This window comes from Cydia splendana, chromosome 6, assembly GCF_910591565.1.
Source record: "Cydia splendana chromosome 6, ilCydSple1.2, whole genome shotgun sequence".
NCBI classification, from domain to species: Eukaryota; Metazoa; Arthropoda; class Insecta; order Lepidoptera; family Tortricidae; genus Cydia; species Cydia splendana.
This window is the reverse complement of record NC_085965.1, coordinates 12,120,797-12,192,885: the sequence shown is the minus strand read 5'-3', so window position 1 is coordinate 12,192,885 and position 72,089 is coordinate 12,120,797. Positions and strand designations below refer to the sequence as shown.

General features: G+C 36.4%; 1 protein-coding gene across 1 annotated transcript; it reads left to right on the top strand.

The window, feature by feature from the left end:
* Positions 1–13,337: 13,337 nt before the first annotated feature.
* Positions 13,338–25,955, top strand: LOC134791449 (aldo-keto reductase AKR2E4-like). Its single transcript, XM_063762471.1, has 7 exons — positions 13,338–13,454; positions 15,951–16,040; positions 16,612–16,791; positions 17,139–17,255; positions 19,259–19,426; positions 23,815–24,012; positions 25,134–25,955. The coding sequence occupies exons 1-7, from the start codon at positions 13,395–13,397 to the stop codon at positions 25,371–25,373; spliced, it is 1,053 nt and encodes a 350-aa protein (XP_063618541.1). The 5' UTR covers positions 13,338–13,394; the 3' UTR covers positions 25,374–25,955.
* Positions 25,956–72,089: the final 46,134 nt, after the last annotated feature.

Sequence of the window (72,089 nt, the reverse complement as noted above, 5' to 3'; positions counted from 1 at the left end):
AATAAAATATCATGCTATATAATAACATAAACAATACCTTTTAAAATGTACTTTGCACAGGCCTTATATATTTTTTTTTTACAACAATATTCACGCACGAAGTTTGTCCAAGGATATTTTCTCTGTTAACCTGTACCAACCTGTACATGCGCGGTATTGCATCTGACTCATACACAGAAAAAATTATTAAGATCATAACTATGGCAAAATATTAGGTAAGTATCAAGCTAACCACCGTAGTGTACCATTATGACCCAAGTGTCGTAGTTTCGTAGAGACAAGTGGTTAAAGGCAGAAATCTGGGGTTTTGTAACGAATTTGGTATGGGGCCTAATGTAATAATATAATTTTAATATTGTATGAAGGTTTATTCATCTATGCTAAAAGTGAGACATTCGTATTATTATCCGTTCAAGGGAAAAAATAAAAATGAATGTATTTTTCACTGTAACCTGCTTAACTTTAACCTGTGTTCAATGTATAGGTTATTGTATGTCTTGAAAATAACTTCTTCATTTTCCGTTCCCTTTAGAAAATTTGGGGTACTTGAAATGGTAAAACATATTTTTCATTCCTAAAAGCTAAAAAAATACAAAAAAAATTTTTTCATTTACTTTAACCTGTCGATGCCACTTTCTTGAGAATCACTCTGAAAAAAAAAGTTCTAAAATGAACCTATTGACAAACAGGCGATTGTTTTGAATGGCCACTTTTTTGAAAAACAGCCTAGGTATTATCAGGTACAACATTTATTCGTGAGAATAGGAAAAAAACAGCTTTTAGGACCAACGTCCTAACTGATTGTGCGTGTGAGACGACTGTGCGTGTGCAGGACCAAGCAAAGACAGCCGCGGAGTCGTGGTAGGCTGTGCAATGTACCTACTGATAGTATATGCCTACTGGTAGGTGGTAGTAATTGCGCCGGTGCAGTGGAGTGCGACATCAGTAATTGCTCGGCGGGGGACAGTGACAGTCGCCTGATGAATGGAACCGGGAAAATTCACTCCGCGGAAAAAACTCTAGACATTTCTGTAAATTAAAACTGTAGCAAAGGCTGATCTTGTTATCTACCTAGTTGCTCGTTTAATTCGTTTGCTCTATTTTGGACTTTGTTAATTGAGCTTTTACATCAGATGTACGAACTGGTTAGTTAGTAGTAGAAGATTTTGTACCGAGACAGAATATCTCGAAAACTTCGAATTTTTGCCTAATAGGTACATAGGCACAAATTATTAGGTTAAGAACATGACACATGTTTGGTGTAGTAAAATAACCATAGATAAGGGCATCTGTAAATAACTTTACAAGTTGTATGAAACAAAAGACGAGAAAGAAGGTTGACTGGTAGAGAATGCTTTTGGCATTTAGTCCGCCTTTTGTACGGTAAGTTTTCTTTTATGCAATAAAGTTTAAATAAATAAAGACAGACAGACGCGGCGGGGACTTTGGTTTAATAAGATGTATAGAGAGATTTTTAAGTATATTTTATTATTTAACAGTTAGATGAACAGAATACGATACCTAGTTATATTTATTAGTTAATTAATAAATAAATAATAAATATAACTAGGTACCGTATTCTGTTCATCTACATGTTAAATACTAAAGTATACTTAGGTCATCTATCTATACACATTATAAAACAAAGTCCCCCGCTGCGTCTGTCTGTCTGTATGTATCTACCTATAGTACGTTTTCTATTGGGAAGTAGTATGACATTTTGGGGTACAGCAATGCCATTTGGTACGAATGTTATACACGTCACCTAAGCCCAGAACGCCCGGTAGCCAGATTGAACTCCGTGTCAGAGGGGGTGGAGGGGGGAGCAAAGTACAAAGCTCCCGGCGGTCAAAAAAAAAAATTGGTGGATTATTTTGGACCTTTCAGTCAAGTTTGGTGTCGTTTTCGGGTAATTAGATGATGCCCGATTCATTTCCCATACCAATTTTTTAGGGTTCCGTAGCAAAATATGACGCAATCCTTAAAATAATAAACTTTTAGTAGTAACGAAATGCAATCAAACCCAATTATAATTATTTCCTAAACAAGTGGGGATGGAAAGATTCAGCCTTGTGTGAATGCGGCGAGGACATCCAAATAATACAACACATCATCGAACGCTGCCCTCTGCACTCATACACTGGAGCTAGAGAAGACCTGCTGCAACTCACACCCGATGCAACAGCGTGGCTCAACTGTTTAAATGTTGACTTATAAAGTTTTAGAATTGTATTCCTCTGTACCCGTTTTATTATATCGCGATAAAACTGTAAAATTGTATATTGCCTATTTTGTAAAAAAATGCCATACGATTAAATAAATCAACCCCACATATTTTCATATTTTTCTATGAAACTTCATTTATAAAAAATACCGTCTGAAAGCCCATTTAATGCAAATTATAAAAACATTAACAGTAAATATAAATTTGACTATTTTCAATGTAAAATAAAATATTGAAAGTACTGCGACGTTCGCCAGCTCAGCGTAGGGGATGGCAAAAAGACCATAGAAAATCCACTTAATATTATTCTAGCTACGCCCTGCGGTGTTACTCGCGGTAAAGAAGTAGCCTATGTGTTAATTCAGGCTGTCAGATATTGAACTCCGTGTCAGAGGGGGGGGAGGGGGGGTGCAAAGTACAAAGCTCCCGGCGCTCAGAAAAAATAATCTGGTGGATTAGTTTGGACCTTTCAGTCAAGTTTGGTGTCGTTTTCAGGTAACTAGATGATGCCCGATTCATTCCCCATACCAGTTTTTTAGGGTTCCGTAGCAAAATATGACGCAATCCTTAAAATATTATAAACTTTTGGTAGTAATGAAATGCAATCAAACCCTCATATTTTCATATTTTTGTATGAAACTTGATTAATAAAAAATACTGTCTGAAAGCCCATTTAATGCAGATTATAAAACTATTAACAGTAAATATAAATTTGACTATTTTCAATGTAAAATAAAATATTGAAAGTACTGCAACGTTCGCCAGCTCAGCGTAGGGGATGGCAAAAAGACCATAGAAGATCCACTTATTATTATTCTAGCTACGCCCTGCGGTGTTACCCGCGGTAAAGAAGTAGCCTATGTGTTAATTCAGGCTGTCAGAGATTGAACTCTGTGTTAGAGGGGGGGGAGGCATGGGCAAAGTACAAAGCTCCCGGCGCTCAGAAAAAAAAAAACTGGAGGATTAGTTTGGACCTTTCAGTCAGTTTGGTGTCGTTTTCAGGTAACTAGATGATGCCCGATTCATTCCCCATACCAGTTTTTTAGGGTTCCGTAGCAAAATATGACGCAATCCTTAAAATAATAAACTTTTAGTAGTAACGAAATGCAATCAAACCCTCATATTTTCATATTTTTGTATGAAACTTGATTAATAAAAAATACTGTCTGAAAGCCCATTTGATGCAGATTATAAAACTATTAACAGTAAATATAATTTTTACTATTTTCAATGTAAAATAAAATATTGAAAGTACTGCGACGTTCGCCAGCTCAGCGTAGGGGATGGCAAAAAGACCATAGAAGATCCACTTAATATTATTCTAGCTACGCCCTGCGGTGGTACCCGCGGTAAAGAAGTAGCCTATGTGTTAGTTCAGGCTGTCAGCTACTTTCATAGCTAATTTTATCAAAATTGGTCAAGCCACTTAAGCGTGAAAAAGTAACAAATACACACACAAACTTTCGCTTTATAATATGAATCATCTTCAAAGTGTGATTTTTAATCATCTTCAATTTATAAATAAAGTCAGGTAAGATTGTTAAAAATAAAGACAATAATAGAACGTTTGTGAAAGTTTTATTTACATTTACGTCGAGAGCAGAATTAAGAAGGCAAAAGCTGCATTTGCTCAACTTAAGCCTGTCTGGGACTCAAACATTCTCACTCGCCGCGTAAAAGTCTCCCTCTTCGAATCCATCGTCAAGTCCGTGCTGCTCTTCGGCTGTGAGACGTGGAGAGTGACAAAGGGGCTGACACATAAGCTACAAGTGTTTGTCAATAAGTCCCTACGGTCCATCCTCCGCATATTCTGGCCGAAGACTATAAGAAATGAGGATTTGTGGAGTATGTGCCGACAACCTCCGATCGCCCAAGAAGTAGCGCTGCGGAAGTGGAGATGGATCGGTCATACCCTGCGAAGAGGAGATACGAACAACGCCAGTATCGCGTTCCAGTGGCGGCCTCAGGGCGGGAAGCGAGCCCGCAATCGCCCTGTGCACACCTGGAGGCGCAGCGTAGAGAACGAGCTGACAGCCGTAGGACTGTGCTGGAACGAGGCCAAGACGGTTGTTCAAGACAGGAGGGCGTGGAAGGATGTTGTGGAGGCCCTATAGATGCACCTCCGGGGTGCCCTAGGACAGACAACAACAACATCAGCAAGATGAAGCATTATCCGTGTGTCGGCTTCTTCGTGATTGCACGGTGCCACATTTTCAGTCGGAGTGGTTTTACTCAGGGCTTTGTCGCTATCAGTTATGATGAACTCTCTACCCATTGGTAAGTCCATGTTTGAGTAACAATGTAACGACAAAAGATGGTATAGCTCTTCTTTGTTTGATCCTCGAAATCAAATGAACGCGAATGGCGAAGGTCATTTACCCCACCGAGCGACGCCCGCGCGCCTCCCGCAAAAATCGAGTAGGTACGTGCAATAATTATTTTATTTCACATGGAAAATAGTCAAATGTATATTTAATGTTAATGTTTTTAAAATCTGCATTAAATGGGCTTTCGTACAATATTTTTAATAAACCAAGTTTAATACTAAAATATAAAACTATACGGGTTTGTTTGCATTGTGTCACTACTAAAAGTTTATTATTTTAAGGATTGCGGCATATTTTGCTACGGAACCCTAAAAAACTGGTATGGGGAATGAATCGGGCATCATCTAGTTACCTGAAAACGACACCAAACTTGACTGAAAGGTCCAAACTAATCCGCTAGATTTTTTTTTCTGAGCGCCGGTAGCGTTGTACTTTGAGCCCCCCCCCGGACACGGAGTTCAATTTGGCTACCGGGCGTTTTGGGCTCAGGTGGACATGTACAATACCCCTACCAAATGGCATTGCTGTACCCTAAAATGTATACCTCTCCATACAAGCATACCCAATAGAAAACGTACTACATACTATGTTCGCGATAAACTCAAAAACTTGAAAGGATTTTCATGCGGTTTTCAGCTGTCAATAGAGTGGTTATATCGAGTATGATTTATGATTTAATAAAATATGTAAAGAAAAGTAACTTTTTCTCTTCTTACCCTCAAATTATATTTCCACCAATTACTGCGTAAAAACGAGGTCACCAGAGGAGGCCAGATATTTTAGTTCAGATATCTGGGTTGTGTTTCAATGTCTTCGTGGCATTAAGTGCCGGTTTTACCTTTCCCCATATCGATACTCTCTCTACCACTTAGCTTCCTTAGTCCAAGAAGCTTTAGTTTTGTTTTACATTAGGAACCGTGTCTCAGGCGCTAATTAAAAGTTAAAATTAAATTTTGGAAGTAGGCTTAGCGCAGGAGCGCCGGGACAGTATCTCGCCTGCGAGATAGACTATTACCCATCTCTCTAATTAATACGAGTAGAAAAAGACGGATACTTTATCTCGCGCGCGAGATACTGTCGAGCCGCTCTGTGCTGAGCCTACTAGTACTTAGGTAAAAGCCATCAGACCTATAAATATGTACCTTAAGTTACCAAGCAAAAATATTAGATTGCAATCATCATTCATTGCTGCGAGGCACTAAGTTCACCGGCAATAAAATCTACACTAAGCGTAAAGTTACTTCGTTATAAACTCATTTCAACGAGGCCTCCTAGTAATAAGTATGCCGCAATATGCACATAAAAAACGAGCGATTCACTTGGACCATCATGACACAAACTATATACAAAGCTCTATCGTGCGTATCTTCTGCACTTTGTGATAGCGATGGGTTTTTCTGGTGTTTTTGGAGCTTTGAATCTGTCATTGACATCGAAACTGCATAACCAACGCATGAAAAATTACTTAGCGGTTCTGTACGTATACAGCTGCAGTTATGAATATTTACCTAAGGTCAACCTGTAGTAGAGTGTAAAGGCACCTTAACAGTTATATGTGTAACGCTGCCTTAACAGGACTAGCCTGACAACACTGCATCTAGCCCCGCCCTCTTCCACTATTGACAGCTATAAGGATAGGATCCATTCCTGATAACTGAAATGTTAATTAAATATAAAGTGCTATATTATGATAAAATATACCACCATTGAAGACCACAAATATTGTTTTATTAACTAACAATACATGGCGCAGTCGGGGAAGAACGATTATGAAGATTAAACTTGATTAAAATAAGAAGACACATGGCGTACGCCGGCCGGCATAAGTCAGTATTAAGGTAATCGTACGAAGATTTATTAAAATAAAAGAAGAATCAACAATGTCAGACGACGAAAGTAAAGAAAAGACACTGAAGAAAACGGTGAAAATGGACACATCCGAAGTAGACAGCATGACATGCGCGGTGGAATACAAGATGCCGCAGGGCTTGAACCTAGACGACATCGGTAACTGTTGGCCGCAATGGCAAAGGTTTAAGCAGTCTTTCCGCATATTTTTACTCGCCGCTGGCTTCGAAAGGTTAGCTGAAACTAGAAAAGCTGCCATACTTATTAATTGTATTGGACAGCAAGCACAGGAACTATATTTTAATGTCTTAGAAACTGATGAGAAAACGAAATTAGAAGAAATAATTGAATTATTCGACGAACACTTCAAACCGAAGCAAAACGAGGTGATTAACAGTTACAATTTTAACAAACGGGACCAAGAAGACGGAGAAACCTTCGATGCATTCTACACAGCCATCCGGAAAATAGCTGAAAACTGCAACTACAAGGAAAAGGACAGGATGCTGCGAGATCGAATAGTCATCGGAATCAAGGAACAGCGGACTCAACAGAAGCTACTTGAAGTGAAGGAACTAACTCTGGACAAGGCGGTGGACATCTGTCGCTCTGCTGAGCTCTCCAAAGAACACATGAAGGCGCTGAAGAATCCGGAGGTGCATGCAGTACAGGCGAAGCCCTCAGCTCTCGGATCGTCATATGTTAAAGATAAGTACTTTGATAATAACAACAAGTCTTTCAATAATAACAGACAATACAGCAGTAACTTCTACTTATGTAGAAAATGTAAAACTGAACATGGGCCTAGGAACTGCCCGGCCTATGGAAAAATTTGCACAAGATGTAAAAAATACAATCATTTCAGTGCAGGATGTACTGTGTCTAATAGACAGGTTCATGAAATGAATATGAATGTAACGGATACTAATAATACTAATAATAATGTGCAGGAGTTATGACTAGTATATTCTATAGACTTTACTAAGAATGAGTGGACGGAAAAGTTAAGAGTTGAAAATAAAAGGGTATCATTAAAGTGTGACAGGTGCGGGTATTAACGTCCTTTCATTAAGAGATCTCAAATTAATTGTCAATGATGATATTAAAAGCAGATTGTCTGAGACAAGGTCAGTTATTGAGGTCTACAATGGTGGCAAGATTTTCCCATTAGGCACCATCACTCTAAAGACTTATTCTAAAAATGATGAAAAAAGTTTTGATATTGAGTTTGTGATTATTAAAGAAAATTTCCGTCCTATTTTAGGTTTCAGGTCCCTAATAACAGTTGGATTATTAAAAATTGAAGAAATTAATACAATAACTAATGGAGCTATAAGCTCAAATAAAGATAACATTGTTAATATTAATTACAAATTATTTCAGGGTGTCGGGGAGTTCAAGGAGCCATTGGAGTTGCGAGTCGAACCAGGAGCTCAACCCGTAGTCCGGCCCCCGCGACGTGTGCCGCATGCACTGATGGGTCGACTTGCCGAGAAACTGAGGATCCTGGTGGAACACAAAATAATAGCCGAAGTTGCACACCCGAAGAATTTCGTAAGCAATCTTGTTATTATTGAAAAGAAAGATGGCTCGCTTAGGATTTGCCTAGACCCAAAAGACTTAAACAAAGTACTAATTAGAGAACATCGCTTAATACCTACTTTAGACGAAATAGTTTCGAAATTGTGTAACAAAAAATACTTTTCAGTCTTAGACTTATCAGATGGGTTTTATAATATTAAATTATCTGAGAATTCTAGTGATTTGTGCACTTTTAACAGCCCTTTTGGATGTTATAAATTTTTAAGATGCCCCTTTGGCATTTCAGTAGCCCCGGAGGTCTTCCAAAGGTACAGTGAAACTGCCTTTGGTGACATCCCAGGTGTCATTGTGTACTGTGACGATTTACTAATTTGTGGTGACACTGAAGAAGAGCATGATGCAATATTAAATAAAGTTTTTGAACGAGCCAAAGAGCATAATGTGCGTTTTAATAAAAATAAATTTCAGTACAAATTAAAAGAAGTAAAATATTTTGGGCATATTTTTTCCGAAGAAGGCATGAAGATTGATCCAGAAAGGGTAAATGCCATTACTAATATGAAAAGCCCTACTAATAAAAAAGAGTTGCAAATATTCCTTGGTATGGTAAACTATTTAAGAAAGTTTATTCCTAATCTGGCTAATATTGCATCAATGCTCCAATTATTGTTGAAACAAGATGTGACTTGGTTATGGACGGACATTCATGAAGATGTTTTTAAAAATATTAAAAAGAAATTAACAGAAGCTCCAACTTTGCAAAATTTTAACCATAAATTGCCGATAGTGATACAATGTGATGCTTCTAAGGATGGCTTAGGTTGTTGTCTTATGCAAGAAGGAAAGCCAGTGGCTTTTGCATCAAGGAGCTTAACTCCGTCTGAACAAAATTTTTCACAAATCGAAAAAGAATTATTAAGTGTGTGTTGGTCCACTCAAAAATACCATTACTACATATATGGACAAAAATGTACAATTTTAAATGATCATAAGCCACTGGAGTCCTTGCTTAAAAAACATATTCATGAAGTCCCGTCCCCTAGGCTTCAAAGAATGAAGCTAAGACTTCTGAAATATGACATAGAATATAAATATTTAAAAGGAAAATACATGTTCATAGCAGATTCACTATCTCGTGCATATATTAAGTGTGACAACACAGATGATCCATACATTAATGAAATGGTCCATTGTGTAGGACTTGCGAGTCACTTGCAGTGCACTCCTGAGCAAAAACAAGAGTTAATTTCGGAATCTAAGAATGATACGGAACTTTCTAAATTAATTGAATATACTAAGAATGGATGGCCCGACAAAAAACATGTGTCAGACAATTTACAGTATTATTTTAAACTTAGATCTGAAATAACCGTGGATGAAGGTCTAGTGTTTTTTAATCATAGAATCATAATACCTACCACATTGCGCTTAAAATTTATGAAAAGTTTACATGAAGGGCATCTTGGCACAACTAAAATGAAACAAACTGCCAGGAATATGTACTATTGGCCAAAAATTGATGAACACTTAGACACATATGTAAGGAGATGTTTTGCATGTCAAACATACCAAAATAATAATGTGAAAGAGCCCTTATCGCCTCATGAAGTGCCTAAACTACCTTTTAATAAAATAGCTACAGATATAATGGAACTTAAAACAAAAAGTTATCTAGTAGTGTATGATTATTATTCGAAATGGTTAGATATTAAAGTATTAACAAACAAGAGTGCCAAGTGCATTATTAACAGCCTAACAGATGTTTTTTGTAACTGGGGCATCCCTAATGAAGTAGTTTCAGACCACGTGCCCTTTGACTCTAGAGAGTGCCTTCAATTTGCTCGTGAATGGGGTTTTAAATTCACATATACCAGCCCTAGATATGCTCAGTCGAACGGAATGGCAGAAAGAGGCGTTCAGATAGCTAAGAAAATTTTACTTAAATGTTATGAAGATAAGACTGACTTTAGATTAGCATTACTACAGTATAGGGCTTCTCCCGTCTCTGGTACCAATTTCTCTCCTAGTCAATTAATGATGAACAGAAATATTAAAACAAAAGCTATTGTTAACTATGAATACTTAGAGCCAAGGCTTAATATTAATGTAGAAAAACAATTTCAAAGATCATTAAATAGAAATATTAAATGTTACAATAGTACAACTAAATGTAAAAATAGTTTTTATGTTGGACAGCAGGTGTGGTACAAAAAAGAACCAAATAAGAACATATGGTTGCAAGGAAAAATTTGTAAATATAATGGCTTTAGGTCATATAACTTATTAGATAATAATAATGTAGAATATACGAGGACATCATTCCATATCCGAGCGGCTTAAAGCTTTGTGTTCCACCAGTCTCCTCAGCTTGTTGAGGGCTCAACTCCAATGGTTGCTATGATTTAAAAGGGGGAGAAAAGTAGCACATGTATTATTAGTAATAAGATATTATAATTAGTGTGGCTAAGTTTAGAAATAACAACTTTGTGCAATTTTGTTATAACTGAAAGCTTAAGTATTAGTATCGCAAGACTGAACAATGTAGAATTAGATTTTTAGAAATTAGTACTTCTGTGCAATTGTGTTATAAAGAAATTTTGTTTTTTAAAAGGGGAAGATGTAGTAGAGTGTAAAGGCACCTTAACAGTTATATGTGTAACGCTGCCTTAACAGGACTAGCCTGACAACACTGCATCTAGCCCCGCCCTCTTCCACTATTGACAGCTATAAGGATAGGATCCATTCCTGATAACTGAAATGTTAATTAAATATAAAGTGCTATATTATGATAAAATATACCACCATTGAAGACCACAAATATTGTTTTATTAACTAACAATACAAACCGGCATAAATGCCACTGTGGGGTGGGGTTATTGCGTTTATTAGAGTTCCTTTCTCTACATCATTTGTTACTATAGCTCCTGCCATCTACATAATAAAGGGCTGAATCACCTACTTGAAGATAAATCATCTCTGAACTTATTTTTATCTCAGTCTTTTGATCGTCAAAAGGTTCATAACATCTTATAATAGAATTAGGTTTGCATAAATGCGTCTACAAATTAAAAACGCATTTTACCAGATTATATTATTTTCTATATGAGGTAGTTAAGAGGCTGTCAATACCTAAAACGCGCACACTGTCTATTTGTATCGGAGTAAAGAGATAGCACTGTCACTTGTTACTGGGCCTGAATAAGAAAAATATTGAATTAAAAATGTGAATTATTTGTATAATAATATTACCTACTCGTAAAGCGGTTGAGGTATAAATGTTTTGAAATTGAGATTTTAAGTAAAAATAAAGACATAGAACCGTTTAATGATGATTTTAAGACCAACCTTTGCAATATTTTTTTATCGAGCCGAATTCGTAATTTCATGTGTCGAGTACGCGGCCACGGCCTTTGAAATATATTGAATATTAAGATTTTTTTTTTGCTTTACTAAAACAAATAGTTTTTATTAAACTGCTTAAGTAACATCAAGTTCAAGGACGTTGGGTGTTAACAGCCCTATAAGTTTTGTTTTGTGTTTAGTGCTATATTTTCTAAAATATTGCTGGCTTGGCTTTTGATATTTACAAATTAGAAACTGTCACCTGCATCTGCTATTTTCAGAGAAGCCTCTGCTATTTCCAATAAAGCTATTTCAGTTCAGGCGGTGCGCTTCGTAGGTTAATCTAAACATCATTTTCAAACTATCACGTAGGATAAACCTTTTAGAATGAAATTGTAACATTTTACCATGATTACGAACGGTTCGTATTCACGAGGGATTAGAATGAGTTAGGGATGTGGCTAGTTGTATAGGAAATTTAGTATTCAATATATCCAACATAATACGATCTGTTGAAGGTAATGGATAGTACCTTCTTTGTTCCGTTCGGGGTTATAATACAGAGGACGCGGGAGGTCAGATAGGAGTAGTTTACTGTACCAGAGCAATACCGCCCCCGGCCGATACATTAACTTCCAATACCTCCGAGCTTAACCACGCAAAGGGTTCACATGTAATAATTTATTACGCTAGCTTCACTTGGGTACGTAAGAGTTGCTCTTTGGATTTGAAACAGCCTCCAAAATTAGACCACCTCTACCTGATATTGATCGGCGATAAAAATACAATGGCTACAAACTGCAAGCATTATTAATGGTATCGGAGAGCGTTGGATATTTTTTGCGAAATATAACATTTCCATTATAATTCACTTGTTATTTTCTCGTTGCTGCAGTAGGTATTGTGTTATAAAGTATTTAAATCTGTTTTTAATTTTAACGTTAATGTCACGTAACGTGTGCCACAGCGCTTATGAAATTAAATTAACGGATTATATTTGCATATGTAAGATGAAACAGATTAAATTCACATTTGAATTATAGGTAGTGTGTAATGGTAATTTCAAGGGTCGATAATACTCTTTGTTTCAGCTGGAAAATGGAGAAAAATTATGCGAAAAGAATTTTATGCGTACATTATGACAATCAATTATTATGCGACGAGATCGGCACCCGTTAAATTACCGCAAAACTTAAATTCTCAAAACGGCTTTATATTACGAGTTGCATAAACCCGCGCCTCCAGTATAGGACGACATCATACTTCACCCGCCCTGCACTCCGCCGGTGCAGGAGAAGAGCCGTAGTAATTACTGATTGCTCCTAAATTAAACTCGATCATCTATATACGGTAAAGTACAACGAGAGACATTCCGAGAATTTAAATTGCAGTTTGTCCTCTTTTACTGCGGCAAAATGCCAGCCACTCGTTATTCTCCAAGTGGGTGCTCAGGGCAAAAATGTATTCTAGATAAATCACTCTACAATAACGTTTTGCATTTCCTGTATTTACAGTTCCGAGGTAGAACAGGCTTTATGTTTTAGGCAATTACGTGATGGTTTGCAGAAAACGTATTGGTATCTCGCCGGAATGTTTGGGCTGCCTTATGGAATGTTTAATTAAGAACAAGAATATTTTAGAATACTAAAAGGGATTTCCGCCGCAAATACAGGGTCTTGAAATTATGCAAGAATTGAGTAGGTATGAATCTTAAGAAACATCGAGCGATTCCGTTTTTCTTGAACGCGCCTTGAACAACAGCCTCTCGTTTTTAACTTTTTATTTACCTGCGTGCGTATAGCTGTACAGCATATTTATTATACATACGTGATCTACCTAAAACAAGTATTTTAAAAATTCTGAGTAAATTACGCCAAAAAACATTTATTAGAATAGTTTATTATGACAAAATATAAAAAAAAAAACTCTCTTGTTAAAACGTTTATTTATCAAGTTTGGATTCTGTAACATAAGGTATGTCTGGCGTAAAGTTTTTGTCGGCGGTGTTTTTGAACGCACCCTAGGAAGAATGTTGCCCCATCCATATACGAGTATTAATTTCTGATTAAGTAGTTTTATAACTGGCAGTCCAATCGAGTCTGTCACGCATCATGGTCGCTACGGTCAAGTGCGCGGGATCATTCTTATCGATACTGTTTTGTTTTTCTCAAGTTAGTTTATTTTTGTAACTAGTGATAACTAATAACACGCTACTCAAAAACTTTTTGGGAACTTAAACGTAGTTAGATACAATTTATAAGATCCGATCCATTTAGTTATGCCTGGTTATTAGTATTAGTGGAAAAAAAACGAAGATTTCAAGGCAGACGTGTTAGTCGACGCGTGAGAGATCCGAACCGCGATGACCCTAAGATTAGATCATACAATTTTGACATTTATTTGCTCACTTAGATTTTATTCTTATTTTACCAAATAAGGTGTAAATTGTTTTACTTCTATGCATACCTACATTGATTCTTGTTGATTAAATCCAGTGAATCGTTTAACAAAAGTGATTCGTTGTCAGAATTATGTTGTTGTTCTGGTTATCAGTCATGATTTTTAGATAGGTGAATATTTGACGAACATCTGAGGCTTTTTTCTTTACTAAGGATACGATATACCTAGGTATGATTAAGTTACGGAACTCTCTAACAATAGATCTATCAAAATCTAAATCGAAAGGCACTACGGAGCTCCAATGAATTTGTCGAGTCAGCCGGGTTCTTTGATACAAACTTCCAGTGGCAACTGTCAGAAATTTCATTAAGTTTACAATAGCCCGTGTAAAGCAATAATGACGGAAGCTATACTATAGCTTAAGTGTAACTTAGGTACCTACATCATTGCTTCAATCTCGTTCGTAAAACATATTACAAAGAACTGCAGGTGCACATAAATTTACCATAATACAAAATATTACCCATTTACTTCAACACTAAGTAACCTTACATACCTTGCCCTATAGGGTAGACATACACCTCATCAGACATCTTACAGAGCTTACGTCTCAGGACGTAAAAATTGATCACTAAATTATGTACGAAACGATTAGGTTTTAACCTTCAACATGTTCTATGGCTGTAAAAGCTCACCATTCCAGGCTTGTTTTTCAGCCTGGGAACGGCTCGTAATTCGGTATTGGTCGGTGCGGCACATTAATCGCGGCTCGAATTGCGCTTGACAGGTTTTTTTCACCCATTCAGACTTTTTTGCCATTGTGTTTTAAAAACAAATTACAGATCCAGGTACATAAATTTGATCCTAATGAATACTGTAGGTATACTAGTGGCTCTGTGAGCTGTAGACCTCGCGAGCAGAGCTTGAAATAACATGGTGCTAAGAGCTTTAAATACACCGTGTTTTTTTTGATTTCCGTTAATTTCAAGGGTGCATTCCTGAGCTTAAATCAAGTAACTTTCTCAAAGACACCGATGTTCTAATTAAGTCCATTTCGGAGATAATCCATAATTTATTTTTTTACTATAAGGCCTCTACAAGCGTGTACACTTGCCTTAGGGCCGGCTTACATATTGATTAGTGTTTAGAATGAGTTCATACATTTGCTACTAAACTTAAGTACAATCTCGGTCGATGATGTACGAAATGACATTGATATGTCACAGATTTCAATTGTTTGGTTGAGTTAAATGTAATGCCCATGTTACAACAACGCTATATGCTACATTTAATTACTTTTTAAACAAAAAAAAAACAAAAAAGAAAACAAAAAAAAATTTTTTTTTTGAAAATTAACTATGCCATTTAGTTCTTATAAACGTACTTAACTATACCCCGAAGTTAACGGAATTCAATAAAAACACGGTGTATAGTAAATTAAAGAAAAACAATACGAAATTTATGTGTAAAAAAATACAAAAAGTTATAATATCCCAGCATACAATTACTGGGGATCGAACCCAGACCCTCTGTGCAAACAGAAAAAGCGAACGTTTACAAACTGAGCCAAATAGTTCTTAGATGGGTTGACGAAATTTAGCTACTCCTTCTCAAATTAAAATTAGTTAAAATTAAATAACTAAATACCGCCTAAACCAGCGATAATTTTTTTCTGCATTTTTTGCTATTAACTCTGTAAACATGTCTCAAAAAGAAAAAAGTCTTATGATATCGATACGACTATTTGTTTAGGCGCCAGGTATCACGACTCCGCCATTTTTAAAAATTTCCAAAAACCGGATTGACAAAAAAAATTTATTTAGTCATAAAATTCGGTCACAAAATTTCACGAGAATCGGTTAAGAATTGCGACCTGTAGAGGAGAACATCCGGACATACGAAAGCAAAATGCCCGAGTCAAAACGTAGACCTTCGCTTCGCTTCGGTCAATAAAACGATGTACACACACACTTACTAATATTATTTATTTTTACGATGTATATGTTTACTTTAATAAACAGAATTCATTCTTTTTAATTTACTACTACCCTCTATGTGTTCACGCGAGACAGCGCTAATACATGCGACATAACCCTATCGCGTTCACACAGCCGCTGGATGCAGCGTAAATATATAGACCGTGATTCAGACTAATTATATTAAAATTGCCTGTCAAATTGTAAATTATTTTAATACGTAGCAAAGAGCTTCAAAGGGCACTGAAAGTACCTAATATAATTTGTGATTTTCATTTTGTTATCTTGCAGGTAAATGGGAAACTAATAAAATACAAACTAAACGACGGAAATGAAATTCCTGCTGTTGCTCTAGGCACCAGCCTGGGACATTTGGCAGATGTAAGTTCGCAAAATTGAAATATTTCTAACGCGGAATAAGTTTTGCAACTGCGTGTGAGACGTGTGAGTACCTTCGTGAGAATTGCTTTGTATATTCTATGTACTTAGGTATATAGTTACTAGTAAAATAAATAATGCATTTGAATGGTATAGGGTATTAGGGGTGACCTTGATACAACTTTTCACTACATTATTTATTCACTTTGTTGTAATACTCGTATGTAACTTAGTAGGTACTGTTTTGTTGTAATAGGTGCCTTTGCCATTTAATGGTTATAGTTTATTAATATACACAGTTTCTTTGTACAGTGATGTAGTTAAAAAAGCATTAGTAAGCCATTATATTATAGGTTGACAAGCCATTAACAGCGATTTTATAAAAATTCTAACATGTTTAAGCCAAACTGATGTTAGGCACAAGTGTTCCTGAAATGTTAGGTATTATCTTCCTGGCACCGTGCGGAATATATAGTGAACAGTTTCTAACTGTGAAACCGGCCTCAGTGCGGCGTTGTTAACAAATGCGAAGCTAACACCCGGACATGTCCGGGCCATGTTAACCGTCGTGCAGGGCACGCGGGTGCTGCCGACGAACCACTCGCTCGCCCAGGCGGTACAATGGGCCCTGGAGGCCGGCTATCGACACATTGACACCGCGGCGTTGTACCGGGTGGAGGACGAGGTCGGCCTGGGGGTGCGCCGCTTCCTACGACACAACGACACCCGCGCCGACGTTTACGTCACCACCAAAGTGAGTGTTCCGATGTTAAACAATTAACCTATTTAGCTATATACTCACCCGGGAACACTATGTAAATGATTATTTTCTGTTAATTACCACCTCAGCTCGCTTCTAACTTTAGACGTTTGACTTTTGTTATAGGTTCTAACGTTGAACAACTTGTTACACTCTTAGATTATACTTTGTCACGCTAAATTTTGCCTTATAACCTTGTTAAAGCGCTCAGCATTTCACTATAATTACGTAGGTACGTATCTAAAAACTGGTTAAAATAACACGCTATCTTTCATGTCTCCCTAGTCTATTAACGTTTCTTTGTCGTGGTGAAACATTGAACGTGTTTTCTTTTTCTCTAGTTATGGAACGATGCTCACGAAAGAAACGAAGTGATTCCAGCTCTGAAGAAGTCGTTAGAGCTGTTACAAATGGACTACATCGATCTCTACCTCGTACACTATCCAATGGCATATAAGGTATACTCCCGACGCTTTTGTTTTACTTAGCTTGAAAAATGAGCAAAATGAACTTCAACATGCTATTCCAATGGAATTGTACTTATTTTTCAAGTAGGTAGAGCTTGAAAATGTTATTATAAATAGGCAGATTCTTTAGAGAATTTGCTTAATACATTCACATGAACGTGTATTTAATTAGACTATTGAATAATTGTATAAAAAGTAACTCGTTTGTCAATTTAATATCTCGGAGGATTGTATCTAATACTGTCGTGTTGAGTTTTCATCACTATGGCAGTACAAAACTGTCTATTCAATTCTTCTTCGTCTTCCAGTGCCATCTCCTACCGGAGGTCGGCTATCATGAGGGCTATAAGGACTTTAGACACAGCCGCGCGGAATAATGAGCGTGTGCTCTGTTTGAACCGGAGATTTTAGAGCCATGAGTTACGTATTCGTCCGGATGATTTTTTCCCTTGGATCTTTCCTTGGATAATAAGTTAAAGGAGTTCAGTCTATTCAATGGTATTTGGGTTATTCGCAAAAATACATTATTTTTCCGCATGCGTAACTACTTACGAGTACATATGACACTTTTGAAGAACATATTTCTGTGATGGTATTTAATCATGTACCTTTAGGGGTATTACAGTTTAAATTTTAGTACCCCACATCCGGTCACCTGGTGGTCAAGCATGAGTTGCGTTCTCGCGCGCGACTCTATACATCTAGCGCGAATTCAAGTATGGACTCGCGCGCGAGAACGCAACTCATGCTAGACCGCCTGCATGGACCATGTCGTTTCAAAAGTTTGACAAATGTTGCTTGTAACAACTTTCTACGGCGCACCCCGCGCACCTCTGCATGTGACGCACCGTATTATGTTTTAAATTATTGTAACTGAGAATTACGTATGACACAGGTAAAAGGCGATAAAAGTGCAACTTGTGCATACCCGTAAAACACCTACTTTCATTTAGCAACTTTTAAGGTGTCAGCAAAAACTTTATAGGCAGGAGTACTTGAAACTTTGCAAGTTATTCGCTGTATTTTCATTTTAAAATTGTTGGACGCTTTTTAACTCGCTACAAGTTTTCTGCAGAAATTAGTTTTAAGAACTACGTCGTTTTGTTTTAATTGTTAATTTCGTGCTAAAAAATAGTTATTACGAGACGGAAGGAAAACAGCTTGCTACGTGCTTTAGTCTGTGTGAGCGTTCATTAGACCAAGTGTAAATTGAGTTAGATTCATGAAATGTGACTATATCTGTAGAAGATGGGACAATTGTTTGCATAGAGCGTTATGTATGTTGGCACAGATATGATATAAAAATATATAAATTGCTCAAAAGACCGTGATGTCAAGCATAACTTCGTATCGTTCCGTCTCAAGACCCCAAGGGTCTTAAATATATATAAAAAAATATATATATTTCCCATTCAGTTGGATTTTTAAAATAGTATTTTCCCGTATACCATTGCACTCTGTAGATTCTTACAAATAAATGTCAATTCCATGATTGACGTTTATCGAACTTAAAAATATGCAGCGCACATAAGTTAGCATGAGGACATCAAATACAGACGTGACCCCACTAAAACTTGAAGCTCCTTACACTGTATCAATTTTTAACATTCGTTCTGAATATGAATTTAATAGGTACATTATCTTTCCCTTCTGGCATTACAATTATTAATTATTTTTTTAAAGTTTAAATATCTTTATTGCTTCACGAATAATTATTATTGTAAGTAGATATTTTTATTTTGAGTTCATGTTCACAAATGTTTAAACAGGACACAATGCAATCATAGCATGCCTGTTTTACTTGGAATTAAAAAACTCCCCGTTAATGAACAATTGTATTGTATTGTAACTATCAATATTTCAATGGTAAGTCAAATCTAAAACCGAATACATACTTGGAATGTATTACATATGAAGTTCTAAACAATACGCCATAGAAAGTATAGCGTACTTCATGTTACCTACTGATACTGAGGTTATTTTACACTTTGCAGAAAGACGGCAACATCAGTTCTACAGACTACCTAGAAACTTGGAAAGGCATGGAGGATGCTAAAGAGCTGAATCTCACCAAGTCCATAGGTGTTTCAAACTTCAACGTAACGCAGATGCAGCGACTTTGGGATAACTCTAGGATTAAACCGGCAGTTTTACAAATCGAGGTACATATTATTTTATTTTTATTTATTTATTTATTTACTTAATGTATTCTACATAAATGATAAATACATCCCAACTAGCAAAATAGTCGTATAAGAATTGATTTACTCAGCCTGTAATCGTATAACAGCCGAGTTACGGTTGTTGAAACACCAATATATCGTATAATAGCGGTTAACTCGACTATTTAGCAATTTTCGCTAATTAGTGCTATAATCATGTCGTATAAACGTTTATAGCACTATCTTTTAGCACTTTTATTCCACCTTTCAATAAATGCTGAGTTAGCGCTACTAAATCACTTTTATTCAGCATAATTGTTCTATTAAAATCATATAACAGCTATAGAATAGCTAATTGTCTGAATAAGGCGCTTTAATACAACTGTTACTCAATTCTCTTCTCTGTTGCTATAAAAGCTTATTAAAAGCAATCCAATAACCATTTGGCAACAATGCTGCTGTAACAGCGCGCTTATAACATAATTCGGGTAATGGGGTTCAAACCGCTGTTATAGGAGCTGAAGTGTATTTACAGGTTTTATTCAAAATGTATTCAGCTTAGAGTACTTTTAAAGAGTTTTGAACTACATTAACAGCACAAGTCAGCCATGTTGTCGTTTCAATATAGTCCGGTGGCCAACTGCATGAAACCCTACCTGATAAAAAAATAGAGAAATCCTACTCTACGGGTAGCTGACTTTTAGTAGCATCAACTGCTCTTGGTCGGCCGCGGCTTAGTTTGGCAAATTTTGCGCAAATGGCAAAATAGTGGCACAAAAATTCATCAAAAAAAAACTCCATCGTATAATAGGATTGAGGGCAGCAAAACAAAAGTGGTCAGCTACGTCCTGTGTTGGCAGGTTCCTGTGTCCTACCGAATTTGTGGTACCACGTGACAGCTACAATTTACCTCACCGAAAAATAGAATGAAAAAAACTGATTGTAATACCTACATTAAATTTGTTGACGTATGTCTCGGTCGGTCTCACCTTGCAGTCCGTCCGTATTAAAAAAAAATGTCAATGGCAGCCAAATGGCAGCTATCCTACCATACAAGTGACATTCTATTTTTCGATGAGGTAAATTGTAGCTCACGTGGTACCACAAATTCGGTCGGACACAGGAACCAGCCAACACAGGATGTAGCTGACCACTTTTGTTTTTTTGATGAATATTTGTAACACTTTTTTGCCACTTGCGCAAAATTTGCCAAGTTAAGCCACGGCCGACCAAGAGCAGTTGAAGCTGCTAAAAGTCAGCTACCCATACAGAGTAGGATTTTTCTATTTTTTTATCAGGTAGGGTTTCATGCAGTCGGCCACCGGACTATAAATCCATAAACATGGCGACATCATGTGCTATAAGTGTAGCAGTAAACGCAGTTACTCGACTTATAGTCGAATTAATGAGATATAACAGAAACTAGATCGTGTAAGCAAATTTTTACTTATTTTAATCAATATTTTTTTATTGAAATTTAATAAAATAGGCGGCCCATGAATATATATGAACCAGGGCCTTTGGTTTTATCAATAAAGTATTTTTCGCGCTAGGTTTTACTGTATTACGTGTACTTACAGACAGTAAAAACTTATGTACACAATCACGGTAAAAATAAATGCCATGGATGACAGCAGTAAAAAAATACTTAAGTACCTTTTTGTTTTATTAGACACGTGAAGACGATTAGGCCTCAAACTTAATAAAATAATTGGAATATAATCGCTTACCTGAGATCGTTTTTAGCACATATTAGTTGAATAAAAGCATTTACTGCACTCTTACACATTTAAAATGCCGAGTAAAAGCAATTCGGCTACTTTTACGAAACATTTTTGCTGAGAAAAAGCAGTGCGGCTGCTTTTATAGAACACTTTCACTGAGTAATAGTAAATTGCTAATGTTTATAGAACAAATAGTCGAATAAAAGCACTATCGTTGCTATTAAAACACTAGAAGCGCTTTTATCCACTTTTACTCAACTCTTGCAGCATCGTATTGCTTCTTATACAGCGCTTACTCGATTTTTATAACACTTTTAGTCTGTATAAGGGGTGTCATTCTGAATCCCTAACAACGTTTGTCCTAAAGTCACTTGCCCTAACTAGTTTGTCCTAATGGGCACATGCCCTAACGATCAATTGTCATAACGATTATTTTCCATAATGTAATGGTTAGCCTAAGACTCATTTGCCCTAAGCATTTGTACCATAACTATCAAGATCCCTAATGTTTTTTACCATATTCTTCGAAATCCCTAACAATGTTTGGCATAAAATAACATGTTCTAACTGTTTTGACCTAATGGCTATTTCCCTAATGATCAATCGTCATAACAGTTACTTTTCCTATTGATCAATTATCATAACAATTACTTTCCATAATGAATGGTAACGAACTGTTGCCACAAAAGTGGGTTAGGTTAGGTTAGAACTGTGACCCTCGCAAAAACGAACTGCTGCCACAAAAGTGGGTTAGGTTAGGTTAGAACTGCGACCATTGTAAAAACGAAATGTTGCCACAAAAGTGGGTTAGGTTAGGTTAGAACTGTGATCCTCGCAAAAACGAACTGCTGTCACAAAAGTGGGTTAGGTTAGGTTAGAACTGCGACCATTGTAAAAACGAAACGCAATAGGGAAATCAAAATTAGGGCATACGAGTGTTAGGTCAAGCAACGATAGGCTAAGTGAAATTAGGTAACATGATGGTTAGGATATATAATTTTTAGGCCTAACAATAATTAGGCAAAAAAAGAATTATGCTACATAACATTAGGATAAATACTCAATATGGAAAGTGTCATTAGGGAAAAAGATATTAGGACAAAAAAAAATCGCCCATTCGATAATAGGGAAACCAAAATTAGGGAATACGCGCGTTAGGACATCTGATCATTATGACAAACAATATTAGGGAATGCAAAGATAGGAGAAAAGATTTTAGGGATTCAGATATAGATCCCTGTATAAGTGCGCCTTTTTAGCGTTGAGTAAACGCTTACAGGACTTTTATTCGACTGTTTTTACACCTTTTATAGCACCAAAAAGCGAAAATAAAAACGTGCTCTCAACTTTTATAGCACATAGATTTGCTAGTTGGGATATTTACGTATTTCAACCACAGACCACCTCAACTAAAAGAATGGTATGCGATGTTGCTATCTCGAGTCGGATGATCATATGGATGGACCCCTATGATCGTTACTTCATTTATATATGGAGTAAGCCTGGCTGTCACGTAAAATGTTTAACGACATATTTTGGAAGTTTAGAACAATCATTTACTTTTTTAGAAACGTGTCATTTTAGAAATAAAAATACGATAAACACATATTTCTTCAATTATTTTTGGAATAAAGGCCAACCAAATGAGACTTGAACTAACTGTCATAGGGCCTAACAGGCTTAGACCAAGCTAAGTCGGCAGCGGTTTTGATAGCCCAGACTGTGCAAGTGTTAATATTTAAACGTCATTATTTCATAGAAGTTTGACGTTTAAAATAACAATAAACGGTAAATTAAGAGAACTTTGTTAACTTATTCGAAAGTGTTTGACTATGATATGTCTGAATTGCGATAAAGACGATTATTGCACGGTAGACATCATAGTGGCTTTTTATAGCTGTATTATACTCGTATTCTGTATTATATGTGAATAAAAAATAAGACTAAATTAAGTGATGAGCTTCATATCCCATATTAACCAGTTCGTAAACTTGGCTGTTTCATATTTTGTACTACGATTTTATGACTATCGGGTGGCTACCCAAAATAAAATATACTTTTCTAGTATGTAGTCGCCAATCGTAGCTAACAATTTCATGAGCTGCCCCCTTTTCGTGGAATGCCGGACAGATTGTGAAATGGTCAATTTTAAGATCAGGCTATGATATGTCTTAATTCTAATCTTTTATATTATAACACCAGAAATATGCGGTGCATTTTGAATACTTTTGCATGATGAAGTTTTGTAAATCTCGTATTATATAGGTACACTTACGGACATAGCAATCAGAACCACCGACAGCCGGTAACATGTTTTACTTTAAGTAATAATTAGGACAACTAGTATTTAGGTATATAACTAGGAAAAAAGTCACTAGCAGGGCTCGGAACCGGTTTTTTTGAACAACCCGAAATAGCCAAAATAGCAATAACAAAAATAATAATAGCAAAATGGAAATAGGAATAGTATTTTTAATTATTTTATGCCCTTTACTTTTATCATGTATTTAGGTAACAACTTCGTATTATTAGATTGTCCCATTAAGAATGAAATATCAAACCAAAGAACGAAAAAGAACGTAATAATACCGGTATTTTTTGTACGAAGAAAAAACCGGTTCCGAGCCTTGGTCACTAGTTTATCAATGAGAATGACTTCTACAGGTGAACCCAACGATAACCCAAACCGAGTTGATAGCGTGGTGTCGCGCCCATGGAGTGGTCGTGATGGCGTACAGTCCGTTCGGCGCCATTCTCGGCCGAAAACCGACCGCGCCGCCGCCAAGAGCCGACCACCCGACCCTGCGCCATATTGCCGAGAAATATAACAAAACTGTTCCACAGATATTAATCAGATATTTGGTAAGTGGCGTTCGAAGAGTAAACACTCACGAGACATAGGTTGGTATATTATGTTTTAATATTAGCAATTGTGCTCCATTATGCGTCTAAATTCATAAATCATAAACATACAACTTAAATACGCCAAGTGGGAAAATTGGTTATTCGATTTACCAGAAAACAGTAAAATCAAATTATTATGTAATTTATGTTAAGTTATTAAGTACATTTTGAGATTATTTGAAGTTGAAGGTTCGATACAATTTACCTACATCTCAAATTAAACCGATAAATGCAAAGGCAATTTCGGCCTTTGATAGGTTCGACCCGGCCTCACAGTATGTATTTATGACATAACGGCATAAACCCCACATGCTTACAGTAAAATATTATTCGAACCATATCAAAGGCATAATTGTCAATCTCTACTTGCAGAATAACCGGTATCATGTTTGACTTTAGTTTCGATACTATTTACTTAAAACAAATATTTGGCACGGGCCTGGGCGTTTAGAACTCCGCTTCTCTGTCCCAAGCGTTCAGGGACTCGTAGTTTCAACCCAAATATTACATGTATTGAACTGCGATAATATTACATATTCGGTAATTCCCTTGTGGGGGAAGTCAGGACTCGAGTTCATTATTTATTAAACATTGTTTATGAAACGAATTTTTCGTTATGTTGAGTAACTAGGTAGCTTTAATAATAAAAGGCTTTTTGCTAGCTATTTATTTATTTAAGCTACATCATCTTACACCTTTTTCCTGTCATATGCTTTATGATTATGATTAAAATGAATCATCTAGGGCGGTTATCTTATCTAAACTTCAATTAATATTTTAGAATATCATAATAGGCATGATATATATCATAATAGTCAGATATATAATCCTACCTATCCTGTGAAAATACGCCTTGTCTTCAAACATGTGGACAAGTTCTGTGGATTTATCTACAAAATTAATTAAGTAATTACGTTTTCAGGACAATAAGATATTAATCAGATAAATAAATACAGAGTTCTATAAAATTACTGACCTGAAAAAAATATTATGTATTTTCTCACTTTCAAGAATCATTGAGACAGGAATTTTAACTTATGTTATATTATGTACTTAATGTAAGTATTTTAAACTTACAGGTTGATCAAGGATTAGTGGCCATACCTCGCTCCACGAACAAGGAGCGCATACAGCAGAACATTGACATATGTGACTTCAGCCTGAGCCCCCAGGAGATTACTGACTTATCTACCTTTAACAAAGACTATAGGCTCAGGACACCGGCTAAATGGTACCCGCACCCAGAATTTCCTTTTGAAAAAAAGAACCTTACGGCTGCTGAAATACAGTACATTATTGAACACAGCAAGGAGGATTAAAACACAGAATAGTAAAACTTCAATTATAAAGGACCATGGGCAACTTTGTATGGAGCCTGGTCCAAAAACCAATAGAAATGAGAGTTAGGTCATTAGATAGGTATTTATATGTACTTCATTTCGTTATACGGGCACAAAGCGGAATTCCATTGCAGAACTGAGATATTTGTATTTTAGTCGAAATGTCGTCACCCTTATTACCTGGGCAATAGAGTCCAAGTAAGTAAATTAATGCTGCAGGGTAGATGTTCGCGCGCGCCCGGCGGTGAACTGTTTTGCCTAGGTAATAAGGAGGAAGACATTTTCACTATAATACCAATATCTCAGTTCTGCAATGGAATTCGGCTTGGTGCCCATACAACGAAATTAAGTTCATAGAAATACCTATCTAACTACCTAATTCTCAACTCTATTGGTTTTTGGACCATTTTGACGCATAGTCCTTTCATTCGTGAACGCTGTCTAAACGGCTGCACTAAATCAAATCAAATATACATATGGCTATCAAATTATATACATTTTACACTCTAAAATAATCTACAAGAAATTAAATAGAACAAGGAATTAAAGATAACTTATTTATTCCAGTTTATCCTTTAGTTTCCTGATTCCCTTTTTATTTGTTTCTGACTAATCTTAAAAGTCTACGTATTATTCGGGCTTCCGTCCGTGACCGGCTGATTTCGTCCCCATTGCAGCAAATCTACCGTAATAAGCCATTATTTTATATACGCCCGTGTCTATAATACTGGGATTTACTTCTTGTTTTGTTCTTATTTACTTTCAGATAACCACATTGCCCTCCCTCAAATAGCAGCAACACAATAATAGGTACCTTTTAGGCAAGGCATCTTTTGTTATTTCTAAAAGAAACCATATTTTTCCAGCGTCGTTAAAATATTTGCTTTATTTCATATTCAATCACTGGATCGTTTAAATTCACATCGGAATATAATATAACCGATGGTTCTTTTATGGCGAGAAAGTAACAGAAAATTGGTTATTTACTTATCGTCTTTCGACTTTAAACCATCGGGAGTATCGGTGTTTAACCTAAAATATTATACTGTAGGTAAACAACAGTAACTTAAATGTTACGTAAGACCCTAGAGTAAATGTGCCAGTCGTACTATCAAACAAAAAAAAAGAGAATAAGCGTCATAAAGAAAAGTAGCGGATAATGAAATTGCTGTTCGTTAAAATAATTTGGATATTGAATTACAACGTTGTTTTCCTTTCATCTCAGTTTGTTGTAGTCACTTTAATTAAGCAGCATCAGCCCGTCAAAATTTGCACGCAGCTTTTGAGCGAGGGGTGTATTCAAATTTAAAAAATATGATATTGATTTTGTATTAGTTACATTGCGTCCTCATAAAATCACCGGTAATTTATGTACGTGAGCGAGTGAAAGTGAACAAAATATAAATTAAATTAAATAAATAAATAGATAATTATTAGACACTCTTACACAAATTGACAGTCCCACAGTCAGCTCAAGGAGGCTTGTGTTGTGGGTAGGTACTTATTATTATTCATAATTATTAAAATTAGAATACGCCTCAGAAGCACCGGCGCGTGGGAATAAACAAGTAAAAAAAAAACCGTCTTTAACAATATTTTCTCACAAGATTTTGATGGATTGCAGCTGTTAAAACCAGAACTTTAGACTACATGGATTTCGGGCGAACTCTTTAAATAACAATCAAAATGTAACGTAACGGTCACGTTTTAAGTAAATATGCAAAATAACTTAAATTAACCGTCGTGATCTTCTAGGCTTACGGCTCATTATGGTGATAATTTCGATGATTATTTTGCTTAAAACAAAATATGCTGAAAAATAATTTTAAATAGATTATAATGATTTTTCGAGGACGTTCTATTATTTTTCCTGAACCATGGCCAAGCTTAGACGAAGCCATTTTAAAAATGAGATAATAAGTTTTTACAGTACCTATAAATGAAATGTTTGACGATCAGTTGACAGTGTCATTCTGATAAGAATTTTATCAGTCAGTAATTTCACTTGAATAGGTACTTAAATGTTGCTACTATTACTTATTAAGTGCATATAATTAAAAAACTGGGACATTTGAAAAACGTTTTTTTTACGGTGAGTATCCATTATATAGGTATTAACAAATTAAATTCCGATATCAAAAGGATGTATCATATTAAAAACCTGACATTTGGTAATAGAAATTTGTGCACTATACATAATTATTATGTATTTCTTTACCGTATAGATAAACTCTGTGTTGCGTCTGATTATCAGGGTCTACTGCGTCCAATACGTGGGTAAGTAAAGTTGTCGTTAAATGAACCTTTACCTCATGATTAGCTATTAATTGACCGCAAATTATTTCCCGAACCAAAGATTCAGTAAAGTGAAATTAATTTCATGTTGTTGAATAGAGTACTAAAACTTCAAATTAACTGAGAACACTGCACGGGAGAGAGAACACGTTTCCAATAATTAAATACCTACCCACCTTACCACAAAGGAGTTGTGTTAGCCTTTTTAATCTCCTTAGTATTATGTAATTGAATTCTTTTGCCCGCGGGTATAAAGGAAATGCCGCAGCTTTTATCTGAGCCTTGCGGCTTTCGGATCACCTAATTGATTTGGGCGCGAGCTGTTGATATTATAGGCCGCAGGATAGTCAGAAAGAGCGTACGTTACATTGCATTTAACGTATCATACGTCCTTTGAAACTAGCAGGTCGCGGTTACTGGAGTAATGAACCGATATAATGAGATACTAGTTAGTCAGCTATTTGCGCGTCCATTGACGTAGATTTCGTGCGCATTGGGGGCTTTAATTAATTAGCTGCTTGTTTTCTCTACGTTTTATGCTGCCAAAGTGCTCTATCACGTAATTAACTAACACTAACTACAGTCTCCCAGAGTTTTGCTTCCAATTATCGTACTTATCTACGCCAATTAGACCAATCAAATTAGATTTTTTCTATGAATTAATTCCGAGCAAGCTATTAATCGTTTTGATACCTTCATTTGGTCCTAAATGCGTGTAATCCGAGTTTGCGCATTCCCAGGAGGTATGAATATTTTTTTCAGTTTTTTGCTTGTAGGTCGGAAACGATAAGTTCGATGGAAATTGTTCTCTAATCACGATGAAGATTGGTTGGGATTAAAAGGAACCATAATATAAATTCGTAGTGGAAGTTGTAAAAAAAGTCCGCCATGTATATGTTCTAAAAATAGTAATTATTTTTATTTCAAAGAACTGCGCTTATTTATATTTAGGTATAGCTTGAGAGGGCGGAGGATTTATATTGTATTCATAGTAGGCAGTAGGTAGTGTTTTTATCATCAGTTTATTTATGCGAAAAGTTAGTTGGGCGTTTCGCCAGACCGTATTATAAATTATGCCCGGCGACACGAATTAATCGCTATCATTATGAACGAAGATAACCGCGTCAAAAGCTCGCTCAACCCTCATTCCGGTCAGCGGGGCATGTCAAGAATCTTTCGACAGCTGTAGACTCAGCATTACCATCGAGGAAAGAACCGATTTTAAATCCGTCAATCTTAAAATTGCTACCGATGCTACAAGATGCCATCATGCTATCGATGGTTTTTACATATCCTGGATATTTAAAAGTGGATGATTTAAAAAACTGCTCTGAGAACGTGGTGCGAGTTTAATTTTTTTGAATTTCGAGCAATCGATTTCGTTACTTAAAAATCTGTGGAAAACGGCGAAATGCTAATTTTTAGAGTTCCGTACCCAAAGGGTAGGAACGGGACCCTATTACTGTCCGTTTGTCCGTCTGTCTGTCTGTCACCAGGCTGTATTTCATGAACCGTGAAATATAGACTGTTGAAATTTTCACAGATGATGTATTTCTGTTGCCGCTATAATAACAAACACTAATAAGTACGGAACCCTCGGTGAGCGAGTCCGACTCGGACTTGACCGGTTTTTTGAAACACGAGCGATATAAATTGACCACTTGTTTTCAATGTCATTAGCCTCTTGATCATGCATGGCCAGATTTTATAGTAAGTATACAGTATTCATTACGGTTAAAGACAAAAACCTGTTAAAGCTCGGACGGACTGAAAGTCTACGCTTAGTAATAAGAGCTAACAGGTATCCGTTCGGCACCCTTTCAGTGCGGTCCAATCCCATAAAATAAGATTACGACATATATTTTTTACCTACTGTACCAGAAACATTCCCTAAAGAAACTTACAAAACATAAAAAAAATTGATAATGATAATACAAGCAATGCATTTAAATGTAGGTAATCGCACTTTTTTGGGGCCGGTTCACTTTTTATTAGAGAATTAACATTTTCACGGCGCAGAAATCTTGGCTCAAAATAAAATTGTCGTACTTTCCGGATGTTAAGTAACGAAGCTTAACGCAGTGAGCGTTAAATATGGTGTAGGTCAAGTGAAGAGGAGGCAGCGAGGGCTCTCCGTTCCAAGTATGCCTCGATTTGCAGTGCCAAGAATGCGGAACCTAGCGCTCTGGAATCGAAACTAACTTTAGTTGTAACATAATATTTATAGGATAACTAATAGTTACCATTATTTAAATAAAGTATAAAATAAAACTATTAAAACTAAAATAAGTACCTATGTAAGTATATCTAGAAATTTAATGTGGCTCCCTTTGCCTTTGACATGATGTCGAGGATGCTGGCAGCATTTCCCCGCTGTATTTATTAATATGTTGCGCAAGGAAGCTGCCAGCTCTTCGGCCAGCAGTGACGTCGACCAGTCTTTTAGTCAGGTAAGCCCTCTGATAGTTGACGATAAAATAAATACGACGGTAGATATTATAACACTGGAAGTTCTTATTATCTTCTTAAGTAGGTATTTAAAATCATGAACTGAAACGATACAACATTTTATTTGTAATAACTATTTGTCTATTTTGTGGGGTTACTTTAATAATACCGTGTTATGATTTTGTACGACTTTAATTGAAGCGCCAATCTACAACATTAAACTACTATAAACTAGTACATACTTAATAAATGTAATATTTCAAAGAAAAAAAAGTGATGTTAAACATCTGAAAGTATTTAAAATATTGATCCATTTTTCTTTACACAATCTACACGTGTTATTAAATTCTACATCCAATTTTTTTAAAGATAGGTACTTACTTACTCGTAATTGTTCATCCCATTCCTATCAAAAACGTAATGGCGTAGAAACGATGTGGCAATAAATCGTTTTTATTCTTTTTGAAGCAATTTCCGTAACAATTATGAGTACTTTGATGTCAAGATTTGTTTAATGTAGTAGAATTAATTTCTTTACGCAGTTGGTTATGTTTTTTATAATATTGTTCCGTGAAATTTTCTTGTTAATGTACCCACTTGCGTGTATTATATTGTTGTTAGAAGTTCCTTTTTCTATTTTTTATTGACCGAGTGTTAGAGAAGGTCTTCGTTTCAGCTTGGACATAAATGCTTTCGTATGTCCGGATGTTCTTGACTACAGGTCGCATGTTTTTGTTGGGAATAAAGTGTCTTTGACAGGTCAAGTATCAACGAGGCAACTGTTTGTGCTAACATTATTTCAGTCTACAATAATTATATCTAGTCGAATTGTCCCCCATTTAAAATTATACAAGTGCAGCTTTAGGAAAATGTTAGTAGTTTTACCTATTGCAGTTATAGAATCTAATAAAATATTAGTCATCTCACCACACTCCGTACCGGTATACCGTTTGCAGCATTACCGGTTTTTCAGCGGTAGATTAGATCCGGTCTGCAATTAGTTTGTGTGGACACTACATATCTGTTTAGCGGCGCGGTCGCGCTGTGAGCTCGCACATTTATACCGCACACGAGAGACGCCGGGCGGACCATTTGTATGGCTCACGTCACGCCACCCGTTATTTGTCAAGACTTCGCTATTGAAATAATTACACGCTTCTATTAAATCTTACATAGTTTAAATTATTGCAGGTCGATTCGTAACTGTTAACAAGAGTCGTAAGTGTTAACAAAAAACCTAGACGATTACACAATATCCGTCTAGTTTTTTGAGTGAAAACGTTCGTATCAAACGACTGTTACTTACCTCTACAACATTTGTAACTATTGGGGGTTTAAATCATATTTTTAGTTATTTACAATAATTTTTAGATGTTTTAATGCTACCGCATGGGCGCAAGGTGAAAAATGTATTACTTGTAGTAACAAAACGACCAAGCCACATTTTGACTAAGGTGTAGGTCTGTGAAGTTAGGGCTTGTAGAGTTAGAAGCTTGGTTCTAGGTACATGAGATCTGATAACTTTTTGACAGTGCGAGCCTTATAATGGTTTCGTTTTGGCAACATTTTACATGAAAATATTTTTGGTGTGATTATTTATACGCGATATAATCCGTTTTAATTATTTTAGTTTCTACTTTATTAATTGAATAATAATCACATCTAAACAAAGTTATTTGAGTTAATTAGGACTATAGTCGATTATCACTCATTGATTAAAAACTTCTTGGTCAAATGGAATGACAAATTAGTTACTTACTTATATTGCATTTTTACATGTAATGTGCATCAATCAAATAATTAACTTAATTCATTTGTAGGTTATTAGCAATTAAAATTCCAAAGGACATTAAACGTGCTTATTCATATTCATTGTAATATTAAGACTAATAAGTCAGTCACTAGGGAGGTACTCATCATCACAAGTCGGCTGCTCAGAATTCAGGAAGCCTTTTGTTATTGTAGCCTTCTATTCAAGATTCACAAGACAGTGGATCCAGTGTTGTCAGATGGAATATTAACAAGGGACGACGTCGCCGAGACAATCCCTTAAACATCCAACATTGCACATCTGATGCCGCCGGCGCGCGGCGCCTGCCGCCCAGCGGTCCCTGAATACTTCCACAATGCCATTATTGAAACTTTTGACACATATAATACCTTAGTGGTTTCCGTACCCCCTTATCAATGTCGCGAAATAGGTACCCTGATGGCATCTGTTGATGTCAATACAGTATGAAATGCTTTAGTCAAATAAAATTAAATTTAATTTATTTCCAGGCTACCAAGCCCGGTAGAACAAACATCTTAAAATGCTGTCACAACATCGCTCTCGATCTAAAGTCAGTACCTACATTTTAAAACAAACACGTTTTAAAATATTCTGTGATTATAATACAGAATACCGGATTAATTTACATGAGTACATTCTCTGAAATTTGTTCGCTATGATTAACTTACTCACGGAGTTTGTACAAGATTTTAAGTTAACGAAAGTTTAATTTCGTTCCACATATGTTGTTTACTATGCGCAAGCACGTGGCTTGGAATAAATTTAAGCAGAAATGTTGGCTTGTGTTTCATTGGAATAGTTGAGGAGGTGAAATGTCTCGTAGCCCAGCATTTGTTTGAAGACATTTGATGTACACTCGACAATATTTAAAACGCTAAATGTTCTTAAAAATATTACAATCAAGATTATATTGTGCATTTCTTTGTCATTCCAAAAATCCAATCCTTTAAAATATATCGTAATTTATTAATGATTTTATGCGTGAATTAAATAAATATCCTCGTCCACAAAGTTTACTGCAGGTTTACTGACAATAATAGAAACTTATTGCAAAGATTGATGGATTAATGATCAGTTTTTAACTTAGAGAATATAACCAACGGAGTGGTCATTAACAGGCGTTCCCCTCTGTCGAAAATAGGCGGCCAATGGTCAACCACATGTATGGACTGACGTTTATCTGACATGGCTATGTTTACGTTACGTATACATTTGATGTGCCCCTCCCCCGCAAAAAACGGCAGACTATTTTGTACCGAAAATTATAGACATGGCGTCTCCGTTTGTTATATTCTCTAAGGTTCTTAAAAAAAAGGCTGGCAGTATTAAACAAATCTTGTAGCCAGAAAAAAAAACTGTTTGTATCTAAAACAGTTTAAATTACACAAAGAGCAATGCAATAATTTCTCACGCGTTACGTTCGAATACCGTGACGGAGGAGACTTTTATGGACATAATATATCTCCGAAAGTATGGTGTACCTATATACATACTCGTATAATATGTCGGCATGTCACAATGTATGACTTCGACAAAATTAAACTTCTCTGTAGCTTGACACTTCATATATGCGTAGGTATATGTAGTATTCTACTAAACCTATTCTTCTGCAGTAATTTCGTTACCTCTTGTTCGTTACCATCTCAAACGTGTAAAAACTATATTTTTTTCTTTATATTTTGTCCTGTCCGTATTAAGCAATTTCTTAACGCTTCATGACACTTTCAAGATATTCACATACAAAGGCGATTTTTTTTACATAAGTGTAAGTTTTTGATCGATTCATCTTTACTCTTAGAATCTTCTGCATTTACCTAGAAATGACAAACTGGCTAATGTTATATGCGGTGCCAGCAACAAGAATACCTACGGTCAAATTTTCCCTCCAAGCTTATTTTTACAGTCTAAATTTATCGGGTTGAATTTGAAACTAGTCCCCTAACTCTTATGAAGACAAAGAACACAGAGCACAGTACACATAATATATGGTTTAAATCGAATTCTGTAAAATAACAAAACTTAAATATTTTACGACGCAAAGTTCTTCCGAAGCAAACATCGTTTCGCATTTTCTTATCGTATCGAAAAGTTTCGTAGTCTCAGACTGAGCAATCCTCTCGTCGATAATGTTTTATTGCCTGGATTTTGTTTTTGTTTCTGTATGCTTTACAGGTTGCATAGTAAATTTTTATTATAGTATTTTAGATATTGACCATTCATAGAAAGTGTAAACACATAGGTAATATAAGTAATATCTCCACTTATATGAATATGGTGAAATCTGAGATTTTATCAGAAAAAAACAACGGGTTGCACTCCGGGAGTGCCGGCAGAAGTGAAAACTCAATGACACTGTAACAGTTTTTCGATCAGGTCACGTGTCCGTCTTACGTCTTACGAATCTTACGGTCACGTGACCTGTCGCGTAACATTTTTTCCCCATCACAAAAAGTGCACAGCGCCGCTAAAGAAGTTTTCACTTCAAGAAACGTGAAAAATAATAAGGATTATATCTAAGTCTGTACCTCCGATATAAATAATGACTTATTGTTCAAATTCTAAGCAAGAATCTGAGAAAATTAATAAGATTTTAACCTACCTTGGATATTTACCTATTCGCAAATCATTAGCATTACGTTTCAAGACAAATGTCACAATCTTTTCCATTTTCCTTTACCAACAACCTTTACTATCATTAATTAAATACCATTTTCAATTTATAATTACTTAGGTATAATTTATTTATTTTTTCTTATTAAAATTAAATATAGAAATTAGTTAGGTACTTACATAAGGAAACGTTCTCGTGTACATAGATAATATTTCTCTATGTCGTGTATAATTTTAATTAAATCATACGGTACAATAAACTTAAAAGGACACAGTATATAATGCGGTTTATTTGATACAGTTAGTGAAGTATCAAGCTCCCGTGTCGCTCCTCGAGGTCGCAGTGTAACGCACACATGACAAAAGTTTCAATAACTTTGTTTTAGATTTAGATGGTTGTCTCGACGTACGCTCCGCCAGCAAACATTTGTAGAACGTGATTTCACTCAAAAGGATGGGTTTAAGCCATCGAAATAAAGTTTTGTCTGGTTATGTGCTCAGAGGTCGCTTGGTTCAACTTGGACCGTCTCGGAAAACTTAACCCTCAAGACTTTAAGTTTATTTATTTCAATAGTTACTTATGTTTTTAAACTTAGGTTTATAAAATAGAAATCATTACGGTAATATTGAAATGTAGATACCTATGCTAAGTAAGAAATGTACATAATAATTATATTTACTTACCTACAAATTAAGAGTGAGGGAACCTTTGATTGAATAATTTTTAGGCGTAGTCAACTAGGAACCACCACGCCATGTTCATCTGTCTGTCCGTCCGAGGTTTTTTGCTTTGTGATCGTTAGTGCTAGAAAGCTGCAAATTCTGGATCCATCAGTTTTGCTGACTAAGGGATAAAATAAAGATAATTAAAAAAATGTAGGGTACCTCCCCTACACGTAAAGTGGGCATGCATTTTTTTTTGGCCCTAATATTGTCGTTTGTTTTTGGATAAGTCTTTCAAAACGACTAGCGGCCTGATTCAAAATTTAAGGTACGTCAAAAAATTGCTGAAGTTATGATATGGATCGGATATGTCAGTGTCAAAACTTAACGTTTTTGTTTGAAGAAGAACTTGAAGAAGTAATAGACAGTAGGTACCTACTGTACACTTAATAACGACGATACTAAAGTTCCTAAATTTACCATTTACCATGCTAAAACTGTGTACGCGAGAGCTAGGTGTGGCTTTAAAACTTTCCTTTTTAAGTAGAAAATTTTGGCTTCACACGATAACGATGCAAAAATGAAAATTTTATTATGTGAAACTAACTTGGCCGGCACTTTTAGAAAAATGAGCTCTTAACGTTATTGGGGGATTTCCTCTAGGTAGTCACGTTTTATTTCATGGGTTTTCTCATAAGTCTATGAGAAAGCTTCCGTAATTTCGGCACTTAGCTACAAGAGAAAGAATAAGTCGGCACTAAAAAAAGTTTTCGACTAACACTCGAGAAAAACAATTTTTGGTTAAATAATGCGGGTAAAAAAGTTGGCGCTCCTCGATGTGGTCAGTAAAAAAAAGTCTGAAACGAGCGTAGACAGCACTTACTGGGACATAGCGAGGATCTTGTGTTGTGTAAATACGCCCCATTGCGACGAAGTAAAGCGAGCGGGGCGTGAACAAAACGTCAATCGGTGCAAGCCTGGTTCGGTAACGAAGATTTTATAGCGATTTAATTGCAATCCTATAATGCTGTCAACGAATTTGAGATGTGGTAACGTCTAGGATTTATGATAAGTCTATATATAAATATCCGCCTTTCCCATTCCTATATTGTTAAGAGTTGCCACTAAATTGCTTTATGTAATAAGGCTCTCAACTTCGCACATTTTTAGGGTTCCGTAGCCAAAGGGTAAAACGGGACCCTATTACTAAGACTTCGCTGTCCGTCCGTCCGTCCGTCCGTCTGTCCGTCCGTCTGTCTGTCACCAGGCTGTATCTCACGAACCGTGATAGCTAGACAGTTGAAATTTTCACAGATGATGTATTTCTGTTGCCGCTATAACAACAAATACTAAAAACAGAATAAAATAAAGATTTAAATGGGGCTCCCATACAACAAACGTGATTTTTGACCAAAGTTAAGCAACGTCGGGAGTGGTCAGTACTTGGATGGGTGACCGTTTTATTTTGCTTTTTTTTTCGTTTTTTTTTGCATTATGGTACGGAACCCTCCGTGCGCGAGTCCGACTCGCACTTGCCCGGTTTTTTTCCTCTTTTCAAGTAGCCGCCTGAATACATCATCCTTTTAGGTATGACAATGACAACCATCCAACGGGTCGGGTCTTCTAAGTATTTTTTCCCGTAGCCGACCACAATGAGCTTTTCCTAGGTATTGAACTACTGTCTGGCCTCGTGTCAGAAGAACCGATGAATCGATGAGGTACTGGACTTTTAATTTTGTTTAAGGTTGACGGTTTAACGAGACGCCTTTTTATATCTATTCATCGACCTAATGCGTATTTCAATTCCAATATGTGAAGCATGCTTTAAAGTGTGTGGAGCGCAACGCACTAATATAGATCAAATTGGTACCACACTTTAAGTTTCTGAATATGCCATAGTGCAGTGCTTTGAGGCGCCAAAACGCGCGCGGGGGCCACGGGCGCCACGGGCGCCAGCGCCATGCTACTCGCCAAACCAACCTCGTCCTCGGGGAGCGACAGCCGCTTGCATCGCATGCCACAATTCGATCGCTGAATATGCACTTTTACATTATCCACCGCTTTGACGCTGACGCGAGAATCGGAGTTAGGGATTGAGTGTCACCACGAATTTAATGAAATTCGTTTTTGAGATGCACATTCATTAAAATCGTTGAGAGATGTAGATGCGTTTCATACAGCAGAGTTCGGACTCGCCACAGATAAAAATTGTGTGTGGGTTAGCGTTGGTCATAACTATTCCAAATTTCAAATCGATAGCTTAAGTAATTCTCGAGATACCTAGCAATGTGACAGACAGTCGGATGGACGGACCGAGTCGCACCATAAGGGTTCCTTTCGTACCTTTTTTGTATGGAACCCTAAAAACAATCTGAAACGATTAATTGCATCACTCGCACGCAATCTTAAGGCACATGAGTTACAAACTATTATAACTTTTCTAGAACATTGTTTGATAAGGATTACATTTCATAATTATAACATTTTAATTTTTAAGTGACATAAGGGTGACGTTACCGCAAGCGATTCAGGAGGAACTATTAATACCTACGATCTTTATGTTAAGGAGTTGCTGGAACGGTCTCTTATTATTTGAATAAGTATTATAGCTTTTTTAGTTGGACAAATCAATTAGTCACATCGTGTAGTTTGAAGACTCATTGAGCACTAAAACATAATGCGTAAATAGCGCGCAAACCAAAGTTAGCGCTTGGCACAAAGCGAATCACGCTGCCGTAGGCAAGCATATTGTTGTGCTTTAACAGTTCTCCTATTTGAAGTCGAAATAGTCGCATTGCGCAGTGTTTACTCATGCTGAAAATGCATAATATATATATGTGTACAGTACGTCTGAAAAGTATCGGCAATAGCAATAGAGTTTTATTGAGGCCGTCTGCTCACAGCGACAACGCTCGGCTACAATTCAGCTTTGTCCGCCTTCCTACGGGATTCCGCGCGGTACATGCATTTCTTCACGGTCGATCAACTTACCAGCCTTCTGGCACTGTTTCAAATGTTATAATGGGCATTTTAGATTCCGTTTCTTTTTCATTCGACATCAAGCAAAGTAAATAGAAATTGGATTTCTGAAAGTAAGGTTCAGCATCGTTACAAAAAATTTCAATCTTATACGCAATAAACATTACAATAATTTCGTTTTCAAGACTTGGCTAGAGTAGGACGAGTATCGGGGCAGCCTTGTGCCTGTCTCGTGAACCCGACAATCCTCCCTTCACCTTCTCTGACAGGAAATAAATCCCACCCAAAATAAGACAACACGAGTCTTATACCGAAAAAGTCAAGCACAAACTTACCGAAAGGGTTATGATACTGTACATTTAAAAAAGTTTCCGATTTGCGTAAATTCTAAAAGATTTGGAAGTGTATTTTACTGTGTGAATAAGTACCTATAAAGAAAATTAATTGACCTAAAAATAAATGGTAATTTCTAATTAGTAACGTTCAAATAACGATGATGTTTCACATAATAAAACTAGTAAACGTGACCCCATGTTACCTACTGCATTTAGCTTCATTAAATTCAAAGCACAGTGAAATCCATAAAAATAATAAATACCGATCAGACAGTGCCAACTTACTTCTTTATACCGCTAAAGTTACCGTTTTATACTGCTCGATGGGACCCTAACACTAACCTTCGGAAAAAATGAGGAGGATATTGTAAAAAGATACGGTGCCTACAATAAGAATTCAATAAAACCGTTTACTCCAAAGGTACCTGTATGTATAATGCCTGTATGTATATTGAAATAAATTTATTTAAACTACCAAACGTTTGATCAAACAACCTACCTACTAGGTATATTTTATCAATATCTACGTAGGTATTTTTAGCTAAGTAACTATAATTGGGTGATTCGCAATAATGTGCAACATTTGACAGAATATATTTTTATCTGACTAAATAGGGTCGAACCCAAAAAAGGTGGCTATTATGTTTGACTGATGTTGTACGCACAGTCGGCAGTAACAGTTGCTAAGTTAAACGGGAGAGGTGGTCTCATATTTTCTTAAACAGACTTGGGTACACGCTTGGGTACCTACCTACTTTCCACTGAAGAATTATAAACAGTTTGATAGATATTGTAATCAAATCACGTCTAGTTTACGACGTCTGGCTTCAAAAATTGCGGTTAGACACATTAGATCAAAATTACAATCCCTCTTTGAACCAATACAGCTAGGTATCGGCACGAAAGGTGGGTGCGAGGCAGCCTTCCATGCCCTAAGGACCTACCTTTCACTCGATGATTTCGAAATTGTTGTCAAAATTGACGTTAAAAATGCTTTTAATTCGGTTAGTAGAGACACCTTGCTGACAGAAGTTAAGGACAAAATTCCGGAACTATACAATTACCTTTTCTTTTGCTATTCAGACTCATCTAAATTAATGTACAAGTCACATGAATTATCTTCTGAGGTTGGCTGTCAGCAGGGTGACCCTCTCGGGCCAGCAATTTTTAGTTTGGCTATAAATCCAATTATCAAAAATTTTAAATCAAAATTCAATGTGTGGTACTTAGATGACGGAACCCTAGGAGGCGACGTGAATACTGTGCTCTCTGATTTGTCTTTTATTAAGAGTAGTTTCGAAAATATTAGTTTAGAACTGAATTTCAGTAAATGCGAACTCTTTATTCAAAAATCTTCTTGTACTTTGACCGACTTACAACCCAAATTTGACGATCTGACTCCCAATATCAAATCAGTAGACAAGTATTCTCTTTGCCTCCTGGGTTCTCCTATATTCGAAGAATCTTTTCCCGATTATATTTCTAACTCCATAACTAAATTCAAAAGTCACACAGATCGCTTACTCAAAATTAGCCCTCATTATGCTCTTGTGATTCTTAAATTCTGCCTTTTTGTCCCTAAATTTACGTATGTGCTCCGCTGTTGTCCTTTCTGGAAACATCAAAATTTATTGTCGCCCATAGATGATTAGTTTAGAGACGATTCTAAACATTCAGCTAAGTGAGCCATCCTGGTCTCAAGCGTCCCTCCCTATTCGGTTTGGAGGTTTAGGAATTCGCAAAATTTCCAGTGTGGCTTCCCCAGCCTTTTTGGCGTCCACTCATAGCACGTCTGGTCTCATAGGAAATATCTTAAGGGATTTGCCCATAAACTGTGAGATCGCGGGCTTTGGGGACGCCAAAGATGCTTTTAAAATTGCTTGCCCAGGCAAACAATTTCCAGACAACCCAAATTCACAAAGGAGTTGGGATAATGTTTACTGTGATTTAACTTACAATACTCTCCTAAACAACTGTACAGGTCCAGACCGCGCGAGGCTTTTGGCGGTCGGAGCCCGGGAAGCCGGTTACTGGCTACATGCCCATCCTTCGCCCAATACTGGTACTTTCTTGGATCCGGCCTCCCTTAGACTGGCGACTGGTTTGCGACTCGGGGTTTCGGTGTGTACGCCACACGTATGCTCTTGTGGCACGGACGTGGACCGACTGGGACACCACGAATTATCTTGTCAAAAAAGTGCAGGCCGTTTTTCGAGACATGCGACGCTTAATGACATAGTCCGTCGGTCTCTTGCCACCATCAATGTGCCTGCTCTTCTTGAGCCGACTGGCATTATCAGAGATGATGGGAAGAGGCCCGATGGGGTGTCTTTAGTTCCTTGGAGCTTGGGACGGATGTTAGTGTGGGATGCTACCTGCGTAGACACACTGGCACCGTCCCACCTCCAACGGACTACTGTAAAAGCGGGCGGAGCGGCGGAAAGCGCCGAAATTCTAAAACGTAACAAATATAAGAGCCTCGGTAGAGAGTACCATTTTGTACCATTTGGGGTTGAAACTCTAGGTCTATTTTAGATTTAAGCTAGTTATTCATTTCGTTTAGTAGTACCACTGTTTATATATTGTATGTAAATAAATGATTTATTGATATATGTTTTTGGTGTCTACACATATTTTAGCGTTCCACTTCCAGCTATCTTTACAACATATTATTTTAGAAGACATGAATATGTAGGTAAGTACTTCCTTTTACACATTTTATGCTATCAAATTGTATGTTATGAATTGTGAGTGCGGTATCTGAGAATCTCATTTCATTGTACAATAGAAAATGAATTAAGAAATAAATTTATTTCTTAATTCGAACGATTGACGAAGCTTTAGGGGCTACGTCGAAATCGCAATGTCATTCTATTCAGGCTTTGGCAACTTGTCCCTATGAAGCGCCAACCTGCATACATAATTCCACAACTGACTTGTTTTCTGCATCATCGCATTTCTTCTCGTATTTCGTTCCGCATAGTTATAAATTTAAATAGATTTGGTTGCTTTTAAAATTTTGTGAAGGCAAATAGTGATGTCGATGGATGTCGACATATGTAATATAAAAAAAAAAGAGAATTTGGCCAACCTCAATCAAATTATCAGTGTCGCATGTTCGCGTCCATACTTCCGTGAAGTAACTTTTATACAAACATGTTTACCGAATATCACGTGAGGTGGCGCTGTACCGTGAGCGGTGATTCCTACATCGCACTATTGAAATGTTTATGGGAATAAAATTATATATAACGGATTGGGATTACTTTTAATATATTGGCTTTATTTGTGATTGTTGTTTAATTTCATAGTCAATAATACTATGACAACGTCAAATTTTGCACTTTTATTGATTGAATATTCATTGTAGCCGAAAAAAGTAAGTGCCAACATTATTGAGTGCAATCGCGAAGAGTGCTCGCGAAGCCGCCCAAGCTGATCCGTGATCAAGTTACAGAATGGAAATTGTAACGGGCGAGTTTACATCGCTCGTCGCAGCTCGTTTGTTTTACGACCAAGAGGGAAACGAGGCAGGCCCGATAGTGGCGTGCAATGTAGATTAAAAGTTTATTCGTTTTACGATCGCTTAGTTTCGTAGTAGAACTCAAGCCATTCCCCGCGGTCGTGGCTATCGGTGTATTAACTCAATTGCAGCGAAAAACTTTCAACTTTTCGTTTCACGATAACGCCAAAGAATTCGTAGACCTCGAAAATATATTAAACATAAAATCCTTTAAGATTAATTGAAAGAGGAAAATAGGAAATGTTTTTGTCGATCTTCTTTACCGCTTTAGAAATGTTGTTGATTTTGTTAGGTAAGTTCTTTCAAACAGCTGTTAAAAGTTAAGAACCGAAAAACTCAAACCCGAATCCTTATCGTAATAAGATTTCTGTGTCTAAATTGTGAACGTTAAATTGAGCAACTTTGTAATAGCTGTTTTGGTACAAAATATAACAATATTTAAATATAAGCTCGTCAGCACAGTTCCCTGTGGAATGTAATGTGATTACGCTAGCACATTAGGTTTATGGCTAAAGTTGAAGAGGCGGAACAGCGAAAAAATTCGTTACATATTCTTGTGGCGTTATAATTGGAGCAAACATTAATTACGGCAAGAGCGAGGGTGCAGGGACCGCGCCGCGCCGGATTGTCCGAACTACGGACTGAATTATAAAGTTTTCTATCTCCCTGGATACGCGCCACTCCCGCGCTGAAATAATAAGATAGCAAGAGAAATGCTACCGACATTTTGAGGAATAACTCCATCAAAGTGAGCCGTAAAGGATACATTAAACCGGCATCTGCATGTCGAGTACGTGGCCCGAAATAATCCTACTAAAATATTAATGCCGGCCCCGGTTCTCTTTTTAAACTTTGAAGTGATTCAATTATTTAAACGCAAAATGATATGTCACGATATGGAAAATATTTTCGCGTTTTAATTAAGTTAATTTCGCAGGTATGAAACCGTTGCATGAGTCGTAAAATTAGCACGTGTGCGGTTGTGCCCTACCAAGTTTCATTACATTATCACTCCATTTATAGTAATTATCATTAGACCACTCATTGGGAAGTGTTGCCATCGCATAGGCTTCAGGTTTTAATTATGTACTACTGACTCGAGTAAACTCTTATTACATAATATGTTCTTACAATTAATGTTATTGAAATGTTAAATACCTACTGTAAAATATATTATTGTAACTAAACCTTCCTGCAAACTGCGAAGTGAATGAGGAATATATTTAATAGAGAACGCGAAACTTGCACGGATACTTAAGGTAACTGCAGGGATTATACAAATTATTAATGTGTGATTTTTACTTCATTACACCTCTACATTTAAATTGATTAAATTAAGGTTTATCTATCTATACCTATCTAATCTTATATACCTATCTAACGTTATCATACGTCCAACTAGTTTTGAGATAGCTCTATCGGCGGTTGGATGGTTAAATTAAATTTAATTCTCCCTTTAGATATTATTAGCGGGTGTGAAGGCTTAGTGTTTGGCAAGAGCTATCAAGTTGGTCTGCATTCTGTTTGTCTTAGTTTAATTTCAATTTAATCTGATTATCTAAGCTTATATTTAGTGTAGAATGAGATTCACGATAATTTGATTTGATTCGTGCGTCGCTTTTGCAAACATAAGATTGCGCTGTAGTGCTATATCAACCATGCGCTCTCGATCAAATGTTTTAAAATGTTAAAGTAGCATTGAAGAATAAAGGTCCTTTTAGACACACTGATCCGATTACGCGTAGTGTGTGTACCGATAGTTACTCGTACATGCAGACATACAAATATAGATAGATACATGTGTCGAACAAAACCACAGTTTTAAAATGTACAAGATGACAACATGTCAAAAATAAATAATGCGCTCGTTTGCCTACTGTATCATAAAACCACGATATAGCCACCCACCGTATCTCTTAGACGCATCTTTTCGTATATTCCAGTCCGCTAACCTTTTATACATTCAAGCCGGCCGCTATGAAGCTCAAAAGTGGTAGTATTTTTTTGTAGTCCTTAAATTCCACCTCTTTCGCACTCATGTAATGTTCATTATAATGATTGGTTCCCTTTTGCACCTGTGATCTGCGATGTGTATATTAAGCCTTAATATTATTTAAATCTAATATTAATGTATGAAATTCTATTCGAGAATTGACCTCTTGGGTGGAGGTTTGGGGGCACCTGTGGCGTCCATTATCAGCCGCCGTCAGCCGCGGAGGTGCCAAGAGCGCGTAAGAACTGTTATTGTAACGTTCGCACTTCACGTGTCTCCTACTGTTTGTAATTCTGACCTCGGGCTATAGCCAAGAGGACAATAGTTTAACGACAAATGCCAATCGTAAAGTAAAATGTACTGGGATGACATAAATATGCTACGAAAAGTCAAAATATAATAAGTATTAAAGTTAATTAATACTAAGTAACTAGTCTTAATATTAAGTATTAAAGTTTCGATTGGCGTTTTCTGCACGGAAAGAGAAGAGTCGTGGAATGTATACATACATACCCCATACATTCTACGACTCATCTCTTTCCGCACAGACTCTAAGCGATTGTCACTTAACTATATCCATTGTAACATGGGTTAGGACAACAGTTATCCTTAATACTAAGGATAGTGATGCTTTGCGACCTGCTGTTTTCATTAACCGCACGATAACGACATGCTATAATCTCGCAAGTCATCACATTACGCAGACGAAGTTGCAAGTAAAAGCTAGTATTTTAATAAATCATTTTATCCAGCGTATAGCGTATCTGTTTACATCATTCATTTGTAACAATCCCAGCGAGATTGATTGCTCTAATCTCGTCTCAGTTTTTCTTCCCGGCTTATAGTTTCATTAGCTTTCTCCTCACACTCCGAATGTCGCTACGTGTAGTTGTTGTCTGCGGTATTAGAGTTCCGCATTAGCGATGGATTCTAATCGAGTGCCGGAGGTAGCGCCAGGGCTTACCAACCACGTCGTTGTCGCGTCATGAATATTGAATAGTCCGGTCTCTACCTGGCCATAGTTAATCTTCTTTTCGGCAGTTTAATAGCCGTTTTTAATTCATAAACTGTGTAGGTAAGTACAGTAGTATAGCTAGGTACATTTTATTGATAGGTATCAACAGCTTTACCCTAAGTATTTAGGCATGCAATCTATTTTATCTTAAACTAAGGTTTACTTTTTTAAGTTATAGAAGACTATTAAAAAGTTTTAAGGATTATTTAAAAGTATTTCCTTCGAGGCTTTTAATTTCGTTAGGTAGCTGATTACCTAAATATATTATCTTAGGCGATAATATGCACTATTTTTATATATCGAGGTGCTGGCTTTCAGAAGAATCATAGGGTATTTTCCTTTGCATTATCGCTTTGAGAATATGCAGGGTATAAATTATAATTATTATAAATAAAAAGCAAGTTTTGAGCGTGAGCAAAACTCGACAGTTAAAACTTTTATTTAAAAGTGTAGAGACTCTTGTAAACTAGTACTTAGTAGGTGCTAACTGCCGAAGACGACACAAGAGTAGACGATTCAACGGAGCCACGCCTTTCCGTCAATAAAACAGTGTTTAATATAAGTTTATGAAATTTATATCTATGTTAGTCTGTAAGGAATGTATCTACGAGCCTTTGATGCCTGAAAATTTAGAACGATTTTCGATATTTCATTTGATTTTTTCATTGTAAAACAAGCAGGCTGAACTGTCACCTAAACTATTGTGAAATAGGTAATAATTCCACCTATTCCACCAGAGAAGGTTCCTTAAGCTTCAAGTGCAATAAGGACGTTTCCATCTGAAATTCCAACAGAAATTCTGATAAAAAGGTACTTATTGCAGATGAAGCATAAGGACATTTCTCTGGTGAAAAGCCACATAATTTTAAGTACAACTGTGTCGGTCTCCTCACACGTCATGCAGTACTTTGTCTTTTTATTAAAGAAGGTATTTAAAAGAGCTTACCGGCGTTGATAAATGCGCCAACATATTTACTTGGCAAGTTCTCAACAATATTACCTTATGCAAGCACGACTGGCAGCTAGTTTGGTCTGAAGCATCACTTACTTAACTTCCGGAGCTCTAACACATATCTTTTGTCAATGTCTTCACGGTTCTTGTGAGGAATAAATGAGAGAAAATGTGAAGATTAAAATCGCGTTCTACGGTATGGAGGTTTACACCCAAATATACAGATATTAACATACATGAGAGTATCTACAGGATTTTTAATGACTCGCAACGCGCATGTGACATTACCATCCTTAACCTCCAAGAAATAGAATAACATAATCAAGCAACTGCTAATAAAAATCTACAAAAAAAATGTGACGAAGAATGCCTTAAAATTATGCTGTAAATGATTATGATGCTGATGCAATGTTTTTAAGATAACTGTTTATTATTTAATTATTTTTTGGACTTGAATATACTCAAAATGTAAACCTGAATACATTGTCGCTGTAGTAGGGTGTAAAATCAGGTTTTAGGTTACTTTCCATTCAAGGCATCTCGAATATGGGTAAATATAGTATCAAGGCAAAGCCCTTTTATTTGATACATATCCCATTTGGTATGTTAAAAAGAAAAACAATTTTTCTTTGTACCGCGGACTTTATGACGTTACAGTTAATATCCCCACCATTTTCGCGCTTATCATCTCATATATTTGTGTTCAGAACATCATACTGAATGCATTGATACCAAATATACTCATAGACTTATACAAAATTACATTCTATCTACTATGTACCTACCTATTATTATATTGGTTGGTTAATCAATTGATGTTATAACTACCCGAAAATGTACAAATTATTTGTTTAAGTAAATACCTAAAGATACAGAGTATAAATATCGCGAAACAGCGGAAACCAATAAGTCAATACCGTTGATTTCAAATAACTAAGCGAATCTGTTCACATTATTGTGTTCGAATGAGGTTATTATAGTTTCATTCGATTTAAGTGGATTTGTTCATAACGGTATCTACCGTAAATTATCGAATAAACAGGGCATTCTGACTATCCATCACACATATTAATGGGTTGTCGAATTCATAAGTACAGATACTCAGTACACATATGTACAGACATAGAACAGTAGTACCTAGTAATACATATTCTGTATTATTCAGTCTGCGTCGGTTCGCCAACGCGGGATCCGTTGAAACTCCTCGTTATGGAGCGGAACATGTCGAGCAATCTTTGACTTAAAATACGTGAGTGACCCATTTTATTATATTTTAGTATATTATTAATTTATTATAATAGTTAAGTATCTGTGTGCAGCTTCTATACTATACGTAGTTTTATAAATTTAACTAGCGACCCGCCCCGGCCTCGAACGGGTTACACAAAACCTTAACAAATTATACACTTAAACCTTCTTCCTCAAGAATTCTATTGATAGGTGAGAACCGCAAAAATAAAAATACGTTCAGTACTTTTCGAGTTTATTGCGAACATACATTACATACATACAAACAGACAGACTCGGCGGGGGATTTTGTATAATGAAATTGAATACTTTATTCTAACTGTACTGTGGTCTACCCACCGTAAACTCCAAAACAGTCTCTAGGTAGGTACTGAGCTCGCAATATTTTGAAAACGGCTGCCATTATTTTTACGACACATCTCTGGAAGCCATTTGCTGGCACCAGCTATTTAAATGAAAGAAACTGTTTAATTAAATTGGTCCACCGTATTTGTACATGGTGCCAGTGGTGCCAATCACAGACTGACAAATGAAATCTTTGCATTCAGTTATACAAATCGAAATCTAGTAGATACCTAATAGTAGAGTTTTCCTGTATCCAGGAAAATTTCTCAATATAAAATAGATAAACTGAGAACTTATTTTCTTTATTACCTCCCTCAAAACATTATAGTTGTATTGTAAGCCACTTTTATAAATAACTCGAGCGTTTGTCTCAATCGAAACAAACTAGATAGTATTACTTGTGGAAAAGCACAAAGTTTAAGGGGGGAAGTTAGAGTTGGTTGTTATCATGGTTGTTATCGGCGTTATCACAAGCGTAGGGGAGACTGCGACTCTTTCCCCTTAACACAGATTACTAAATATTCACAGGAGATATGGTACTTGTTCCGGTACCTACAGTTACAGTAAAAAGGAAATTTTCACCACGCATTGCTTAAATAAACGAGCAATATAAGTGATTTTATAATCGATTTATTTTATATGTTGGAATTGGAACTTGCACCTATGTTTGACCAAATTGCATAATGGTAATGAATTCCTAAAAAATATGAGTGCACCATTTGTATTTTCTTATTTGCAATAAAGTTTATAAAATAAGGTACGTAATACGTACTTGAAACTGGCTAAGGAAGGAAAAATAATAATTTTAGCTGGTAGTCAGTTTTCTAGAGAAATATAATTAATGTTCAGTTTGGTATGTATAAGCAACAATCGCTTTTATTAAATAAATTTCGCAGTGTGATTATTGAGCGTTAACTATAAAATTTTACACGACGAGTAAACATTGATTAGTTCGCACTACACTACTGTACGCGGGAAAACACATTTTAAAAATGGTCATTTCTGTGTACGATACAATAAAATTATCCTACTCTATTTATTTATTTATTTGAAGAGTAGCGTTTTGGTGTATAATGTAGTTGTAGCTCTAGGAATGATACGCTGGAGTAGAAGGAATAATACATTCCCTTTCCGACTGTCACTTCAGAGTTTAATGCACGAGAGCTGTTACACTTTACTCTGTTTTATTTAATTGTCTAGTTGTTCACGCTTACATAGTAACAAATTAACATTATTAATGATGTAGACGAATGTCCAAGGTTATTAATAAATACAAGAAGACTGATCACTGCTTACAGTTTGGATTTTATTCGAGCATTAGCAACCCGCCTGCGGCTTCGCACTGGTTAACAAATTATAATGTTTCCTCAAAAATCACGCTAAAAGAAAACGCATGAAAATACTAAATATTCGAGGGAAGCCAGTGCTGTCAAACTGGTTTAACTTGACAGACATTCAGACGTACTCTATGAGAGTAACCACTGATGAACTCACCGTACAACTTTGAGTAGTTTTTGAGTTTATCGCGAACAAACAGACAGACAGACGCGGCGGAGGATTTTGTATTATAAGGTGTATTAATTCCCTTATGTCACAATCACTCTCCTTTAATAGTTTTTCCAGCTATCCTAAATATTACCAGTTACCAATATAATACTATGGTTCTATTGCACACAAAGCTCTGCGTTTTAGTATTTCAAAGAAGTGTGACATTATGCAATTGAATATTGCATGTGACAAGGAGGCGAGATTGCACCGTGAACGCTCGCCATTGTGGGCCGGCCCCTGAGACGCCGCTCCGGCGCCGCTCACCGTAACTTATATTCGATCTCGTAATGGAATTGAGGACCGGTTAGATACTAACTTTGCTTTCTTACTATACTCACGTTATACTTAGGGCATACTGAAAATTCCTGGACTGGTCACTTAGAAAAAATACGTCGTCTCATTTATCAGAATCCAGAAACTTTCAGTATGGCCCACGTTGAAAGAGTTGCTATAAAATTGGTCGTGGTTGGTTAACTGGAAGCCTGCATCTTTTGCCTGGTCCGACAAAAATGAACCTCCTTTTAGCAAATTGTATCTGTCAAGGCAACGTTCAGAAAAGAGTTACCGACTAATGAGAAGGATACAAACATGTTTTGGTGAACTGAAAGTTTCGGGGGTTTTCACCAGTTGTTAAGAAAACGAGGTAGGTATCTAGGTACTCAAACTTAAAACCGGCCAAGAGCATGTAGGGTTCCGTAGTTACCCATCTGTCACAATCAATAGGCTGCCTTCAACGGGGCCGGGCTATAGTTTTGAAAACTTATAATCAAAAAATAATTTATTTACAAACAAGATATATATGTCCCCGTAAAATTGTAAACACTCGTCAGTTTATAATATCGCTAGTTAAATTATAAACTGACGGTAGGGAGATTACAATCTAACCTAACCTAGCCTACGTTAGATTGTAAACTAACGGGTTCACCATCTTACGGTGTCATAATACAGAGGTAAGGTATATCTTTATTAAGTTCTACTTTCACGATTTATAATTTTTGGAAATATGGTCATATGGGGAGGTACATGTAGGGGAGGTACCCTCAAAATTATTTTTTTATAGATAGTTATCTTTTTATCAGCATAATTGATTTATATATCCATGCCAACTAGCACTAACGGTCACGGAGCAGATAGAAAGACGGACATGGCGAAAAACAAAATAACCTAAAATAATTATAACGGTATCTACTTACTTCCGTAGTCAAGTAGATTTTTAACGCTTAAGGTCAATTTTTAACCCTAAAAAATATACTCACTATTAATTATGCTAAAATGAAGTTTTTCATTTTGTAAAACCATAAGCAGGTACCTAAAGTTTTTAAGATAGTGTGAAGTTAAATTATTTAGTGTTGTTTGTTTGTATTCAGAGCAGATCACGCGCAATCGCGGGGTTTATTATTAAATCGCGTGTTCGCGAACCGCGAGTAAATTGGCTGGTGCAGTAATTAACCACTAAACAGTAGAGATAGCGTGTACCAAGACGGCGAGAGCGTCGCGTTTGTGCGCTCAAATTGGATTCCTTCTAATATGCTACAGCTAGGCGTTGTGTTACAGTCAGCATTGTAATGCATGAGATTACCGAATGTGCAAGCTAGTGGGCTGACAGCGCCGCCATTCAACCAATGTGCACGGACAATTAACTTGATGAAACAATGAATGTGTTTACTCGCACCTGAGTCATCTGATCGCTAAAGACATAACGAGCGTCGAGCGACGCTGTTTCGTTATTGTTTCTACAAGCTTTGAAATCCATGTACGTATGTACGACGTATGATAGTACAATTCGTAAGCTCAAAAAACAGCCCCAACTGGAAGAAAGCATGAAACTTGGCATGCATATGGTATAGGTAATGTAGGTAAGAAATAAAATACTAATATAATAAAAACACTTACAAAACATTACAAAAAATATATAAACACATTATAAAAAGCCTAAGTTATATATTTATTATGTACAATCAGTTTTAAATTATCGTACGGACACAGAAATCTCTAGCTCATTTTACAATATAGCTTCGACAATATTACAAGCACCCAAGTTTATAACACCAGCTGCGCACTAACGTGACTTGTTGATCTAGTGAATTCCCAGCACCCATTTTATCCTGCTGCAGCTATTATTAACAGCCTCCCTGCACCCATAGTGCATATTCATTGTCGGACGTCCGATGGTGCGTATTAAATATTTATTTATATCGCTCAAATTAAGTAAATATGACAAGGAACGGATAACGCAATAAAAAAAATGTGTCATATATGTATGATCACGGAAGTAGCATTTTTATAAGTAGTAGGTATCCACATAATTATGTACCGGAAAATCAGGTAACTATATTATATAGTCCTTAACTTCTAGCCGCCCAGAGACCTATAAAAAGGACTCCTGTTCCATTCTAATTTGAACTTTGTGTTGACAAAATAAATTTTCATTTTGCTAGGCAAGGTTTGACGTATGGGCGGCTAGAGGTTAAGTACAACTATGGTCCAGTTTTTAACGTTGATTCTTAATGAGTCTTTATGATTTGTACTCGTTACATTTATTTTGGAACGTAGATACACTAATGCTCTTTCTATATTATACCTATACTTAGTCAACATAATTTGAAAAATACTTTTTCATATCTCATGCTCTGAAAGTGGGTCGTTGTTGTTCTAAAAGGTGCGCAGAAGGTGATACGTTTATGCTCTAGCGCAGAAAAGTGGTGTACTCCTCTGTGTCCCCGTTCCACGAACAACTGGGTGGAAACAAAATGGAAAAATTTAATAGTGTCTTTATTTCCTCGCCTGGAACAATTGGTAATTGTTTAATTTTACTAATCCCACGTTGATCCTTTTTTTGGTTCTCTTATTTATCGCCGAAAATGGTATGACCGATTATCACTTCCCAACTCACGTTTGGCGGATTTTTATTCCGCCGAATTTTCATTTCCCAACTTTTCAAATATTTTTTTCATCACACTTGCTCGGAAAAGATGTATTTACACGTAGGGCTTGCGGGCGGGAAATTGAATTTTTCGCCCTAGGGCGGAAAAAATCTTTTCCGAGCAAGTGTGATGAAAAACACTTATTTACACGTAGGGCTTGCGGGCGGGAAATTGAAATTTTCGCCCTAGGGCGGAAAAGTGTTTTATACAGAAGTTTGTTTTTATTAATTCTCCTTTTTTTCCTTACAAGTGTGATGAAAAACATTGTGTGTGCCACGGGCGGTAAAGAAATTCCGAACTCGTGAACATTTTAAGCCCTCGCTTCGCGTCGGGCTTAAAATTGACACTCGTTCGTAATTTCTTATTTCCCGCCCTTAATACACAATGTACTATTTTTCATTTGCCAACCGCACACTTACCAACTAAACGTTTGGTCTGCGTTTTATAATGCCAATTTTCAAAATGCCAACTTTCATGTCGTAGAATGTTTTAGTTGGCATAATATACACTTAGTTGTTTATTGTTTACCATTTGTTTCATTTGGTCAGACTGTACTGTACCAAAGGGGGGCCGTTTCTGGGACTTTAATTTTTTTTTTTGAGAAAATGAGAAAAACATAGGGGTTTCAAAACACTTAGAATAATTTACATGATTTTGTTGAAATAATCACTTTTTTCTTAATAAACTTTCCTCTAAATCTAAAATCAAAAATGGCCGAGATATTTGACCCGATAGTTGCTGTGTAATTACGTTTTTTGGGTTGTTGAAAAAAAAAATAACCTCGAAGACTAAGGCGGGAGCAAAGCTCCCGCCTTAGTCTTCTAACCTGATCATATCCAAGTCTCCCAAAAGTTTAGAGGCGTTATAATAATCTGCTTTACAATAATTCTACCAATTGAAACGTTGCCATACAAAAATTTGCTAATCGTTAGTTGTCAAAGTGAAACGTCGGCGAAATGTTGGTTGGCAAATGAAATTCCGCCAAAAATAGTTCTGCGAAAAGGCAGAACACCCCTTTTTTTATAAAAAATGATGTTAGTAAATTGTTAAAAACAAATTATTCTTGATTTTTATCGTTGAATTCTATTTACTCGATTTCATAAGGCGGGAACCAAAAGGAATACACCAAAAAAAATGTTTTAAACCTTACACTTGCGTAAATGAGCAAAGGCAAAATCTGATACAGCCACAGTTAAACGTTTGTACGATATTAAATTAGTTTTCAAAGTTATTTAGCACTATATTCATGAAAATAAAATAAAATACAAGATAAAAATTGCTTATATTATTAATTAAATTGTTATTTAATATTTATAATACTTTTATTATGTTATTACGTGGTGCGGCGCACCAAGGTCGCGGTGCGGTCCGGTAGTCTGTTGCGGCTTTTAGAACGAAAAAGTATAAACTTAAAAAGTAAGAGGCAATCCCGCTGATATTCATGATTTTGCGAAATTGCCTTGTCTTGTTTGGTTTCCTCGCATTCGATATGAAAAATAGAGTGTTTAACTCGGGTGAAAGGCACCATTTCCGTCTCGGACTATTCGCGCTCTCACTGCGTTCGAGATAATAGATAAAATTAAATCTTGAGAGCTCATTGCAATCAATCGTGAAAATGAAACAAAACTTTATTTTCAAGAGATTGGTTAATATACACATAAATCAGTCGATATTAAAGGTTTCTATGTATATTACAGAACAAGTCGCAACATTTTTTTAATCTCAGGAGTCTAAAGTATTATTATTTGTAGTCAACTATGTAACTTACTTCAGGAACATAGTTTTTTAGGTGGCTAAACTTAAAACTTCTCTATCGTAAAGTTGCTCATTTTACAACATTATTATCAAAAAATAATATCTCTGTAACTACACAACTTAGGAGGTTGATCTTTTGTGTTATCGATAGCTTATTTATTGTAGATTACTGGGGTATGCATAACTCCATACCCGCCATAAGGTACCTTTGAACATGGGGCGGCACATATCGTTTCTAGATCTATTAACTAACGTATCTCAAAGTTCGAATCAGGCCGTCAGTCTTGTCTCTAGTCTGATATACGCCAATGAAATATCGCCTCATGGGTAGAATGTCTAAGAGTATTTTTTAACTTGATCATATTTAATTGATTCCTGGAAATAATTAAGGACGAAATGTATCATAATGGCACAGAAAACAGTAAGCCTGTTAATCGGTACATCCCGGCACACAAACAGAGATGCTGTTATAGTAATGGTCGTTTGAAGCGCCTAGTCCGAGGCGCAGTTAAAGTTGCCTCATGAATATTGACGATGCCGACTGCTAGCACCGCGTTTAGCCCAGCACAATACTATTTTCACTGGAGCTCGATTTGCTTAAGTTAATGGCACATTCAAGTGGAACAGTGTTACAATGCTACAAGTTTAGTGATTTAGATTTACAATAATTGTAAGACGAATCAACTATGACCAATCGCTTTTACGTTTAACCAAAGATTCACTGTAAGTACTAGGTTTGTAAAACTCAAATTCACTCAAGTTGACATTTGACAATATCCATTACCACCACATTACCACAAGACATGATACAGTGCCAAACTCGGGCATGATATTTTTTTAAACGAATAGGTATTATGTGTGTGTAGGCGCCAGTATGCCCCCGTTTTCCGAACAACGGCTGCAGTCTCTACGGAATTAAGGTGTATGTCAAAGTCAAAGTCAAATATACTTTATTCAAGTAATAAGCACTTATGAACGTTTTACATAATAATATATTATCTTAAACTAACTATCAGAGCAATTTATTGATGTTAATATTATTCCATAGTAATATTGGTGCCTTGGAAGATGGGACGGCCTCTAGTCTGGGATGCCACATGTGTTGACACCCTCGCGCCGTCCCACCTTCCGGGCACCAGCAGAGATGCTGGTCATGCCGCGTCCATGGCAGAAGACCTCAAACGCCGCAAATATGCCACCCTTGGCAGTAGTTATATTTTTGAGGCGTTTGGGGTCGAAACGCTGGGGCCGTGGGGGCCAAGCGCGCGCCGGGCCTTAGCGGAGCGCCTTATAGATGCCGCAGGGGACCAGAGGGCTGGCCAGTATTTTGCTCAACGCGTTAGTATTGCCATACGACGTGGCAATGCGGCCAGCCTTCTGGGGACATTTTTTATTTATAGCCGTTTTATTTTAAGTTTATTTAGTTTAGAGATAGTTTGTATTATTATTTTTAAGCTAATTTAATGTTTTATATTTATTTAATAGTGTTGTAATAAATCTATATTAGTTATTAAATTACGAGTTAATACACAGTATTATAATTATACACTTACATGTTGTGTAGTAGTGTCTCTACCTAAAATAATACATACCAAAATAATGATTAATGAAATAATTTGTATATTGGATTATTATACATATCATATTTAATACTAAGAATTTCACAAAAAGATCGTCAAACATAAAAATTGTATAAAAAATACTAGTCTAGTAGAATGTTTCTAGGATAAAATCTAAATGTCAATAACAGATGTCAATAAAACATAACAAAGAAATACATTGAATTATCCATTTCGAGTCACAATTAATCCCACGTTGTTTTATCCCTCATGTAGTCTTGTGTGGTATAATAAGCTTTAGAAATAAGTTTACGCTTTATGTAATTCTTAAATTTATTCATTGATAATTCAGTAATGTGGTTTGGAAGTTTATTATTAAATCTTACACAATTACCCATGAATGATTTTTTAATTTTATGGAGCCGTGTGAAGGGCACTGCGAGCTTATGTTTATTTCTAATATTAATGTTATGAATGTCGCAATTTTTCCTAAAATTAACAATATTTTTATGTACATACAGAATATTCTCATAAATATATTGACAGTGCACTGTCATTATGTCAATTTCCTTGAATTTATCTCTAAGTGAGTCTCTATGGTTCAATGTATTGTATATTGCTCGAATAGCCCGCTTCTGCAGAACAAAAATGGTATTTATCTCTGAAGTTCTTCACACTATTGAAATCTTAAGTTACTTGCAGAAATCCAGCTTCCGACCAACTCGCATTGAATTTCCCCAGGTTGCCAGGCACAAAATTCGCATGAAGACAGATCTGCTCTATTGTCTCTTTATTATCTAAATTACTTACATTTACTTATAGGATTTAAGTCCCTACTGATAACAGACTGTATTATTATTTAAATTTGACGTAAGACAAAGAGCCCTAACTCTATATTTGGTCAGTATTATATTCAGGCGAGGCTAGGTGAGACGGTATTTAGACTAATTCATCGTACTTCCCCGGAGGGTCAGAACTGTTGTTGTGTGTGGTTAACAGAGCGTTTGCTTCAGGTGAATCCATTAAAGTTGGTATCGAGATCCGAAGCCACTATTCCTAATCTGAGAACACACTTGTACTGGTTTACCTGGGTGATTTTTCGGTATGCGATCAAGGCCCGGCCTGTAACGACGTAACATTTACACCCTTCTGATTACTGCTGTCCACGACCGATGCTTTATGAGGGCACGTCACGTGGGACCTTGTTAACCCCTGGGAGTGAGATTTCAACCCGTAAAATATACACTTTTATAGCTTTAAAATAAATACTTAATGATGTAATTAATGTGATATTTTAAAAATTAAGTAAAAAATGCTTCATTTCAGTAGGTATCTTACAGTAGTTACAGTAGCGGGGTAATACCTATCTATACAGCTCGATACCCACCGGCTTGCCTAATTTCAGTCTTCAGATAGTTGTTTAGTACCAGCAGTTGCCTAATAGGATAGGATTAAGCGAAAAAATATGTCATATTTTGTTTTGATCGAACTCATCGTTTAATTTTCTTTTTGTTTAAACTTGCAAAAAAATAAAATTCAAAAACATGATATCCGCGATCCCGGGTACGCACGTCATCTCGCTCACGCTTACGCTGATTGAGGGCCCGATTCGAATTTTAAAATAGACATTAATTAGACATCTTTTAGACATCACCAAGATACGATAACGATATGTTTAAGATCTAACCTGTCAAATTTGACATTTGCGCGATTCTGGAGATACTCTTGAACGATTTCCACAGGATATGACTTAGAGATCCAATTCACATCTAATAGATATCTTACTCTATCTAACGTAAAAGTGACATTAGTTGCCCGAATTGCGCTGCAAAAGAGAACTAGTTGATATCTAAACTATAACGTATCTAGAATGGATCTAGTACGTGTCGTCTCTTGTGAATATCTTGAAGTTCGAATACGGCAGTGAGAGTGGGAGAAGAAGTTGAACCCACGGGTCTTAATTTATTGTATTGTACATAATGATGTACAATACAATAAATTAAGACCCCGTGGGTTCAGGTTCTTACCTACCTAGGTCTTACCTACTTAGGTTACCTACCTATCTTAATTATACAACACAACGGCTTGCTGTCCAAACCTAAGCCTTGGACTTGCCTGATTGCTGTCACAGGTACTGACTAGATGACGCAAATAAATAATCAAGTGAATAGCATTAAAGTGGCGGTTTTCATATAGGTAGGTAAACCAAAAAAACATGCAGAAAGCATTAACTGAGGTATGATAAGAAAATTACATCCTGCATGTGTGTATGACGTAGGTATCTAGTCCTGTATACAGTCCAAGCCTACAATATGTTTGTCAGAAATATTAACACGAACGCAACAGTGTGATACACTCACATTGTTGCGTTCAGCTGGGATGTAGGTAACCGAGGCTTTCGGCTTCTCACGGTGCACAAAGACAATTTTTAATATCACAGCGTGATCGTTTTTGTGCGGTCTTATAAAATATTTAATAACATATTGCCCTACAGCATCGAGTTTTTTTTGTATTTTTCGCATAACGTGATGATCCTTTGACCTTTGCAAATATTTTAAATACCTCCGGATTTAATTTTACATTGATTGGTTCCTGCGGGTAGGACGTGAATACCGTCATGTCAGCAACGTTACAGGCGGTATTTATTTTAGGAAATTTGAATATGTAGGTATTAACTAACAATATTTTTATAAATTAAGCTACGGAAATGATTAATGTCTCTTTCACGAAATCATTACTACATACATATTGGTAAATAAAATATATTAACCAGTCCAAGTAGGAGAGTCCGTGAGTCTGTTGCCAAGATTGCCAAAAATATGCCTGATTCAACATATTATTTCTTTTTTGACATTCATGAATGTGTCATGTCCGAATAGATATATCGTAGTATCATTAGGTGATATTGGAGTGCAGTTAAAATATTATGAATTTGGCACTTTTTTAAATAAAATGGTTGACTTTTTCTCTCTTTTTCTTCTTTCTTTTTCTTCGATAGTTTCGTGACTCGAGTTCGTTTCATTCCCTTTTACTGCCTTAGCTGAGTTATAAAACACACTTTAGCTTGAGTGATTTCTGTGCCTTTTTGATTGAAACGGTTTAAAAAACATAACGCAACAAGCAACAAGTGAATAATAGGTAAACATTAAGGATGACTCACGCTAGACCGGGCCGGGGACGAGGCCGCAGCTTCCGGCGCTTCGTTTTCTATGGAAGGAACCACGTGATCACCGAACAGCCTTCATAGACAATTAAATGTCCTGTAAAAAGAAAAAAAAAAAAAGTCGTATGCAAGTAGCTGACGCTCTTTCCACCGCTATACAACCGGCTGACGATTTTTTTTATATCTAAACTATCATCTGACAAAGTATCAACCGGAAGCCGATGTGACTGATCAAATTATTTCTTACATATTCATGTGATCAACTGACGGTCTTTCCACCGCGATACAACCGGCTGACTATTTCTTTAATTCACGATAGCATCTAAACTATCATCTGATGAAGTATCAAGCGGGAGGCGATGACTGACGATATTTGCTCCTGGCCCGCGGTCTATAAATAATCATTTGAATAAATATATTTGCTAAATGATGACTTCACAATGTAGGTAAATGTAAATCAGTCTATTCTGCAAACAAAAAATGTTTGGAACTTAGATACTTGTTCCGTATAAAAGAACTTTCCAAGAAACAATATTTAAACTGGGTTTAAAAATATGTGTACAGTTATAATACGTTTTATATTACACAACTCTGAAATGTATAAGTCTTTAGCTAGGTACATCTAGCAATATCCATTTTAAGGAAAACTGAGTCATCGCGAATATTATGTTAATGAAAACTTGTTGTAGTAGTTTTATTGCAATGGTCAGATAAAAATGCCCATCATCAAATAAACATCTCATTACAAAACCGACTTCAAAGAGGATAAAATAAAATATCATCCCTTTTTATATGCGCTAGCAATTGATAGGTTTGAAGTCGGTGCCAAGACAAATCTTAAGAGCATCAACACGCCGTCAGCCAAAATGCCAACCTAGTGTAGTTCGATGAGAAAGAAAAAACCAGTAGTGTAACTATTTGGCTTGTCACCGACTTCAAACGTATCGTAACAAATAAATATTTTATTTTATACTTATTGAAGTCAGTTTTTTTTTAAAGATTAAGTATGTGCAGGGGGGCATTTTCGACTTTCGACGAAATTTCAACTAATCGAAATATTATTCCATGCTTTACATTATTAACTAGAGTGCCATATATGTCCAGATAGCGAAAAAGATGTTTTTCGCTATCTGAAACATCCCCAGCAAAATTACCCGCTTTGTTTTATTTTTCCATTTTTTCGTTTTTCTTACGAGTGATGCATCGTTCTGCAAGACTCGTGTCTGGCTAAACTGACATATCATTAAACATTTTTTTCGTTTTGGGTACGTTTCAAGGTCTGAATCTGATTAATCCCATCAAGATTTGAGGAATTGGACCTCACGGAACCCATCATCAGATCTAGATCTTAATACAAATGATCCTTCAGAACTTGCTTGCTTAACAAACATAACGAAGAGGACAAATCACCAAAAGTGAAATATGCGTTATTAAAGAGTTTCGTTCTGGTCATCCTCAGCAGTTTTACTTCATCAAATGGCACTGTTTTGGATGAATATACTTAGTTTGTTGATGAAAATACTAAAATCGCTATACATAATGCCTATAAGATTTGAGGAGTTCCCTAGATTTCTCATAGATCCCATCATCAAAGCTGGGATTCGAAAAAAACGGGACCAACTTGGGACTATAATTATGCATTCAAAAATAAAATAATTTTTCAAATCGTTTCAGAAATGACGGAGTTCTGGGGAAATATACATACAAAAAAAAAATACGGTCGAATTGATAACCTCATCCTATTTTGAAGTCGGTTAAAAATGAGAACAAATTAGCATTAATTTGTAAGTACCTACAAATCGACGTGTAGGATGTCTTAAGTGGGTCTTGCTTCTGTATTACTTATATATTTTGTGCTTGTACAGTCAGCAGCAGAAATTGCTACGCCGGCGAAGTGTTCAAAATTACCTTGAGACGCTCTTATTCTATTATCAAAAAAGTCGCGTCAAGATCATTTTGAACACCTGGCCCGCTTAGCAACTTTTGCTGCTGACTGTACCTACCTGTTACCTACTTTCTACCACCATTTCCCTTTTTTAGTAAAGCCAACAGTAGGTTCCTAGCTTTTCTTACAATTAAGTTTTAATTATTTATAAATTAGTCGGACGAAAACAGCAAAATGTTATTGTTTGTAACGTTAACAAAACCTTTCTTTTGATCGCGATATTCATTCGTAATTTCAAGGACTTCGTTTTAATTAGTAAGTACTTTGTTGGAGAAATATCAACGATGATTTACATTAAGATTTCAGCAATTTTAATGGTGAAATTGAAATTTATACGTTACGTAGGTACTTCTGTAGTAAAATAGACGTAAATGTATGTTGTTGAATTTTCACTGAATGGTAGGTAGTACAGTTAAAAGTAAGTGTAGGTAGAATTCTTAATTAAATGTGTCTTGCATGTGTATGTATTCATAGTTTAAAAACGCATATACTACTTATAAATTACTTGACGTTGACAACTAAATATATAAGTGGACAAGATTAATTTAAACTTATTAGATAAATATATACTTGTATTATGTGTGAAAACTTAGGACATATTTACATATTTTAAATCTATAGGTATGGAATGGAATGTCTACTACATACAAAAGGGGATCTTTTTATCTATGCTGTGTGGGTGCTTATATGGTACAATGTTTCCATTTAAAATAAATAAAAAATGGATCATTGTGGTCTTGTCTTTTTGTCATGGATTTCATAATCAAACCTTTTTCCAGGTCAGCTCTAAAAATATGGAGTGTATAACTAACTTCCAAAACGATTATAATCATATTCATACATTTAACTGCGTAGGTGCTTATTAAATGTCTTCAGACGTCGTTTTAAATAAACATATCAAAGAGTTTATCAACACACCTAAATAACTTATTATGTTAATATTTGCATACTATTTGTAACGTGTTGAAGCAACTTAAGGAAGCCGACTTCGTAAAGTAAATAGATTCTGAATATATCGCGTGCGCTACTAGGCGAAACGGCCCTCGCAGCTTAACAGAAGAGTAATATCTTCGCAAAAAGCTTTACAGGGGGTCAATTCCATTCGAGAATTAACCAGGCGAGAGAAGCAAATTCGCTTACAATTTGTGTTCGACAGTAAGCACAATTTGCAATCAGCAAAGCCTGTTTCTCTCCGCGACGTCGCTTAGTTTGGAGAATCATTAGGCGTATTATAACAATAGTCGTGCTTGCCGCGCTTGGGGTGTATTCTGAAACTAACATTAAAATACTAATTCATTCAGTTTGTTACATATGTAGGTATATCAGAGGGTCGCCCATGGGGCGGGATTTTCTCGCCACGTTATCAGTGAGCAAGAATACAAATGTTATGAACAATGATTACAAAACATGTTGTAAAATGTTTTTATATGACATATGTCTTTCGGATAAAGTTCTATTTTGCCACACACATACTGGAAAGTAATTATGCGCTCCTCGCGCAACGGGGAAGATACAAGATACGTTGAGGAATGTTTATACATACGAAGAATTAAAAAAAAAATTATATATCCTTTTCTAGGTATCTTATTTCATAATTCACTATGTAATTCATCTACTGCCACTCAATGGGAATTGCTTCCTTTCCACACTTGTTTAACAAACAACCATAATTTTGAGTTGACGTGTTAAAATGTTATTTCAATATCATTCTAATACGTCAACTGCGCATTAGAGAATGGATCCTTTCCGGGTGCGGCTAGTATTATAACAATGGATGCCACGGAGCACACTACACGCGGTCTTGAATGAGGACCTAAGTTTGTTCAAAAGGTCCATTTAAGAGCCTTCGTGGAGCTAGTTCTCTAATAAATTAATTATTGGGAAATTTAAGCTTCCTTAGCAACCTATCACGATATGAAGTAAGTGTGGTGTTACTGATGTTTCACAAGTTTGAAGTAAGTAAAATGAGCTGAGAGGAACACAGGGGCAAGGATAACGTGTTATATTATTCTTGCCTCGATGTAAGCAAAAGCCGTATTTAGTAGTCTTATAGTAGTTCCCATACTGTTCTTTTGCCCCGGCCAAAATAAACTGTTGTTTGTTTGAATAAAGTGACTATGTTCCTCGTATCTGACTTTAATAATAATTAAATACCTATTTATATGTATAAATATCGTAACTTGTAAATAATAGTAGTGTAATACCTATTAATAGTAGGTAGTAAAGAAAGTTATACCGAAGATCAGATGGGCAGATACCATATCAAAAGACATAAGGGCCTGTAACGGTTCAGTGAACGAAACGTCCGATCGCGAGAAGTGGAGAGAAAAGACCAGAAAAGCAGACCCTACAATCAGATGGGAATAATAATGCTGAGGAGAGAAAGAGTAAAGAAAGTTATAAAGACTGTTAATCTCCACACAAAATCGGGAGCCTTGGCAGTTTTGTAGACTACAATGCTTAATAAAAAGGTCTCTGGTATTAGAATATGAGCGTAACGTCATAAATTGTAACATTTACACTATATTTATAATTCATCATAAGACGTGCAATATGTATGGAGATTAATAGTCTTTACTTACCTACTGTCTCAATAAATAGAGTACCCAGTGTATTTATCACCACACCAGCTTTATACTTCAAAAACTGATGTGAAAGTTGCATTTTATCCACAAGAATGGCAAAGTAATCTTATACAAATTTTGAGTTGCTTCCTCATGTTGGCTGGTAGAATTGCGTGTTTCATTCGGGAGCAAATTATGTTAAACCCTCGTGCCTTTAAACCCTCGCAACCCTCAAGATTCCACTTTTAGAATCTCTCGCAATGCTCGTGGTTTAATTTTGATTTTGTATCTTTATAATAGACGAAAAGCTAGCGACCAGGTGGGGAACAATGGGCATTGACGTCGGCGGCAAAATGTTGACTAACCTGCATTTGCCGACGACATAGTTTTGTTCTCCCACACTGCACCCCATGTAGAACAAATGCTACAAGACCTTAGCACGGCAAGTCTTGAAGTTGGACTCGTAATGAACAGGGCCAAAACCCAGTTAATTACCAACGCCGCGAAGCATACGGTCAGCGTTGATGGGCAGGATATCCAATATGTCGATGAATACATCTATTTGGGCCAGATAGCATCCTTCGATAACAGGCAGTCTAAAGAAATCGATCGACGCATCGAAAACCGCCTGGAAGAGCTTCTGGTCCATGAAGGCGCTAATGAAGGGCAACCTTCCACTGACTCTAAAACGCAAACTCGTCTACCATGTGTATCCTGCCTATCCTAACTTACGGCGCCCAAACTTGGTCATTAACGGAATCCCAGAAGTCCCGACTCAAGATTTGCCAGCGAGCAATGGAGCGCAGCATACTAGGAGTTCGCAGAACCGATCGGGTTAGGAACACCGAACTGCGCTCCAGAACTGGTACTTATAGCACTTATAGTAGATGTGGGTGCGTTAAGGCCGCTAAGCTTAAGTGGGATTGGGCGGGACACGTCTGCCGTATGCACCCGGATCGGTGGCCCAAAGTGGCTACTGAATGGACACCGCAGATTAGCCGGGGCAGAGGTAGACCAAAAAAAGAGATGGCGGGATGACCTTGACGCTTTTTGCAGCGACTGGCGGGAACATGCACCAAACCGTGATGAGTGGCGGAAGAAAGGGGAGGCCTTTGCCCAGCAGTGGGACACAAAATAGGCTATATAAAAAATAATAATAATAGACGCACATAGTCGTAAAAAAAATAACAATGAAAAAATAAAAAAACAATATCCAAAGGAAAAAATGCACCTGTTTTTACTCTCGTAAATAGGATTAAACGCTCTACGGCAGTCCTCGCTTTTAGTTAGTTATCCTTTTATATAGTTTTAAAAGCCGGGTTTACCCGTCTTTTCAATTTATATCAACAATATCAACATAGTGAAATGTTCCAATTTATTCAAAACTTGTTAACCGTAGAATGATTAAGGTGGTTCGCTTTCCATACAAAAATCAAATGCGTTATATTAAGTAATTTCACACTATTACTACATAAATATGTGCGCATCTATGTACTTTAGAATGTTTATTTGCGCTAAATTGATAGTAAAACTTTGTTTTATACAGAAATCACGCAAAAAACGCGTTCAAACTAGTTTTCCGTAAAGGCCCCGGTTTTCACAAAGGCAAAGTAGTCAACTGAACTTCCTGACTGGGATATGACAATAGGATAGTTTTTATCATGGCAATAATCATTCGAAGACGAAGACGAATTTGTGGACAGAAGCCTTCAACTAAAACAGAGATCCATTTGCCAGATATCCGGTCTTTGAGCGATATTCTACCTAAATTATGTGAAGAATAATAAATGTTGGTACATCGGAGTACAGCAAAAGCCTTAGGTGTTGAGTGCTTAATGACCGTAAGTATCATCGTCTTATTACCTCAATTGCTAATTGGATTTTGATAGATAGAAACTTATCCCCTTGGACTATTTTCCTGGACTTTCTTTCCTAAAAGCATTAGGTAACGAATTTTAAATTGAAAACAACCTTATTAGATTTTTTTACATAGGTCGGACGTTGTTAGAAAAAATAATTTTTTTCATTGTTGTCTATGCTCCTTCCTTATAAAAAGCTAGGTGACCATAGACTAATTCTCTTTTACATTTATCCCGCCTATAGCTGTAAGTCATACCTGTGTCGTCCTGAATTAAATTAATAGAATATGTTTTAATCTTCAACTCCGAATTTACAATACAGTCGTTGTGTGATCATAATACCATACCATGAATATAATAATTGTGCATGACATGGAAGATTGTTTGATTTGTGTCCGCCACCACTAGAAAACCTTCCTGCGCTTTCGACTTTGCTAAAAGGTTAGTGGTCCAGACAATGAAGGTTACAGGTTACTGTTTTATCCCAGGAAGGGTTTAGAAATTAGAATAACAGGTCTTGTGTGTGCTCGATAAGAATAAAACTTGATTGTTGTCGACTTAGACGAGCATGCGGAAAAATAACCTCAAAATGGCGGAATCACAAATTCAATCATCTCTGCTACGTCAATGTCAATCGGAAGATGAGATGGACTGACGAGTTAATGCTAACTATGCTGTTATTGTTAGAAGATTTGTGGAATTGCGTCGATGGCTACGGCACGAACGGCGGCGACAATGCGAGGGCACCGGCGGCGTGCATCTACCCTTTTTCATTCAACCGATTTGTATCAGCTAATAAGAAATTGTATGATTGTACGAAATCTAAGGACGACTGTAGAAAGCTCGCTGACGCCTTTGAAGACTACAGACTACAGGAAAGTACTCCTATTTCGAAAGTCACACCAAGTGGAGTACCACAACTGTTCCTGCGTATCTGTCTACACTGAAGGTGTGATGAAGCTCGTCGCCCGGCGTGCTGATATAGGGAAGAATGTAGAGGATGACGAGGCAGCCGACATGTTGCTCTCCAGTTTGCCAGAAAATGTTCTAGTATCAGGTTTGGAAACTGCTGGATTAACAAACACACTTACTAGTGAGATTGTCTATGCATTTCCTTTACAAGAAGACCATCGAATGAGCAACGTTCAAACTGACTATGATATTTCATCAGCATATTTGATCAAGGAGAAGATTACCAAGCTTTTGTGCTCATGTTGCAAGCGCAGTGGAAAAGCGGCCCGCAGATGTTTTGTGAAGAGGAAGCGTGAGGGAGCAATAGCGAATACAGAAGATAACGCACTGTGTGCTGCAGCTATCTTAGCTTGTCCCTGTCAAGATGTCATCGTGGATCGTGGCGCGATTGTTCTCCTAGCTAGAAGTCATGAAGTTCTTCAAGAATATAATAAGAAGGCATGTTTGATATCTTGCTAGTGGAGAACTGCTAATCGGTGAGCTTGTAGGTAAAGTTTCCCTTAGAAAGAAAACTTGTTTATACAATGTCATTTTTGTGCCACAGTTGGCCAGTAATTTATTTTCAGTTATTCAAGTCCCCGTAAAACATAGTATTGTTGTCATTGTTAATAAACACTGTAGGATTTATAATCAAATTTTATGTAAAATCACAGGCAACTGTTTCTTAACTACTTACAAAAGTAATGGGCTTTACAGTCTAGAATTGCAAGTGCAGCCCATTCCCGAATCAGGTCACTCAGCGTCCCTTCGCTCTAGGCAGGGACTACAGAGTGCCAATGCTGCTGTTCCCGCGCCAATGCATTTATGGTATAGTGTAGGTGTCTTGGGCTTCCGCATCGTGATGGTTTGTATGTCCTGGGTGGTGGAATTCAGTGTTGGTGTCGTTTTTCAGTATGAACACGATGTGCCAAGCAGCTGCGTACTGTGTCTTACTGGGAAGATGTCTGTGACATCTGTTACCAGGAAAGGAATTGGATGTGCTGCCAAACCACTGGAACTGAACCACAGTGACTTGTTGACCGGATGCAAGTCAGTACTTGGAATGGAGCCCGCTTCTTGCTGACATTCTCTGATGACTGAGCCAGGAGGAGCTTTGGTCATCTTATGAAGAATAAAGATGTAAGTTCCCATTTTATTGATTTGGTAGAGAAACATACTGATTTACATATTAAAATCTGATGCAGTGATTGTGGGACAGAATACTGTAACAATGACTTGTCAAGTTTTTTTTTTTTAAATTTTATGGTATAGGTGATTTACCTTGACAACTGACTGTTTTTGGAGCATTTTTATTTTATTGACTTCAAAGCGAGAGCTATTTTGCAGGAATGTTGTTTGATTGATCGTTACAGGGGTGATGCTGTAATGACAGCAATCTGTTCCCCAGTAGATCGTTTTCAAATGAAATACCTTAATGTGAATGGACTGAATCAAATTTATTGGAGTAACTGGTGTGTCTAGCTGAATAACATATTCCCATGTACCACTTAAGAAAAGGCGTAAACTTGTTGCCAAATCTAAGTAATTATGTTTGTTGGTTATGGTGAAAATGTGTAAAAGCAAATACAAATATAGTGTAATTGATCCCAACCATTATCACAAGGAAATTTTTACCTGTAGCTTTCTTAGAGGATAAATTTATGGACAAGACACCAGTTATGAGGCGTGTGAAAGAGCATTTTACTGTACATGATCATTTAAAATTTTATAAAGTTTGATAATGCATTAGTATTTTATTTTTACAAATGAATAATGGACAATTTTAAATGATTTAAATAATTATGATAATGTAGTAAATGATAACTGTGATAATAGTGATAATGACATCTGTGATATTAGTAATATTCTAATATAATCTCTAAAAATGTTTCAGATGCGGTAGTAACGCCAGATGTGCAGTCTCCGCTCTCTGATCAGTTCCTGTCGCTCGATGAAGATGGTGGTGATGAGGGTGACGTGAACCTGCACTTCAGACACTCCATCCTCTCTGCCTGACCCTTCATTTTGAGGAGGAGAGTCGATTACACCGGTCACTGCCGATGCGTTGATGTCTTGCCCCGTTCGCAGTACGAGAGGTATTTTCTCAGAGAAGGTAATTGTTTGTTAACTGTTGTCACTATTAGTTATCAAACTGAACCACTAATAAACATACACTGAGGCTATCAGTTTCCCTTTTAAAACATGAGTGGCATACCAGCTAATATGTATTGTATTGTAGCATGGTCAAGTTTTTTTTTTATTTTTCTTGCAAGTCGACGTCTAGCGCCTATTTTGCGTGACGAGCTTTGGTAATTTAACAAGTAAGAAATCATGTATGGGAACTGGTAGACCGGACTATGAAATTAAGTGGGTTCTTATTAGATTCTGCAGGTAATTTGTTGAGCTGTTAGATATAAAGTTAATTTTGTTGCCTGTGGTTACAGTCAAAAGTAGGGTAAAGTTTTTGTTTTGGATATCAATATGCCAATTGTAAGACATTAAACCCTCAGACTTTTGCTTAGTATTTCAAATCAGCCGGCGCTACGTTATGGTTCGTATAGACGTTACATCATTTTTTCTTAACGGTAATTTTTGATGAACCATCTACTTATATGGAGCAACCAGCTGGTTTTGAAATAATATTAAAGTATGTTTACTGAGAAAAAGCATTGACGGCTTGAAGCAAGCATGTCATGTAAAATGTAAAAGTTTACAGTTTTAAATGAAAATGGCTGCAAACAAAGTTATTGCGAGCCTTATGTTTATGTTAAGATAACCAAAGATGAATCTATTATCATTATTATGTCTTAGCATGATTTGTATAATTTCGTTATGGCTGTAAACAGAGTATAATGTGAGCCTTATCTCTATGCTAAGAAATAACAAAGGTTAAAATATTTTTCTTAGCATTTGTATCTATCAACGGCTGTATTAATGAACTGCTTTCATTTTCAAAGACTAACTTTGAAATTAAATTTTAAAGGATGTTTAAGGATTGTCTTGGTATGAAAGTAACTGTAACATATAGTATCACTGTATTAGATCAGTTTCATAAGGCGTATTTTGGCTAAATTTTACATGAGTAATTGTAAATCTGTATCTACTCTATTGCCAGTAAACTGCAAGCTAGATGAATCTGATAAGCTGTATTTACAAGATGAGTAATTTTAATCCAGACAGCTTTTCGTGTCACTTATGTACTTATTACTACTGTGCACCCACTCGGATGTATCTTCCGCTTGCAGTCAGCTGATTTAGTATAGTACAGTCAGCAATGTTTTCGACTAGAGTCATTGGCATGTCGCTAAACGGGTTCTTAAATATTTAGCTGGAACTCTAAATTATGGTCTTTGTTTTCAAAGAAATAATGATTTAGTTAATGTAGCTTATGCCGATAGTGATTGGGCAGATGATTTGTTAGATCGCAGATATTTTGGCTATGTTATGTATTGGTGAATATGTGAATTTGAGTATATTGCCATGTATGTAAAGATATTTGTTTTGTTAAGAATTTCTTGTCAGAAATAATTGACAAACATTTTGATGTTATCATGTACATATTAATGACAGTGCTCATAAGTTGTTATTACACTTAGAATATTCCCAAAATAAAAGAACTTAACATATTGATTTGCGATACAGGATAATAATTAATGTTTTGTATTTATCTACAGATAGTGCTTGCTGACGTATTTACTAAGCCTTTGTGTATTGAGAGACATATATGTTTTGTAAAGGGTTTAAAATTGAAATGTATAGAATGTTAGTACATTCATTCACATTTGAAATTTTGCTTCTTCCTTTATTTATTTTATTAACATGTATGTACCTGTATATCACGGAGCTTTTTATTACAGGAGCATATAAGGAGGAGTGTTAGAAAAAATAAATTTTTTCATTGTTGTCTATGCTCCTTCCTTATAAAAAGCTAGGTGACCATAGACTAATTCTCTTTTACATTTATCCCGCCTATAGCTGTAAGTCATACCTGTGTCGTCCTGAATTAAATTAATAGAATATGTTTTAATCTTCAACTCCGAATTTACAATACAGTCGTTGTGTGATCATAATACCATACCATGAATATAATAATTGTGCATGACATGGAAGATTGTTTGATTTGTGTCCGCCACCACTAGAAAACCTTCCTGCGCTTTCGACTTTGCTAAAAGACGTTTACCACGTTAAAAAAACAACATTTGGTTTAATTATGTACTTAAATGTGTCAAACCAATGGATTGTATCCTCCTGCAAAACCTTTACGCTAGTTACTTTACGAACGTTTACCTTTACGCTAGTTACTTTACGAACGTTTGTTCTAAGGAAAAACGAGAATTTAACAACCAATAACGCAGATGAGTTTTGTTTTGCACTTTCTTATTTGCATTTATTGTTTGTGATAAAAGCGATGGAAAACAAATAGCATCGTTAGTTATTCAGTATCATCCAGTATTTGAACATTCTATACGCGAGGAGCACGAAACCACAGAAGCTGGGCTGCACCATGATTGCGGTAATCGCACTGCATCTACCACAGCCCGACTGAGTATCTATGCTAATGACATTAACGGAACATACGTAGTGCCGCCCTCACGTACAAGTAATTTCTAAGACCAACCTTGTGAGTCGTATTTTCCTACCGAGAAAATGCTACTTTTAAGCTCTGCGCCGGAATAAAATGTAAATTTTCCGCTGTAAAGCTGAGTCCAGTCAGATCGTGAACTCTTTTAATCGTTATTTTTCATCATTTATTCGCTGCACAAAGAATCCCGCTTGCTCTTTTAAGTTTCAGCTGGCTTTGCAAACGAAAACACTCAAAACATCAGTGATATAGGAAGTAGCTTCGAACTATAAGATACGTCAATAACTTCTAGAAACGATATGGATTAGATCTGTCAGTGTCAAAAGTGACGTTTTTGTTTGAATAAACGTCACATTTCACACTGACATATCTAATCCATATCGTTTCTAGATCTATTAATTGACGTATCTTTGAATCGCGCCGTTAGTTACCTGTTTGTCATGCGTAACGTACGGAGTCTCTATTGTTTTCCAAAAAGTTTTAAGTCACAACGTATTGTTTGTCCGCATTTTCGTTATTCATAATTTATTTGGTTCAGAAACGCGTAACTTTTCAGGATTGCTATAAAACAAACCTAGCCTAACCTAACCTATCTATAGGATAACCTTACGAAAATCCTGAAAAGTTAACGGTTTCAGTTTTATGACTAATGATAATATGACAAACAATACTTTATGACTTCAAACTTTATGTGAAACAGAGGGACCCCGTAAACGTCATGCATATGTACTGTGAAATCAGTGTAAAATTAATTGGGTATATAGGCAAGGTGCCACGGATTCTGGCAGCATTTAACTAACAGCCGTATTCGAACAATGAGATACGTCAAATACTAGATATTGAAACTATATGGATCGGATATGTCAGTGTCAAACAAGCTTCAAAATTGACGTTTCTTCAAACAAAAACGTCACTTTTGACACTTGTTTGACACTGACATATCCAATCCATATCAATATCTAGTATTTGACGTATCTCATTGTTCGAATACGGCTGTGACTGTATTATAAAGCTGATGCGTGACAAAGTCTCTCCACTAGTAGAGTCGATCAGTACGCAGTCCTTATAAATAATATAAAAATCAGATAATTTGTATTGTATTGTATTATATTGTAATCGCATTTCTTAACATACAATAATACATTAGTTTTCACTTGGTTTTCACATTGCATTCTAAATTAGCACGAAGTTGAAGAGAGTTGAGTATCTGAACAGTCGTCGAGTTGTCAAACATCGTGTTGACATCAGTTGACACGAGCTGTTTGCTAAAATAGTTAAAAAAATACATATGTTAAAGTAATAATGTGAGTTTTTACGTATTTTAAATATAGAAAACGTTTAAATAACATTAAATAGGTAGTGATTATACGAAATACGACATTAGACATTATATGTAGTTCGTAGGCAGGTAAGTGCCTTTGTTCGAAGCCAAGCAACTGCCAACTGATGTTCGTTGAAACTTGGATTTAAACCGGGCGAGTATTATGTTTTATTATAGTGTTAGTTTATAAAGACAATAGTTCTCATGATATTGCATATATTCTTACCTACTTGGGATACATTACATTTTACTAAACCGCATTTGCCAAACTCATCCCGAGAATTGGCGCAGGGTTTTTATTGTGATGTGACTTTCCAACTCAAGAG

Coding starts and splice junctions, on each gene's coding strand:
- LOC134791449 (XM_063762471.1), top strand. CDS start 13,395: ATGGTCGCTACGGTCAAGTGCGCGGGATCATTCTTATCGATACTGTTT. Junction 13,455..15,950: donor TACTGTTTTGTTTTTCTCAA/GTTAGTTTATTT, acceptor GTTATCTTGCAG/GTAAATGGGAAACTAATAAA. Junction 17,256..19,258: donor ACTATCCAATGGCATATAAG/GTATACTCCCGA, acceptor TACACTTTGCAG/AAAGACGGCAACATCAGTTC.